This window comes from Zingiber officinale, chromosome 5A (genome assembly GCF_018446385.1).
Source record: "Zingiber officinale cultivar Zhangliang chromosome 5A, Zo_v1.1, whole genome shotgun sequence".
Lineage (NCBI taxonomy): Eukaryota > Viridiplantae > Streptophyta > Magnoliopsida > Zingiberales > Zingiberaceae > Zingiber > Zingiber officinale.
Window position 1 is genome coordinate 91856108 of NC_055994.1, and position 72089 is coordinate 91928196.

Consider the following 72089-nt stretch of genomic DNA (forward strand, 5'->3'; position numbering starts at 1 on the left):
GCCTGCAGCACTTCGCTTCATATTACTTCTCGGATGTATTTGTAGCAGGCCCAAGGCATTATATCATTCTCCGAGTAGATTCCTGATAGCTTTCTGTATATAACAAAGCAGCTCAAGGCGAGGACATGCATAAAGATGACCGTTTTATAAGGTTGGTCGGGATATACTCGGTCTACATTATAATTAGATAATCCTAACAACCTGTCAGAATAACAACTATAAATTAGAGAATATTCTTCTAGATTCCTACAAATAACCTTAAAATGACAAAAGAGATATACATATAGGTAAAGGGAAGATTCCTTAAATAATTTGACATATTACACAGGTTGTACCATTCCCTTTACCAAATAAACTATGGCACATTGCATCACCTCATGATTACGGAAGTTATGAGAGGTGGTATATAAAGGGAGAGTTCTCTCCGTAGCAAAGGTGCGTTCTCTGAATATCTGCAACTTACTTTTAAGCACACACTCTCTGTTGTTCTTCATTTACCCGTCCAGACTGGTATTGATTTGAGCATCGGAGGGCCTTCACCAGGTACTTCCCCCTGTTTCTGGACACTGACGTTTTGTTGGCTCGTCTCCGCGTGCGCAAGAGTAGAGGGAAGCTTCGTTGTAGAGTAAAGAGTCTTCTACCAATCAACCATTAACCCACCGTACCCAGCACGTCATCTCTGTAGTTCTTATATATATTTATATATACACACACACGATTTTTTTTTTTTACGCTGTGAACCACGTCCGTGACAACGTGTTTCAATTTTTTTATATTTTTATTTTTTTATTTTTTTTAATCCCTGCTTATACCAATAAAAGTTTGTCTTAAGAGTTTAAAGGTTAAGTTATAATATTATATACATAAAGGCACACAAAAACTTTCAATTCGAAAATTTTTTTGACATATGCGGTGGGTATGCAGTGTAAGGTAGGTGGGTGGGGTGTATATATATGTATATAAATGAATGATATCTTGTATAACTTACTCTACACAATAATGGGAGACAGCATACGTGGATGATTTGGCATAGCGAAAATTTATTTTTTTTATTTTCCTCTCACATCTGCATGTAATAATTTTCTCTCTCTTGCATGCAAGTCTCTCTCCTGTATATAAGGTAATGCTAGTCTTTAAAGCCAGCACCAAGACTTATTTCAAACCAGTACCAGCTAGAACTACATTAGTGCTAGTCTTTAAAGACCAGCACTAATGCTGATTTCAAACTAGTACCAGCCATACTAATGCTAGTGTTGGTCTTCGTTGGTGCTAGTATCTAAAAACCAACACCAGCATTGGTGCTGGCTAGTGCTGGTTTAAAATCAGCATTGGTATTGGTCTTTAAAAACCAGCACCACATTTATACTGATCTTTGAAACCAATGTTGGTGCTGGTCTTTTCAATGTTGGTGCTGGTCTTTTCAATATTGGTGTTGGTCTTTAAAGATCAGCACCAACATTGGTGTTGGTTTGAAATTAGTATTGATGCTGGTCTTTAAAGACCAGTATCAACATCAGCATTGGTGATGGTTGGTGCTGATTTGAAACTAACGTTGGTGTCGGTCTTTAAAGACCAACACAAATGTTAGTGCTAATTTGAAACTAATGTTGGTGCTGGTGCTCCATATTGGTGTTAGCTGGTGCTTATTTGAAATCAGTGTTAGAGCTAGTCTTTAAAGATCAGCACCAACACCACATTGGTGCTGGTATGTAAAGACCAACATCAACGTTGGTTTTAAATTAGCACCACATTAGTTTGAAATCAACACTACCTTTGTGTTGGTCTTTAAAAACCATTAATACTAGTTTTAAACTAGCACCATATTTATGCTGATCTTTAAAAATTAGTACCAATGTGGAGGGAAATAAAAAAATAAATTTTGCCCACGTGAAATTATCCACTTATGTTGTGCAGAATAAGTTGTGCATAATATTATTCTTGATATACAAGAATAATATCTTACACAACTTACGTTGCACAATGGTATTCTTGTGTGTGTATATAACATATCACATCCCTTGTGCTCCCTAATGCTGCACACACCCATGAGCACCTTAATAAATTTTCCATTTTAAAATTTTTTACTTAATAAGTATAACTTAACTTTCAGTTCCGGGTAGGAAACACTGAAATGACCTTGATAATTGCCCCACATCTTCCAGTAGCCATAAGAATTCACAAAAATAATAAAAAATAAATATTCTTTTCTTGTGTATTTAATAAAGGAATTAATGAATATGACTGATGTATGCATTTGAACCTTCTTTAAAAAATTCCCCCTTCGGTTTCGATATTCACGTGGCCATCCCTTCAGTTGGTAGGTGCATGGAGAAGAAAAATGGAGTCTCCTCCATAATTTGCTACCCAATTTTTCTTCACGCAATTAATTTATATATATTCTATGTCAATTTCATTAATTAATCACTTATTTTTAATTCCTTCATGCATGTTCTTTATTTTACTTACAATTATTGTGCATATGGATAATTTATATATAGTTTTGGATTCTTCTCCTTCTTCTCATTCTGATAGTGATTTGATTTGTTTTTGACTCTCTGTTATTTGTTTGCAAAGTACCTAATGAACTTTTTCCTTCATTTTTTAAGCGAGGAATGTTTTGGAAGCTGATTGTTTTCTCTTCTTTTTTTATTTTATTTTACATGCTCAAGTTTTTTATAATATTTTTTTCTCCCTTTTTTAATGAAGATCAATTATTAAAAAAAAAAAAGGTGTGAAAAGTTCGTGTCAAAATTTGATTCTCTTCTTTGTCGATCTTCACAAACAAAACCAACTTTCTCCCACTATTTTCTATTCCTATTTTCATATTTTTCATTTCTCAAAATTGTTTATAATATCAGGACGCATGAAAGCTAATTAATTGCACTTTAATCAAGAGGACCAAAAGAATAACAATCAAAATATAAAAAAAAAATGTAAAAAAAAAATAAAGAAAAATAATAATAATAAAAACAAGAAATTAAAGAAATATTAAAAATTAATAATTCCAGTTAGTATCATTGATTATTTCTGGAATGATCAGTTCGATTTCACGGAAATTTTCTATCGATCACCAGGATAAATCAAGAAATGCATGTGGTGACTAGTCCAGAAACCTAACATCTTTTAATTATGCTCCCCATTTAGAGGAAAAAATTTTACAAATACATCGTAATTAGCGTTCAAATCATATATGTCTGGATGATAATTTGAATATCTTATCACGATATTATGACCTGGGGACAAAATTAAAGAAATATAAGTATTTACATTAGTACTTAATTGAGGGAATAATTACATTCGTTTCGATTTCAATAAACTAATTGTTAGGTTTACAAGTGTCTCTGTATTGTTGAATGAGTTAATGAGGTTAGAGACAAATAATATATAAATAGATAAATAAAATTTAATATAATCCTATGTGTACGAGTAAAGTAATATAAAGTACAATAAAACACTTTGCACACCTTACACAATAAAATTTCTAATTCACCTTTCGACTCTTTCCTCTGAGAAGGAAATATAAAAATTAAACTATAATAAAATATTTTTTATTTAGCACTTATAAGGATAGGAACAGGTCATATTTTAGTCGGATTTTATATCCTCTACCCTTATATCCATCAAATATTGAATATTCGATGGATATATTTATGCCTATTAAAGGATCAGATATTTATAGTTATAATTTTTCTTCTTTCTATCCAACTACTATCATTCAATAAAAATATATTAAAATTAACATCCTATTAAAAATATATATAATTAAAAAAATAGATTAAATATCTATATAGTCTCCTCCTAATATCAAGAAAAATAGTAAGTTGATTTTGAAAAAAAATCTTTAATATATGTATATATATTACTTAATCAGGTATTCAGGTTGGGTATCGGGTATTGATAGTCCTTCCATTCAGATCGGATATCGGATTCTCCATCGTGTTAGATGAAATTGCCATCTTATAGCAAATTGAACTACTTTTTACCACCAAACCATTGGTAAGTTTTTAAAATTATCAAATTACATATGATAGTTTTAAAATTATCAAATTACATACCCATTTCATGTTTTACTCCTATTAGTCGAATGAATTTTTTATCAATCAAATCGATTTTATTCTATGTCAAAACCTTAAAATTTAAAGTAATTTTTTTTTTATCAAGTTGATTTTAGGTAAAATTGATTAATAGATTAAACGACCTCAGATTGATATGAAAATAATTCTTATGTGTTTGGCCACCACTCTTGATTATATCCATGCCCTCAAATGTTAATTTGACTCAATATATTGAGAGAAATGATTTTTTTAACATGAATGTATTTGAAAAATTTAATTCATATTTAAAAAATTATTATTCTCAATATATTAGATCAAATTAGTATTTGAGGGATTAAATATAATCAGGAGAGGTAGATGAACACATAAAAATTAGTTTCATGCTAATCTGAGGTCATTTGATCTATCAGCCAATTTTGCCCAAAACTAACTAATGGACCAAACGACTTCGAATTGATGTAAAACTATATCCTATATGTTCAGCTAATTCTCTTGACTCAATAAGAGTAATACTTTTTTGAACATGAATTAAATTTTTCAAATAAATTTATGTTCAAAAAATTATTGCTCTCAATATTTTGGATTAAATTGACTTTTGAGGACATGAATATAATCAGGAAAGGTAGACGAACATATAGGAATTAATTTCATGTCAATCCGAGGTCATTTGGTCCATCAGCCGATTTTTGGCTAAATCAACTGATATACCAAATGACCTCGAATTTACCTTAAACTAATTTTTATGTGTTCGTCTACCTCTCCTGATTATATTCATGCCCTCAAATACCCATTTGACCCAATATATTGAGAGCAATAATTTTTTGAATATGAATTAAATTTTTAAAACATATTCGTATTCAAAATATCATTCCTCTCAGTATATTGAGTTAAATTAACATTTGAGGATATGGATATAATCAGGAGAGGTGGACAAACACATAGGAACTAATTTTATATCAATCCGAAGTTATTTGGTCCATCAACCGATTTTGGGCAAAATCAGTTGTTTGACCAAATGACTTCAGACTGACATGAAACTAATTCGTATGTATTTTTCTATCTCTTTTGATTATATTTATGCCCTCAAATACTAATTTGATCTAATATATTGAGAGAAATGATTTTTTGAACATGAATTAAATTTTTAAATATATCCATGTTCAAAAAATCACTACTCTCAATATATTAAGTCAAATTGATGTTCGAGACATTAGATATAATCAGGAGAGGTAGCTGAACACATAGAAACTATTTTCATATCAATCTGAGGTTGTTTGATCCATCAACCGATTTTACCTAAAATCAACTTTGATAAAAAAAAAAAAAAAAAAATCAATCGACTAAGAAAATCAGTCGACTGATTTACTTAAAATTTCAGTATTTTAGCATAGAGCAAAATCAATTCGACTGATAAAAAAATTAGTCGATTGATAGAAGTAAAACGGAAAATAGATACATGATTTGATAATTTTGAAACTACCCTACGCGATTTGATAATTTCAAAATTTTACCTATATGATTCGGTAAAAAACAGCAAATCCAACGCTAACGGAGCAAGAAAGAATTAATAACTAAGACAATTAATTATAAAGGTTAATTAAACTAATCACTCAACTTGTAGTCTTATGTCATCCATTATGCATAGGATTATAAATGAATCGAACCTTCATGAATAAATTTGATATTTAACTTAGTAAGAACTAGTTTATATTTATTCAATATACATAATATAAGTTTGAGTAACTCGTTAAACTAAATAAATAATTTGAACATATATGTATTCAACTCATTAATATTTTTAAGTAACATTCATGATTAATTTTCCGAACTATATTCATTAATAAAACTCTTACCAGCATACTAAATAAATAAATAAACTCTTAAAATAAAACTCAATAATCAATCAAACAAGTAAAAAATTTAAAACAATTAAATAAACTTGAATTGAGAGTTTGATAATATTTAAACAAATCAAACTCAAACTAAGTTTAAGTTAAGTTCGAATCAAGCTCAAACTCATAAAAAATAAATCAGTTTGAATTATCATTTCAATGACTTAATTTATTTTAAACTCAACTTAACTCAATTACTTTATCAAATAAACTTGAATCATTTCCATTTAAGCTCTGACTTAATTTAATATGATTATCTTGTCATATAAACTTAAACCCTTCAAAATTGGACTCTACTTAGCTTACGCAGAATGATTAGGTAAGTAATTATGCTGATATTTCAAACCATTAATCTATCTCTTAATATAAAAAGAGAAAACAGTGGGTCTCCATTCTGCACATGCAAACTAATTATTTTTTTAATTTCTAATTTCTAGAATCTCAAACTTAATTTACTTGTTAGGAGGACTACCATACATGCCTTATTTATGGAATATATTATAAATTAATTAGCATGCTCATGTTAAATGTACACATTCTCATATAACAAAACTTCTTCAAATTCTATCAAGCAAAGTCTGGACTTGCCACATACTCAACAGTTGGTGGAGAGCTTTCATTGGACCGTAAACGTATGCAATTATGATGAGAATTATGGATGGATCCACACCGAAAAATTGGCACCAACTTCAAATTTTTCAAAACTTAAGAAAGAATACTGTTGATTTAGGATTGGAAAAAAAAAATACAAGTTTGCTATAGAACATTAGAATTTGGTAGTGTTAATTTGTTACAAAGTTTGCAAGTTACATATATCTGAAAACAACCCAACAAAATAAATTGCAGTCTTTTTTTCCTGAAGTGCATGCAGTTGAACTATGTCCCAAGGTGTGAACTGTTTTCAGTTACTATGGCTCAACACAGCATCAAAGTTTGGAGTGATATATTCATTCCAAAGATTGCCATGGTTTGATCTTTGTTGCTGAACAATGTTTTCAGAACAGACCTTCATTGGACCATCGAAAGGAAGAATATTGTTCTCAGTCTCTGTCTCGGTTGACGATGAATAATTGAGCTTCCAGGAAGCAGGAAGTTTGAGATATTTTCCATATATCGACAGTACAACTGCAGGATGAATGGGGTTTGCCCTGCGCCAAAAATCCATGCAAATATAAAACATTGTTCAATCAAGGTATGCATGGAAATGCTAGGTGTAAATTGGTAAAACCTTTGCGTTTTGACATCGAGAACATTGCTCCACCATGAAATGGCATCAATTAGATTTTTCTCGAGCCTTCTCGGATCAAGTAAAAGAAAATTGAAGTCTGGTAAACAAGCATCTTTGTCGTAAGGTTTTTCATAAACCCAACTTTTCTCTGCAGTTCTTTGGATTGTCTTTAAGTCATGCATGTCCACAATGTCACCCAACCTTTTGCTACAATCTTCAGCAGCGGCAATTGCATAGGCCCCCAGGTCCATACCAAACAGTTCTTCAACCTTTCCCTGTGAAATAGAGCATTCGGATTTGATTTTGAATACTTCAAGTATTCCTCCAAGTATAGGAATGGAAGAATTAAGATTAAGAGAGCTTTGTAATTTTGCCAACTGAAATTTTATGATATCTTGTGCTCAAACAATAGTGCCCTTCAGAGGCCCTAAAAAGGAAAATTTTCAAGCATAACTATTTAAAAAAGACAGACAAACATATAGGTCCAAAGATTCAAAGTTCATGCAGTGCTACCATAGATTTATTAATTAGTCTAAATAGTCACTAACTTCAAGAACACTTTCTCTCATTATCTTCCTCTTCAATTTAGCATACCACTTTATCACTGAATATCCCATAGCTCAACCTGTCTACATTCTAGTTTCTAGAGAGGGACTATGGATGGTAAAAGAAAACCATAAAATTATCAGTCTAACAAAACATCTTTACCACTTTTTCAAATTCAACATGTCTATTTATAAATCAAACTACTGCAAGTAATTAGGATTTCCAAGTCCATGACATCCCCCATAAATAGTGTGACAAGCAAAGAAAGTACCTTAATAATAATATTAGGTGAAACATAGAGAAATTTGTTTGTGCTTGGGATGACAAGAGGTAGTATTTCTGGAAACATAGGCTGAAGGAGTTCAACCTTTGATGTGTGAGATTTCAATTTCTCCTTTATTTTTTTCACCCTGCGAAAAATTAGGCACAATGAGGACTGTAAAGAGTTCCTTGAAAATTCATGTGACTGAATATACTCTTACCCAGTGATTTCGAGGTTGGAATAAGGCAAAAGAACTTTCAGCTTATAGTATGATAACTTCTCGTCTTCATTTTCAGGCACAAAGAAATGGAAAAAGATGTTGTCTGGATATCTAAAAAAGAAAAATAAAATAAAACAGTGACAAGTCAAGTGAAATTTTAAAAAACCAAGAAGATGATGCCAACATAACTTATCGGTGTAATGACATGGTAACATCTCTAAAGAAATCTCAATGTCAAAAGGGATCATAAAAGAAGCTAACTAGGTCGAGACATAAACTAGCATACATTATTATCAATGCAATTGCAATTCATCAAGTGCGATAATTCATCGGCTCCATCAGAGCAACATCCTATTTAATGAACATTACTCTACGAAATAAATCACAATAATTGCTTTACCTATTTTATCACAATAGCAATACAACCTAACTTATAGCATGCATTATCCTAACTTTTACTCAATCCTGATCTTCCAGAGATATCACATTCATAATTGAATTACAGCGATCCAATTGATTGCTTAATCCATGAAAAAAGATCAAGAAAGATGGGAGAACCTTGAGCTAGAAAGAGTGGAGTTTGCAAGCACAGTGAGGACTCGGAGATCGAGGCAATCCGCCCAAGAGAATAACTGCAATCTGCTAGCTTCCTTGTCTTGCTCTGCAACACCGGCACTGTGATCTTCCTTCTCATCAACCATTGGTCTAATTGACTGTTAGAATTCACATTTTTCTATAAATTGAACTCTCCGAAAAATTCCAAACAAGAAGAAGTTGATATTCATGGGTCGAATTTCAGAGGTGAAGCTAATGAAATGGGAAGACGGGAAAAAAAATAGGGTTTTTCTTTAGCTCACGATCGGTTGGGAGCGATTGGGGTCCAAGGGGATCCAGTTGCGGAGAGGGTCGGCCGGGTCGCGGAAGTGGGTGGCGGGGAGGAACTGGAGGCAAGCCAGGAAGACGATGACGACGAAGGCGACGGTCTGAATCGCCCGCTGCGGCCGCGGCGGAGGGTCGATGTCCGCGCGGAGCGCCATGGCTGGCGAGGGAGCGGTCCTTTCGGAGGCCGGAATCCGTCGAAAGAGGCCGGAGCTGGATACATTGGTGCTGGCCATGGGCAGCGTCGCTGCTGCTGTCTCTCCTCTGTAGGCTTCGAACCTTCGAGGCGGAGGAGGAGGAGAAGAAGAGGAAGGAGTGTTAGCGGGAGCAGAGTTCGAGGTCAACGCCTCTTTTCCTTGTTCACGTCTGGATGTTCACATTTTCAGTCAACGGAGTATCGGGAGGACAGGGTTCACGCTTACTTCTCCACTTACAGACTTACAATGCCTGACGCCAGTCTGGCTTCGGCCGCTTATCTATATCTAGCAGTGGGAATCCTGTAATCTATCTTGAAAGAAATAGCTGAGAAACAAGTGCCGGCGGCTTAGATCATATAAATATATAAATTATAACATTTTAAACAAGCTTATTTCTTCGTCCTTGCAACCTCGTCGTCCACATATAAATTATAACATTTTAAACAAGCTTATTTCTTCGTCCTAGTAATATATTTTTAGGCTAAATAACTTTCAACCCTATGTGTTTTTCATCCAAAAGTAATTTACCTTTTTATATTTTAAAAATGGCACTTAACCCCCTACATTTTAAAGAAAAAAGAAAAAATAATAATAAATGACTAAAATAACTTTTACTTTTATTTAAATGTTAAAATTATGACTAAACAACTTTAAACCTCTTTTATTTTTCATCCAAAAACAGTTCCCCTCCTATATTGAAAAAATGACACTTAGTCCCCTATGTTTTAAAAAAAAAAAGAAAAAAAATAATAAATAATCAAAATAACTCCTTTACTATTCTAAATGTTAAAATTATTCTAACTGAAACATCCTTATTTAAGGTAACCTTAGATTTTTAGACAAAAAGAAAAGTAAAAAATAAAAAATCTCACATAATCATTGAAAGCTTAATTTTAATCAAACCTGATTTATATATAGGTCAAAAATTTCACTTGTTCCTAAAAAACTCTCACAAAATTTCAATCAGGTTTGGTTAAGATTAAGCTTTCAATGATTATGTGAGATTTTTTATTTTTACTTTTCTTTTTGTCTAAAAATCTAAGGTTATCTTGAATAAGGACGTTTCAGTTAGAATAATTTTAACATTTAGAATAGTAAAAGAGTTATTTTGATCATTTACTATTTTTCCCTTTTATTTTTAAAACATATGGAGCTAAATGTCATTTTTTAAATACAGGGAGAACTACTTTTTGATGAAAAATAAAAGGGGCTTAAAGTTATTTAGTCATATATAAATTAACATTTAAATAGCAAAGTAAGGGTTATTTTGGTCATTTATTTTTTTTTTTGTCTTTTTTCTTTAAAACATAGGGGGGCTAAGTGTCATTTTTTAAATATAGGAGGGCAAATTACTTTTGGAAGGAAAACATAAGGGAATTTAAAGTTATTTAGCCTTTTTTTTTTTTACTGTAAGGCGTCCTCCTACGTGAGAAGCGTCACCTGATCGTCCTTCGTGGATGTACAAATACATTTCTTTTAAAATTTTCTATACTCTCGTCGGTCCTTTTACAGAGGAGGCTCGGGGGGCGGAAAAAAAAGGCCCAAAATAAATTTGGGCCCTAACTACTCAAGGCCCCAATTACATACCTAAAAAGATAAAATTAAAAGACAATATCAAAAGATTCTGAAATATGAATTTGGGCCCAATTATTCAAGACCCAAATTACATGCCTATAACTATAATACATAATACTAAAAAAAAAAAAAATTGGACCCTCTCAAATTATGGGCCCAGAGCCATCGCCCAGTGCCGCCCTCCTTTAGGGTCGGCCTGTACTCTCTTCTTTAATGATATACAGCAACCACTGGGATATTAATTTTTAAAAATTAATACTAAAATAGTATAACTAATATAATGGAGTAGCTACTCCAAACATATAGCAGTTAGTAACTACTACAACATGTAATAATTAGTAGCTATTGCAATATATAACAATTAGTAACTGTTATAATATATAGCAGTTATTTTGTAATAACTACTATATCGTAGTAGCTGCTATAACATGATAATTATTATAACGTATAACAGTTATTGTGTTGTAGTTGCTACAATGTTATATCAACTACTACACAGTAACTATTATAACGTTATAACAACTATACCACCTTGATACTGATTTTTAAAATCCAGCATCACAGTCATTGTAACAGTTATTACACAGAAACTGCTATAACATTATAGTAGTTACACCACTTTAATGTTGATTTTTAAAAACTAACACTACAGTCATTGTTGCATACAATCAAAGGAGAGAGAAGAAAGAATTAATATATATATATATATATATATATATATATATATATATATATATTTATTTATTTATTTATTTATTTATTTATTTTATTAAGATTTAGGTTATAATATTTAAGTTAAAGAATTTTTTTAAAAAAAATTACATATGGTGCTCACAAAAGTCAGCACTACAAAATAAGTAGGGTATCTAAACTCCCAGCATGCGCAATTGAGAGCCCACAGCACATGTGAGGCGCTGGGAACAAATATGAGCACTTCATGTGCACTTAGTCTCGTACGTTGGACGCTCAAAATATCACTTCTATCATGACCTGCTCTAGATTTTGAAAGATCTAATGTAAAATAATAATAATAATAATAATAATAATAATAAATTATTTATATTTATATAAAAATATTAAAATCGATATTGTAAAATAATTTTATTAACAGAACATATAAACTAATTAATATATATTTAAGAATTTTAAAATTTAAGGAAATTGAAATAAGAAAATATGGGTGAAGAGGAAGAAAAGGTTTGCTCGTGTATATTTTTAATTTTAATTAGACACTTTTAAAATCTTAATATTTTAAAATTTATATTTAGATCTTTTAAATTAAATTTTTTTTTTTAACACGGAGGTGGTTTTTGTTAGCATTTATTTTAAAACATATTATATATATTAAAAAAAAGTAAGCCGCGCTTTTTTAATTTAAATTTTTTTTCACTGAACACGTTTTTTTTATTAAAATTTACTTTAAAATTTTTTTAAAAAAAAATGGACTTCATTAGAGGTGAGCCCTATGCACCGGCCTCGTGAGGATAAAAGATGAATACGTTTGCTCTTAACGTTTTCATCAATTTACCCCAGGATCAATACAGAAGAGATAAATCATAGATAACTACTAACTTATACACCGACCTCATAACCCCATTGAAGGTGTCAGCTTTGACTTATATGTATATATACTCACTTTATGAGCATATGTAATTTTTTTTTAATTTCTTTGGCTCTAATTTTATAACTCAAATTCTAAACCCAACCAAATTCTAAATTCTAAACCATAAGTTCTAAAAACGATTAAAAAGATATACATAAAACCCTTGAAGATATAAAATATAAATGAACGAACTCAACTTTAAATATTCATACTAAAAAGAAACATTTAAATTTTCTAAACAATATTCCAAAAATCAAGATAACGAGTATAATAAACTAGAAGTTATTGGATAAAGAGATTAAGTTTTAATTCAACATTACACCATAGACTTACACTACTAGAAAATAAATTCCTCCAAGTAAAAACACAAATAGAAAAGACAACCAAAGGCTTGGAGTGAAGAGGAAGTATAGATAACTTAACAAAAGACCTAAGTTATCCATTGAAAAACCTAAAACTTATTTATTCTTAACTTATTCATCAAAATGAGTTTGATAAAAACTCAAACTAAATCATTTATAGGCCCCTCACGGACCGTGAGAGGACAAACAAAAAACCAATATAAATTCCTAGATAAATATTATAACTAGACGGTGTAACAGTACAATCACATATCAGTTGGAAGAACCGATAAATATAGGAAAAAACTTAGAAAAATATATATATATATATATATATATATATATAAAAGATAAATCTAAATAGTCGAAATCTTGCCCGCTACAATGAAACACTTTAAATTTATTCTTCAGCTGACCTACATTAATTAAGATAGCATATATTAAATAACAGTATATCTTGTTGACTAAAATTTGACCAGTTAGAAATCTCTATCTTTCAATTATAATGAATATATGTATATGTATATAATTAATATATAAATATGATATTACTAAAATACTCTTGTACATGCATAGGCCTGTAAATGAACCAAGCGTTCGTGAATAAGTTTAGTATTTGGCTTGGTAAGAGCTTATTTATGTTCGTTCAATATACATAAGATTAATTAAACAAACAAGCTTGAACAACTCATTAAGCTAAACAAACAAGGTTGAACACATATATGTTCAGCTCGTTAACGTTCGTGAACAACGTTCATGAACAATGTTCGTGAACAATATTCATGAACAATGTTCGTAAAACAATGTTCACAAACCATATTTATTAATAAAACTCTTTTCAATATGCTAAATAAACAATAAAATAAAATAAAATAAATAAATTTAAATTATCAATTTTAATAACCAATCAAACAAGTAAAAGTTTCAAACAATCAAACAAGCTTGAATTGAGAGCTTGATAACATCTAAACGAACCAAGTTCAAGCCAAACTCGAACCAAGCTCAAGCCAAGCTTGGATTGAGAGCTTGATAACATCTAAACGAACCAAGCTCAAGGCAAGCTTCAAACAAGCTCAAGCTCATAAAAAATATACCAAGCCAAGTTTGAACACTCATTTCAAAAGCTTGGTTCATTTTAAGCTCGGCTCGGCTCGGCTCGGCTCGGTTATCTTATCAAACAAGCTTGAACACTCCAAAGCTCGACTCGGCTCGACTTGTTTACAGCCCTATACATGCATACATATATTCTGACGGATCAGATTTTGATCATTTAGCATGACCCATTAAATAAAATACTTTATATATTTTTTAACTGGTTATTCTAGCCATGGAGGTTTATCGTAATATTAAATATTAATAAATGCAAATAGAATGCTGAATTGATGTAATTGACACTTTTCAGGAATTAACTCTTTGATTTTACAAATTAATTTCAATAGCATTCCAATAAACACCGGTTTAATCGTTCACTTTCCAATAAATAATAAACAGGCATGCATTATGAACCACGTGGAGCATTATTAATGAGATTAGTCACGAAATAAAGAAAATTAACCCAATGAACCAATCTTAGAGCATCTAATACAAGCTTTGTCAAAGGTTTATAAAATTAAAAAATCTTAACAAAAAAACTTTTATGATTTGTATAGGAGATCATGTTTGAGATTTTTAATTCCAGAGCGGTTTGAATTTTTAAATCTATTTTTTCTTTTGAAGGTGGAGTCAGTAATTAATGTCACTTTTTCCAAACAATTAAAAAGTAAATTATTTGATAAAATATTTAATTATAATATTTTATTTCATAAATAGTTAGTAATAATTAAAATGGTACTTTTTTCTTTTAAAAATAAATATATTTGAGATAAGTTTAAAAAATATACAAATAACTATAATTAAATTAAATTTATAAGTAAATTAAATATTAAATAAAAATTATAAATTTAATTAAATTAAAAATCATAAATTTATTAATTTATTAATTTATTAATTTATTGATTTATTAATTTATTAATTTATTAATTTATTAATTTATTAATTTATTAATTTATTAATTATAAATTATAAATTATAAATTATAAATTATAAATAAATTAAATTATACATCATAATTAATTAAAATATCAAATGAAAATTATATAGAGATATTAAATGAAAAAATAATAAAGATATGTGATTTATAATATAGGAGACACAAAAAAAATCGTATGGAGATTTTTAATTTTGAAGAGAATAGTAGGTTTTTAAACTTGTGATGTGGCATATTGAAAATTACAAAAAAAAAATATTGAGAGGTTTAGGGCATCTCCAATGGTTAGAGCTCTAAATGAACTTTTTTCAAGATCCCAATATATCACATCAATAATATGAAAGCTTATTGAAATATCTCTAATAATTAAAGCTCTCAATGAATTTTTTTTATGATCTCGTTTATAGCATAAGTTGCATGACTTCATGCATATTACATCAAATTCGAGACAAAAAACTAGATTTATGTTTTCACTACTGCTCTTAAACTACAAACCTCAAACGTCACCTCTACAATGGTTTAAGACTTTTATTCAACTTTTTGGATTTTGAAAACCTCTCATAAACTTTGTATTGGAGATGCCCTTAATCATTGGAGAAGTCCTAAGAGGCTTTTATACTTATAATGTGGCATATTGGGAACTATAAAAAAAACTTATTAAGGGGTTTAACCACTAAAGATGTCCTTAAATACTATACATTTTTGCATTTAGGAATGAATATCAAATTCTATACTAGATTTTATATGAGTTGAAATTCATTTTTTTTTTTAACTTAGGAACAATAACTTGTAAGTACATTACAATAATAACATATTTTAAAATTATATTTTAAAGTCACATAAATTAGAAGTAATTTACAAAACTTATAAATATAATTTTGCAATTAAATAATATACAATTAATTCATACTAATATCAAATTTTAGTTAAGTTGGTGAGATGTCTCCATTATTTATTCTTTTCACATTGCTTAATAAGCCTACCAATGCACCTGAACCCCCTTAATTACATAATTTTCATATGTCAAATCGAAAAAGAAAGGTGAATTTTTTATAATAATAATAACTATTATTATTATTATAAAAGGTAAAACAAAATTGTCACAACTAGTGCTCGGGGAATTGTTTTTTTTTACAATTAAATAGGCAAGATTAATAGAAAAAAAGGGGATAAAACTCATGGTGAATATAATATCATTGGCAAGCAAGATATGAATGTTAAAATAATGTCACATTTACCAAAACTTTACACCAAATAAGTTGGTAAATTTTTTTATTATTAATCAATCATTTATTTTTCCACTCTTACACCATATTTATTCATTTATTTTCTTCATCATCACCATCGAAATCAAGTCCTCTCGCAGTACTGAATTTTATTTATACGATGATGATTATAAGTAAAATAGTATATTTATAAGCTACAAGAGAGAAATTAATTTCCCTTTAATAAAATTAGAATACGTATATATGTGTATATATATATATATATTCTTAATTAATTAAATAAAACAGAGTATTCATAGTTAATTAACTCTATGCATGTTCTCCGGCGCCGGCGACGGATTAGATCGCGTTATCGATCTCGAGAGCATAAGAGGCGTATCCAGAATCATTGGAAGGGAATCCAATATCATCAGCCAAGAACTCCGAGATCCTCCCGAGCTCGTCCCAAATGCTGTCTCTCATGAAATCGTTCGAGCTCGGGCTGATGATATGTTCGTTGGTCATCACGGCCGACGAGTTCGCCTGGAACAGGGGTTGACCGCCGACATTTGTGCTGATAGAGCTCCAAAACACGGCGCCGGGGGAGTTGTTAATGTGGTCTTGTTGATGAACGAGTTGCAGCCCCGCGGCAGAAGAGGTGCAGCAGACGGAGTCGTCAGGGTCGCAGCAGTTGGTGACGCTGCTGGATTCCGGCGGCGACTTCGTCGGAGCAGCGATCGTGGTTTTGTAGCTGTTGGGCTGCTTCTTGTAGGAGGCGCTCCTCTTGAAGATTCTGCAGATCGTCCAAACTTCCTGCAGAGTTTCAATTTCGATCACAAATCCGAACCAATTAAGTAATCGATCAATCCATAATCCATCGGGCTAGCTTAATTAATTAATTGAACTACCGCTTCTTGCATGGTGGCGGCGTTCTTGGTGGCGACGGCGGTCGAGGCGGCGGGAGGGACGGGGAGGCGGAACTCGTGCATCATCCAGTCGGTCTTGGTGCCTTTTCCGGCGTGGCCGCGGTAGTAGACGAGGGACTTCTTGAGGCCGATGCAGTGGTGGGAGGCGGAGTGGATGGGACGGTCGATTCCGGTGGCCTTCCAGAAGCCACAGCCAGTGACCCTGTTCGGCCGGACGCTGTTCCTGTACTTCCTCCCTCGCCGGCAGAAGAAGTACCACTCCTTCTCCCCCGCCGTGATCATAAACTCTGCAGCAATTAATTAACCCCAACAAATCTCATCAAAACCACAACATTTTGCCACAACCCTACCATTAATCTCATCAAAGCCGCATTCAATTTTTTCTGTGAGATCATTAAATTACTTGGCAAATCCCAAGGTTCGTGTTTGTACACGTCCATCTCCTTGATGATCTCGATGCTGAGCGGCTTCTTCTCCACCTTCCGGCGGAGGTAGAAGCCGACAAGCTCCTCGTCGGTGGGGTGGAACCGGAACCCAGGAAGCATCGCGTCGTCCTCCTCCACCTCCACCTCCACCTCCGGCGCTGGCTCCGCCACCGCCTCATGCTCTGCTCTCACCAACTCGGAATTCTCCATCGAAATATACGATATCAAACCACCGCTTCTTCTTCTGCTTCTTCTTCTCCTCTTTGTTGGCCGGAGAAGAGAGAGTCCGGCGAGTGGGATGAGCTCCGGCGGGCGCGGAGGAGGTATATATAGAGAAGAGAGAAGGGAATAAGGCGCATTGCATGAACAGAAGCGGAATAGAATATGGAGATGTGGATGGGTGAGAGGGACGTATTTGCAAATTTAATTATTTTCTTCAAAATTTAGGGATGGAATAATTAATTTTATTTATTTATTATTATTATTATTTTGATGGGAAATAAATAAAGCTGGTTGAATATCAAATATCAAATATCAAATATCAAATATCAATAGAGAAAAGATCATGTGACGAGCGTGGGTGGGTTTTGATAGATAGCGAGTTAGCTTAATTAAGTATATTCCAAAGAAAAATATTAAATCAGGTAATATCCATGGCGATTGATTCCGTCTCATCAAAATTTTTCATTAATTGACAAAGTAAATCAAGAACCGTTTATGACGGACAATCCAAAAGTTAAACATCTCATAGTTACGAATCTCATTTGGAGAAATTTTTTTTATAAATACGTCATAACTGAGAATCAAAATATGATTATCTGAATGACAATTTGACATCTTTCCACTCCATTATAACCTCAAAACCAACTCAAGTATATTCCAAGAGACATGCCCATATGATAAATTTGGGAAAAATAATGAACTTGTTTTATTATTATTGTTGTTACTTTTCAATTAAATTAAAAAAATTATATATATATATCACCGTGAGCATTAAGTTTTTTTTAAAATTTAAGATTTAAAATTTAGAATTTAAGGTTTGATTATATATAGAATCTTGATTCTCTACTATTTTATGATGCTCACTTGTGTAATTTTATTTTATTTTTTTAACTTCAATATTATAAATTAAATATAAGGATTAAACCCTAAATTCTAAAAAAAAAACTTTATATACTCGGTGGTTTCAAGGTGAGAACCATAATGTAACATTCAAAACACATTACTTTGAAAAATATACCATCCACGTTTTTAGATTCATCATTAAAACAATCTAATAGGAATATTTATAGCATGCATAACAATATTACAATAATTTTTTCTTGGTTCTTTTTTTGCAAAAGGTATAGGCTAATCCGGAGCAATCTACACAATTGATCTCATAGTCATATGTAGAGAAATAAATCAAGAAATTGAATAGATCATCACATGAAAAAGTATTTTCTTCAATTTTATCGGGAATTGATCCTTGGCCATATCTACAAATCTACTATAAGATAACCAATTTGACTATGCCCTTAAGACTATAATAATACAATCTCTTGAATGGTTACCAACCGGTGTTAAGAAAGAATTGAAGTACAACCAATTGAGTGAAGAACATTAGTTTAACATTGATAACTCAAGTTAGAGATCCAATATTCCTCTCATCACCTCCCTAATAAACTTCCTTACAGATCACTCAATGAAATACAAATGTGTATATCTTTTTATCGTCCTTTACATTATTCTATCTAAACCTTCGTAAACATATTGTCACCGTTTCACCTAATTAATCTTTGATACATAATTTAGCCATAAGTATTTTACTCATTTAAGGAGTTTGTAAAATTGAAAGCTTCAAAGTGAGCCTTTTGAAAAAGTGTAAATCAATATATTATATAATATTAGAGGGAAAGGTTGGGTGCTTCTTTAATTAAATTAAAGAATATATAAAGAATTAAAAAATGTAAAATTATTGTGAATTTTTTGTGAAAATAAAATGGCAAAATTATTATTATGTAAAGAAATAATAAGTAATGATAGGAGCCCCCACAAGCTGCTCAGTGTGTCTTTCTTTACAAGGATGAATTGTTTCACATCAATGCATGGCTTTTGTGGCCATTACTTTACAATACCATCTCTAACTCGTTGCCACTTTTAACTTTGAGGGGGGGGAAACAGATGAATTATTTATCCCCTTTTTTATTGCATTATTAATTTGGGGAAAAAAATAAATTTTCAAGATATAATTAATTTAATTATTTATACGAAGGGGGGGTTGCCTCGTCAGGATACTCAAAGAATAAGAATAAGAAGACAAAACTCTAGTACTTTTCATCCTTTAAAGTAAACAAAGGTTTTGCAACGATATTCGAATTCATTCTTCAACTCCTCAATCTAGAGTTTAGGGTTTAGGGATGATGCTAGACTTTTTGATCTTATATTGCTAATATTTTATGATTGATAGACTTGGAAGCTTTAAACTGATTTTGCCCTTAATCATCAACACTAGTCTCAATTAATATGGGTGAATAATAACAAAACTTCTAAGTAACAACATCAATAGTTAAAATTAAGTAAACCCATAAGAGATGGCATTTAAATGATCTTTTAAAAAATATAAAGACAAGTAAAACTTTTATTAGTCATTACCTTTGACCTAACAACATTAAGTTCAACACTAAAAAATGGTACAACCTTACAGAGCTTTAGGGTTAGCAAAAGAAGTGATGGAAGGAATGGAAAGAAGAGATTAAAGTAGTAGCTTAACCTCACAGCATTAGAAAGCTCAATTAAGCTCAATTAATCGAGAGAGGTTTTATCCTTTTTCTAAGAGAAATAAATGTCGATCTATTAATGAGACAAGTATGGAATTTGGTAAACACGAAACAGTTCAGAGACAATTCACATCATGCTATATTTAATATTTCCATCCATTACATTACTGCCTTAACTCTTCTTTATTACTGAATCCCCATGCACTAATTGAAGCCAGCAAACCCTGTTCCATCACATCTTCCACGGTCTTAATTCCTTCAACTCACTCCAGCTCTCATTTTCAAGATTAATTCATTAGTTGGAACTTGAAGGGCACACCAGAAACCAAAGCCTCTCCTCATTCCATAATTAAATATGGCCAACTAAGAAGCATGCAGAAATATAAAATCAAAGTTTTTTCATGGCTTTTGTTTATTTATACGTATAAATCCTGCACATGATCGAGGACTAATAGCAATTAAAGTAAGTGGCTTCCCGGAGATGTATATATCAAGCTCTCAAAAAAAATAACCACGGCAGAGTATGCATATGAACCAATAAAATACAGCAAATGAATGACAGCGTATTGGATTCATTTTCACTACTTTGGTTAATTGAGAGAGTCTGAGTTAGATCCGATTCGAGATTGTTCTTCGATATGTTAGGCCAACCTAAAGGCAGTTGAGGCCATAGTTGTTTCCGGGAATCATTGAGCTGTGTTGGCACACCATAAGATACAGATTGCTAATGGTGGTTTGAGTCAAAGATACAGAGAAGATATGCATGAAATAAATAAAATGTGTTGCCAAGAAGAGTTTACCCAAATATATTTGATCAAAGCTTCTGCTCAGTGAGTTGAGTTGAATGATACCTAGCAATAGCATCCATACTAGTTGAATGGACAGAGTGTGTATTACTAGGGGAGAGCTGAAGCTATACATGAAGAAAAGGTGACAGTAGGAAGCACAAATCCATATACAGCTAATATTAAAACCTAGCTTGAATGTGCAATATAACTGCATGTAAATGATAAAAGATTGTACCTTTAGCTTTATATTTAGTATGCATCAGGGTTTAGACTCTGTTAATAACTTAACTGAGTACTGCAACTTCAGCACTTGTTTGTATGAACGTTTTCTCTTGCTCTCTTGCTTGTCTATTCTGCACTCAGAAAAGTGGACAAGACATCAGGACAAGTTTAATTCCTCTGTGTAATGTGAAAGAGAAGAAAAATGTCCAAAAAGTGCAAAAACAATCCAAGCCCAATGCCAAGGGTTAGTGCAATGCTAACAATCATGCTGTGCTTGCAGGCATGAAGAACAATGCATGCTGATTATGGCCAAGCAGTATTACTCTGTGTAAGAAAAGAAAAAGACTATTAGCTCTATGTCAATGTTCATTTAAAGTAAGTTTCATAGCTTTAGAAGAGAGCCAGACAGCATTAATTTCAACTGTTGTAGTCATATGAGCATGTTTCAAAGCAAAGCAACTTTTCTTAAATGGTTCGTTTAAAGTTTCCTTTAGAGCAACTTGTCAAAAATAAGTAACCTATTCTTTGCTAGTCACCAGATCCCAAATTGTGGCACAACTTATGGCTCAAGACAATATCCAACTCAGAGAGTTTAAATACAACTCAGAGTTTACTTTTGATCAATGCTTTCATAATTCATTGAACCATTAGAAGGGAGGACATCCATTCTCTCTTGCAACTTTGTTTACTTTTGATCAATGCTTTCATAATTCATTGAACCATTAGAAGGGAGGGCATCCATTCTCTCTTGCCATTGCTGATGAACCATAGAACTTCCAATGAATATTAAACTTCTCTCATAGATCAGTGTTCACCAGTACAAGTGCTAGATTAACCCTTATTTGCCTTTTTGATTCATCCCTTCCAAATTTAGAGATTTAAGCTTCAACATCAAAGGTTGATGATGATGATGATTGTAACGGCATCAAGATGAATATTCTCGAACAATCAGACATCTAATGAAAGAAAATTATAACCAAATCAGCAATCATTTCTTTCATAAGATTTTCAGATACCCAGTCTTTAGCAGCTGTTCTTTTTTTTTTTTTAATTGCTTTTTGAAGCATCAATTTTCACAGTGGACCCAATCTTTTGCTACATCTCCTGCAGTTGCGACAATAGAAAATATCTCCATCCCCAAGGTTCACATCAAAAGCACTTTGAACAACCACAATTCTATTCGGGCTCATTTTTCTGTGCTCTGGGAGCTTTCTTCTAAGGTGGAGGAAAGGAAACCTTCCCCAAAACAGACAAATTGTTTGACATTTTGTGCCAAGGCAAGCTGTGGACCACTGGAAGAATTCAAACAAAGTCATCTTGAAGATTTACAAAACTAATGACCAAAATTTGTGCTGGGCTGATAGCTATCAAAGTATGGATGGGACAAGCTCCTCCAAATAAGACCCGTGTACTTACTGTTGTTTTTCAAAATATTTATGTGCAACTCCATGATCTGATTTTCTGGCTGGTCTGTGTTTTCCTTTCCTATTATGGAACTATGAGGTTACTGTTTCCAACTCTTCTGGCAACCTTTCAGCTTAGCTACATGCTCCACTGCAGTTAGGGTCGTCTTCTCTTGTATTTGTGTAAATACTTGCTCACAATTTTCCTGTTTTCAGAAAAAAGTTGGCAATCACAAGGAAGACTTGAGCAATTTCAATAACACAAATTGGTGACAGAAAAGAAATGCACATTTTGTTTGTTACGACTTGCAAGTCCAAGTTGCAAATATTTTAGGAAATCTTCCAAGTCCGAAAAAAAAGGGGAAATTAGACGTACAACACCTAATGCAACCTAATACAATCAATAAGTTAAACCTACCATTTTGATTACTGATCCTCATCTAAAAGCCATTCTGAAGACTCTACAAATATATGGGTCATTTCTTAGTTTCATAGGCAATACAACATTGGCTTGGTGAGTCCTTGAGGATGATGTTATGTGCACTCCAACAAAGAGTGGAAAAGAATACCTGGGTTTGTCAGAGTATCTAGTATGCTTCTGGGACACTATTATCCTTGTGGAATTCAACAGAGCTCCACAGGGTAATGCTTCTTAAATCTTAAGTATAACTGTTTCCAGTAACAGTTCTTCAAGTATCAAAATTTCATTTAACTCCAGTTCCAGTTCATTTCTTTGATACTGGCCTCTTTAAGTTTTTCCCGTTGCAATTAATCAATGCATCCCATACCTCAATCTGCGTCAGTTAAATAAATCATCATCTTAAAGTCAAAAACTCAGAGAAAAGAGTAGAGATCATGTGTTTATTCAGTGCAGGCATATATAAACAATATTCTGCCCACTTTTCTTTTATCCACAATTCTGCAGAGTTTATAAAGAGATCCTTTATGACATCTGTCATATTCAAGATATAGCAGAATCAATTTTGGGGTTATAGAGTAAGCAACAATTAATCAGTTTGTGTAACGCCCAACTGTTTACCACATTCTGCCTTCGGTGTTCTTTGAAAAGAACATATCTTTCAATGCAGCAGTGTCAACAAGGCTATCTCAGCTAATTAGTTTTGAAAGGAACACACATTCAAATGCTTATAAGAACAAAGGCATGGTCCTCAAGTGGAAGATGTAAATATGTAGCAAGTTGCGAACATTAAACTACTTAATTAAGTAGTGTCATTCATGGCAGTGTATTATCCAAAAATAGTAAATTTCTTTGATCCTATTGAGTTAGGCCATCCCTAAAGTGGCATGTGATACATGGAATATTAGATTGTCAATACGGAGCTAATTAACTATTTTATGGATAATAATAGAAAGTGATATTGAATGAGTAAAGCATCCACCATTTATGAACGTGTGAAGCCAGTTAGGTAATTTAACTCAAATGTCTTCAGGCTATAAATTCAATGTATCACCTCATCATTAAGTTCTAAATATTCCTTAGGTGGGGAAATCCTTGGTCAAATTATAGATATCTGTTATGATAATGTTCCATATTTAGATGGTGCATTGATACTCATTTATATATGACAGATTACAAGTACAACCACCATAAAGTTCACATAGATATCTATATTCAACACGTGCACTTTCACCAAAAAGATGGCAAAAAAAAAATATCACTAAAAGCAGATACTAATTTTGTTACTAGATTTATCGGTCTAAATCTGGTGGTTAAAAAAATATCATTAGTGATAATTTTTAACATTAATAGATTTATTTTATACTCTCGTTACTAAATGATATAACTGTGATACTAATATTAAACAAATTAGTTGTGGCTAAAGATTCATCTTTTATAGTGAATTTGAATATAAAGCTAGATTTTGAAACCAAAAAAAAATTATCTACCTAGAATTTGGTGACCAACAATGTTTTTCATTGAGTTTTCTACACAATGTTATAAATCATTTGTATTAGTATTACAAGGTAAATCTTTACAATATCCAAGCCAAATTAGTTTCTGTCAACTTCCATCCTCTTTTTTCACTTAAAAATAAAGGTATCTGTAAAGATACCATCGTTCTAGATGATCATAAGCTATTTCGAGCAACTTTATGAGGATTGGAACTCCCTGAGTAGTTGAGACTATTATAATATAATAATGATTAGATGATGATAGTGAAGACGAATGAATCAAATACACTATCTTCAATCCCTCACTGCTTTCCCAATGACCAGAGCTCCAACCCAATTCAATGCTTCATTAACGGTGCATTTGTAGGGAATGGGGAGGTCCAAACCTCAAGTTACATGTGCCACTGCTGATGACTTTTAAGGAGTCTGCTAATTCAAGGAACTGCATGAATTAGACTGAAATTTAATTGTTGATAAGAGTTGGCACACAACTTGTGGTTTTCATAAATGGGTTGTAAGACTAATGTTTCCATTGGGAGGATCATTTACTAATCTGAAACTAAACCAATTTGGATTTTTTTTTTTTATGTCCCAAGAGGCTCTACGGCTGTCAACCTGCATTGTGAAAACATTGCTAAACTGTTTAATATCTCAACTGGTTGTGATGAATTAGAGGATAATAGATTCACTTATGAGGGAAAACTTGTATTTAGAGTCAAATTGATTGTTCAGTTAATTCTAATCCAGAATTGACCCATTAGCTGATTAAACTGATTGCTCACCCATATTCTGCTAGTAGGGCCACAGTTTCAGCAGAAACTGGGACTGATCTTGAATCATGTAGGCATACTTTATTTGCATCATCCTCTAACGAGTCAGCATGCTTTTTTGGTGGAAGAATGTCATAAGAATCAGAGCATGTCTTGGGTCTTTCAACAACAAAGAACCTGATTCGGATTGCTTTGGCATCTGCTAAGACGAAATGGAACAAATTTGTTTAGAGACATGCAAGAACAAATTTCCCGAGGAAATGTCCAAGTTAATTAAGATTTAAAAGAAGTAGACGCGCCATAATAGTTGAATTCATGAATCTAAACAAGTAACATGCTAATGTAAGATCTGGTCGATGTTACAAGGAGCACATTTCTAATTTTTTTGAAGCATAACCTGGTCATGCCAGTTGCCTGACATGCTGTCTGTACGCGTGCATGCTATGCTAGCTCATCTCACTTTAGCAAGTAATTCTTTGATAACAATGTCCTATTTACATTCCTCTAAAAGATAAATTGAATGAAGATACACGACCTTTCCAGCTTTTCCAGACAGAGAACACCAGAAATTCATATCACAAAATGGATAGACATTGTTAGGACTCGTGTGAGCTAGAAGGGGATGGTGAATAGCTCCAATTGCTTCGCGTCTTCACTTGGTGCTCGTTGTTGAATGTACAGTAGAAACTTCAATCAACTTTGACGCATATGCATAACACCTTAATTTTACTTGGTATTCATGCCCTTGAGGCGACTAATTCAAAGGTCCACTTCTAGCGATCTTCTTCCACTATGAACTCTCTCATTCTCATAAATTTTCCGGAGACGGAGAAATCTCTTACCAGCTTGATTATACAAGAACACAACAAGAAGAGCAAACACAAATACAATCGAAATTGAAAATGACTTTACAATGAATTTTTTTTTTGCTTGGAAATGTCTCATTTTGACTCAGAAATGTACCAGCACTTCATCTCAAAATCACCAAGAACCGGCGCCCAAAATCTCCTCAAGAACCTTCTTTTATAAACTTTAAGTTCAAGTTGATTTTTGCCTATCAGTCGACTGATCTTATGCATTGATATGTCGGATCCGACCGTTTAAACTTGCAGAACGACTCTTTATTGACCTCTTTGACCACCATCTGTCGATTGATGAAACTCATCAGTCGATTGATGTCATTAGTCGAGTCTAACAACATAATCTACTTGCTTCTGTTCGGTTTTGATCGTTATTAGTTGATCGATGCAACTCATCAGTTGACTGATTCCATCAGTTGAGTCTAAAGTCATCACTCGATTAATCAAACCCATCAGTCGATTGATACCTGAGTTTTACAAACATAGATCAATGAACGAGCTCCGTTAAACAACAAAAATCGTCTCATTCTGATATCCAAGTAAAAAATTATGACCTTCGGAAGCTTACTCTATCGGAACTTCATCGTTGTCTAGCATCCAATTAACCTTGACTTGTTAGGACTTCATGCTTCGTCGCTAAGTATTCGGTCACCCTTAACTCATTTAGACTTTCCGTCCAAATGTTCAATCTTTCATGATGTTAGTACCTCAAAGTAGTTTTGATGTGATCAACCAAGTCAGGTTAGGTCATGTTGGTTTTTAACCCCTGTGTCTAAGTGTGCAAGAACTTAGGAGCATAGGAAGTCGAGCGAAAGACGCAGATAGCAAAAAGAACGGCACGGGAGAGAGCTGACGGGTTCGGTGCGTTCGAGAGACGAGATGCTGCAGAAGAGTATGCGGGTGGACGAGAAGGAGGCGCACAGCATTTCCGAGAGACGAGAAACCGGAGCGGAAGATTGCTCAAAGGCCGGAAGTTGGGTTCGGATGACCCTATTCCGGATGGCCGAGATCACCCCAAGCAAGAAGCGCTGAAGCCGAAACAAAAGACCTAGACCCAAGCGAGCGGAGCCGGAGCAAGAGCCCGGACCAAACAAGTTAACATAAGGTTAATTTTGGTCCGAACGCCCAGACCAAGAGTTTTATCCGGATCACGTCAAACGCAATCCGTTGCGACGGGAATAAAGTTTTATCCCCCTTGAGGCGCCTGAAACCCTTCCAGACGCCCTGACCAGGGATATAAATACAACCCTAGTCCCAATGATTCAACACAACACTTAAAAACGCTTCTAGTTTGTTTTACTACTTGTTTGTGAGCCATCAACACTGTAAGAGGCTTCTCCGCCTGAAGGAGACTGTTTACTGAGCCTTCAACTTCCTTGGATTAACAACCTCCCTGGTTGTAACCAAGTAACCTCTTCGTGCCTATACTCTTAGTTTACTTCTTAAACTTATTTTATGCGAGTGTTAGTTTAATAAAGCTATAAAGTTCGAGAAAAGTTCGTTTTTCTTTGCAGGGTTATTCATCCCCCCTCTAACCGGCCGCTAATGGTCTTTCAAGTGGTATCAGAGCGGGTTCGCTTCGAGAGGACTAACTGTCAAACGAAATACACGAGATGGCAGGACTGAGTATCGACCCACCGAAGTTCGAGGAGGAATTCGCGAGTTGGAAGAAAAAGATGGAGGTATTTTTCAAAATAAATTTTAAAATAAATAATTATGAAATATGATTTTATAGTCCCAAAAGACAAAGAAGAATATCAGTGGACGAAGAAGGAGCAAGTCGACTTCGTGGCAAACAGCAAAGCAAAGTTTTATCTGCTTAGTGTTTTTCCACCTCAAAAAGTCAACCGTATCGGAGCTTACGAGTCAGCTAAAGAACGCTGGGAGAAATTCATGGAACTACACGAAGGGATCTCTGAGGCAAAACTAGCGAGACGAGACCTACTCCGGAACCAGATCAACAACCTCCGATTAGAAGAAGGTGAAACTGTCGCATACCGTCACTCAAGAATCAAGGCTCACGAATCTCGGAGAAAAGGTAACTGTTGGAACCCTAAGGTAGTTTTGATGTGATCAAACAAGTTAAGTTAGATCCTGTGGGGTTTAACCTTGTGTTTAAGTGTGCAGGAACTTAGGAGCACAGGAAGTCGAGCAAAAGACGCAGCTAGCAAAAAGGACGGCACGGGAGAGAGTCGATGGGCTCGGTGCATCTGAGGGGCGAGCTGCTGCGGGAGAGTAAGCGAACGAACAAAAAGAAGACGCGCGCCGTTTCCGAGGGACGAGAAGCCAAAGCGAAAAGTTGCTCGAGAAGACCGGAAGTTGGGTTCGGATGAGCTCTATTTCTGGCCGAAACCACTCAAGCGAGCGGAGTCGGAGCCGGAGCGGAAGACTCGGACCGAGACGAGCGGAAACGGAGCGGAAGACCCGAAGGAAAAATGTCAGCTATGTTGACTTTCCTGGTCTGGGCACTCGGACCAGGTCGAGGCGCCCGAACCTGGTCGGGGCACTCGGAACTAGTCCGGGGCGCTCGAAATCCAAACTTTACCCAAATCGACGTGGTTTTTAACCGTTGCGTCAAGGATAGAATTCTATCTCATTCCAGGCGCTTGGAACTCTTCTAGGCGCCCCGACCAAGGCTATAAATACAGTCCTGGTCTAAGAGGTTAAGAACAACACTTGTGATTCATTCTAGTTTTATTTTGTTATGTAATTGAGTACTTCAACTGCTGTAAGAGGTTTCTCTGCCTGAAGGAGATTATTTACTGAGCTCCAACTTCCTTGGATTAACAACCTCCTCGGTTGTAACCAAGTAAGCCTTTCGTGCCTCTTTTCTTTCAGTCATTTATTTTATTTATGCAAGTGTTAGATTAATTAAGCCGTAAATTCGAGAAAGACTCTTTTTATTTGTCAGGGATATTCACCTCTCTCTAACCGGCCAACGTCGGTCCTACAGTAACTAACTGAGATTCGCTAAGGTACGCACTTAATGCATTTCCTAGGACTCCGGAATGGTCAACCTTAGTAGATGCGTATTTCATCTCTAAGGATTTAGAGGTAAGCATTTTAGAAGAACTTTTTTTAACTTTTAAAATTCATTAGTCAAGATGTGCAAGTCTAACGAAGGAATTAAGGCAAAACATTGCCTTAAAAGCTAAAATGGACGAACCGGATTCCGAGACATCACTTGACAATAACAAAACGTTGTTAATGGTAAGGAGATTTAAAAAATTATTTAAATTCAATAAGTTTAATCAAGTGGAGAGTAAGAGAAGAAAAAGAAAGGTAAAATGCTACCACTGCAATGAAGAAGGGCACGTAAAAGACAACTTCCCTAAACTAAAAAGCAAAGACAAGAATAAGAACACAAGTACAGACAAGAGACCAACCTAGAAAAGGCACAAGAATCTAAAGGTGACATGGGATGAAACGTCGTCCGAGTCAGAGATCGAAGCGCTCGCTGGACTTGCGATAGTGGCACGTCACCAAGAAAACGAAGACGAAGCAAGCTCGTCCGAAATGAGCATCGATGAAGGGGGAGCGACATTAGAAGAAAGTAACATTTCAGGGGGAGCTTCAGATTGCGAGACCGACAAGTTAAGTCAGGTACGGTCTCTTCCTCCTAACAAGTCATTTCAGTTTATAAAACACTTATCGAAAAATTACTGTAAATTAAAAAAAGAAAATAAAGAGTTAAAATCAACCTTAGCTATATCTTGTCGATTAGAAGATCTCGACAAGATTAAAACTGAAAATTAAAAATTAAAAATTGAGAATGCAAATTTAAAGGATCAAATAGAAAACTTAAAAAATTTTGCATGTTTAAATTTGCCTGCTTCAATTTTCATGAACTATAAAAGATTAAATTGACAATTTAGATATTACAAGGGGGGAATTAAAAAATTATCTAGAAAATATATTTCTTAGAAATTTTTAATTAACCCAGTAGGAAGAAACCTATATTGGGTTCCAAAATCATATTTACATTGACTGTTTTTTTTGGGACTTAGTACTTTTAGAAAGAAAGTTAAATATTTAATTTCTTTAAAAGACTTTGTCTAGAAAGTGGTTGTTGTTCTAATAACCAAGAAGGCCTAGTACCTCGCCATAGAAATAAATGTTTAATTGACTTACTGTCAAACACTTAACTAATACTTTAAATTGTTTTTCAAAATTTCTGTGATCATTAAAATTTATTTAATAAAAATCATATTTGTTAGAGTTATTTTAGCAAACTTATTTTTCTATGAAATTTTATCTAAATAATTTTTTAAAAATTTTTTGTTAGGAAATTTTCTATGAATTAGTTATCATAGTGCAAATTGTTTTTAATTTTACTTCAACTTTTTGTAAAAATGTTTTTTTTTCTATTCAACCCCTGCTAAATTTATCAACAATTAAAGGAGTCTTTTTCAATTTTTTTCAAACCAGAGTTTTTGAAGCCTAACCTTTCATATTTTTTTTTTATTTTCCCTTAGACTTTAAATTTTTTAGATTTTCCCTATTAATGTGATCAAAGGAGGAGAAGGGAAGATTAAGTCTAGGGGGAGGGTAATTTATTTTTTTTTTAATTATTGAGTTGTAAATTTATTACCTTATTATTATTTCTTTATGTCTGTTTACCCTAACTTAACTTGGGTTACTCACATCAAAAAGGGGAAGATTGTTAGTACCCCAAGGTAGTTTTGATGTAATCAACCAAGTCAAGTTAGGTCCTGTTAGTTTTTAACCTCTGTGTCTAAGTGTGCAGAAACTTAGGAGCGCAGGAAGTCGAGCGAAAGACGCAGCTAGAGAGAAGGACGGCACGGGAGAGAGCCGACGGGCTCGATGCGTCCGAGGGACGAGATGCTGCGGAAGAGTACGCGAGTGTACGAGAAGGAAGTGTGCGGCGTTTTCAAGGGATGAGAAGCTAGAGCGGAAAATTGCTAGAAGGTAGGAAGTTGGGTTCAGGTGAGCCCTATTCTGGATAGCCGAGATCACTCAAGCAAGTGAAGCCGGAGCGGAAGACCTGGACCCAAGCGAGCGGAGCCGGAGCAAGAGCCCGAACCAAACAAGTTAACATAAGGTTAACTTTGGTCCGAGCGCCCGACTCAGTCCAGGCGCCCGGACCAAGAGTTTTATCCGGATCACATCAAACACGATCCGTTGCAACGAGGATAAAGTTTTATTCTCTTTGAGGCACCTAGAACTCTTCCAGGCACTCCGGCCAGGGCTATAAATACAACTCTAGTCCTAATGGTTCAAGACAACACTTAAAAACACTTCTAGTTTGTTCTACTACTTGTTTATGAGCCATCAATGCTATAAGAGACTTCTCCGCCTGAAGGAGTCTGTTTACTGAACTTTCAACTTCCTTAGATTAATAATCTCCCCGGTTGTAACCAAGTAACTCCTTCATGCCTCTACTCTTAGTCTATTTCTTAAACTTATTTTATGCAAGTGTTAGTTTAATAAAGTTATAAAGTTCGAGGAAGATTCGTTTTTCTTTGCAAGACTATTCAACCCCCCTCCCCCTCTAGCCGGCCGCCAAGGGTCTTTCACATGACCCACTTAGACTTTTCATTTCATGCAAAGTGTCTGATTCCCCATGACCCTCTTAGACTTCCCTCTTGCTAACTCTCTGTTGGCCTTTCGATCACCAAATGTCCGGTCAACCTTGACCCATTTGAACTTTCATCTTACCAACTTTTCTATTGGACTTCCGATCACCAAATGTTCGATCCTCTATGACCCACTTAGACTTCCCTCTTGTAAACTTTTCGTTAGACTTCCGATTACCAAATATTCAATCAACCTTGACCCACTTAGACTTTTCTCTTGTCAGCTTCCCGTTGGACTTCTGACATCATCAAGTATCCAGTCAACCTTAACCTACTTGACTTCTTTACAATCAAGTATCTAGTCAACTTTGACCTAAATTGACATCTTACTAACATATTGATCAAACATCGAAACCCAAATTCAAGTCAACTCGAGCTTGGTCAACCTTGACCTAAGGTTGATTGTACCAACAATCTCCTCTTTTTTATATTTGACAATATGTTAAATTTAGCTAACTCATTAGCCCAACTTTCCTCTTCATCCTTATTCTCATGCCAAAGCATGAATTAGAGTTTCCTAAATTAAATCATATATTCTCCCCTTTTGACATATCAAAAATATTTTCTCAAAATTTATTTCTTAAACTTCCAACATTATAATGGAGGTTCATTATCTTCCATTGTCTTCAATGATCAACCTTAATCATACACCCATTATCCTCCTTCTCAATCCTTCAAATATCTACCATTTATTTCTAATTCATGCATTTAAGTTGGACCTCCTCTCAAAGCATGCTCTAACTTCTATCATTGCACCAATAATTATTTGAAATTCCTAGACCTTTAGGAAGTACCAAAATCTAAGTCCTGAGGTTAAAAATTCAACCTTGAATCTAAACCTCCCCTCAAGTCCTTATTCTTCTCCATTTAACTTCTCTTTCTCATTTTCACCAAGAAAATCACCTTTGAATGTTTATCCAAGCATATTAGAGGATTGGGTATAGTTAAGATGTCTATGATTGAGTTTAAACGATTGAAATAACATATTTAAGCTAAAAACATAGTCATCAATTGATCGATGACAGACATCAGTCGATTGATTGACTGAAAACTACAATTTCAATTTTAATTTCAAAAATACATAAGTAATTCTACATTTTTTAAAAAATCATGAAATTTAATTCAGACATTATTTATGTCAAACATATCAAGAAAAAATAGTTATATATGAAAATACATTTTATTTTCAAACAATGGTATAAAGATGGAAACCCATGTATCAACCTAATCAATGATAATTCATATCAATAAATAGACTTGACCAAGGTTTTCCAAAATATTTTAAAATTATTTTCAAAACTAATTTTCAATGATGATCTTTGGGCTAAATGCACATGACTTGCACATTAGCTTTCCCTATGATTGGCCAATACAAAATTTATTTATTTTGATGAAACTATAAGTCAAATAGATGTACTAAATCAACATCTTGAACTTTGGTCATCCTCTTAATATTTCACTTAAATCTAATGTATCTCAATACACATACAAATTAACTCTATATTTCTTATGAGATGTATAAATTGGTTTTCCCCTAAACTAAGGGATCATGCATCTAAGATTTAAAATATCATTCCGTGTTGGGCGAAAAAGGTGAAACTTTCACCTACCATTCTGCTGGCAGATTGAAACCGGCAACGACACTCTGGAAGTTCCGAGGCCCACGGCAAGCCTCAAAGGTGTAGCGCGAGCCCCGTGGCGAACTCGTCGCGCAAGCCCTGCGGCGAACTCGTCACGCGAGCCCCGCGGTGAACTCGTCGCGCAAGCCCCGCGGCTACGATTGCGTGAGCCAAGCCACAGTGGACTCGTCACACGAGCCCAACAACTGCGGCAGACTCATCATGCAACCGGTGCAATAGTTCAAACATAGTAAAGATTAAATAATAGTTTAATAATTTCAATCAACTTCTAACTATAGTAAAGATATTTTAAATCAGTTTAATTAAACCCAAATAAAATTATCTCATTAATTATATATATATATTTTAAAATATTTTGTTTTTATTTTGTATTTTAAATATTTAGATTAGTTTTTATTCATAATTAATATATTTTATATTTAAAAAATATTAAAATCGTATCAACACAGCACGATATGAAACTGTATTGTTCTAGTCTAGGACCGAAATCTCGATATGAGTCGAGATTTTAAACCCTGTATGTATCTCTAACTAGACATTTTAAACTTGATCACCCTATCTAAGATGTCAACTAATGTCATTGTCCTTAATTATAAGGAATTGAAATAATGCAGGTAAATAATTATGACATACATCAAATGCATACTTTCAAAAGAAAAACTATCATAACTTAATAATGCATGTATGACATGACAGGTATCAAATATCATGGTAAAATGTAATATGTGAATTTCATGATGTCATGGCATATGATATAGCATACAAAGCATGACATTTATGGCATAAAGAATATACTTAAATTTTCCATCTAAGTGTTATCCACTAATCACTAGCCAAAACCCTAAATTTGGCACACTCTTGAATTCAATCTTATTTTGCCAATTTCATTCATCTTAATACCTCAAATTTTTATTTGCACACTATAAACTCTTCAAGGATAAAAATCAACTTCTCATTTTCAAAATGTCACAATACTTTAAAAATGCTCTAAAATGTCAACTTCACTATGGTTGGGTTCACTATCCTCAAATTAGAGTCGACACACCCTATATTCCCTAGTGTGAAGAGATCACGTTCTTAGGAACCCAATAGTTATTTGAGCTCCTTGGGTGGACTAAGTATTCACTAAGGATAACCTTTCTAGATACTTTTCTAATGACTTTCCTACACTTCTTTAATGCCTTAGTCATGCTAGTCTTCTCAAGGTCAACACTAGGGATAACCTCCCTTATAACCTTAACTTGACTTTTAGATCTACGGTTATATGGAACTGTATGATATAAGGTCATACTTTCCTTAGACTTAGGTTTGTATTCCAAACCTTTTTTACCCTTAGATGACTCTTGTCTATTTAAGTCTAGATCTTATCTTTTTGACCATTTAAACATATTTTCCATCTTACTAAGGGTCTTCTCTAGCTTATTAAGTCTTGACCTCAATACTTAATTTTCAATTCTCAGATTCTCAAATTTTGATTTCCCATTATTGCCTTGAATATTCCTTTTTAAATGCATGTGTCTAATTTCCTTAGGATTTTTGTCTAGATCTTTTCTATCCTTAGGTAAGGTTGTTCTAACATGATATGATATATAATTATCCTTAGAATTATCTTGCTTCCTATTTTTATAATGATGAGCTCTAAGAACATAAAAAATATTTTTAGCATACTTTTTATCTTGAAATCAAAGAAATAGCATTAATTAATGGTACCTTGGATCTTATCTTAAGCTCCTCTAAACTCCTCTTATCTTAAGCTCCTCTAAACTTGAGCTTCCACCTTTTTCTTTTCTTTGATCCTCCCCTTGGACATTGATTTTGGTAATATCCTTTTTGATTACAGGTAAAGCACACAATATGCTCCTTGCCCTTTCGTATCATGGGGCTAACATCTCTCGACTTCTCCTTCACCCTGGATGTCACTTGAGCCTTCTTCTTCATCAATTTGGGGCATTTGCCCTTATAGTGTCATCTTTCTCTACACTCAAAACACAATATATGATCTTTATTTTTAATACACAAATTTGCTATACCATCATGAGTTGAGCTCTCCATGCTTGTCGAGGTGGCACAATCTTCCTTATTGGCTCCCGATGTCAATGCATCCTCTCGGTCTGGTGTCAAAGGCCTATCCCCCTTAATTCTTGAGGTGAATACTTCTTCAATTTCCTCCTCGAATGTTGTATACCTCTCAACTTCTAAATCCTCTTATTCTTATCCAAAGAGTTTCCCTTTTGAATTTGTCTTCGCTTTACATTGAAGTTGAATCTTCATGGAACTTAGCTAACTTGCTCCATAATTTCTTGGCATCTTGATATATATCTTACACAAAATCACATTAGGCAAACCTCTATGTTCATTGAATGGCTCTTGCTTATCTCTTCCTAGATTTTGTCGATTTAACTCCTTAAAGACATTTTCCATTCTTTCAAAGGTCATTTCTAATTTATCAAGCTTTAACTTCAAGACTTGATTTTTCATTCTTAAATCCTTAGATTTGGATTTTTCTTGATTGCATTAGATACTTTTATTTCTAGGCTTATATCTAAAGTCCTTAGAATTTTTGTCTAGATTATTTTCTACCTTCCTATCTAATCCGGTACTGACGAGGCACACTCTCAATCGATCGATTAGCAGCTTCAATTGATCACCTAATCGATTCAGAAGCTTAATGTTCGCTCACAAACTCTCTCACTCGATCAAGACACTTTCTGCACTAGGTTTCGTCAACCAATCGATTACTTGATCGATTGACCCCCCCCCCCCCCCCCCCAATCGATTGGTAAGTAGTAAAATATGTAGATCTCTAAACGATCTTCATTTCGCATCCGAGATCACCTCATTCCAATATCCGAGTCAAAAGTTATAACTTTCGGAAGTTTGCTACGTTGGAACTTCCTCGTTTCATGTCAACTCCCTGTTGGACTTACGACTACCAAGTGTCTGATCAACCTTTAACCCACTTGACTTTCTCTTTGCCAACTTTTCGTTGGACTTCCAATCCCCAAGTACGGTCCTTCTTGACCCACTTGGATATTCCTCTTGCCTAATCTCAGTTAAGATTTTCCTTTGCCAACGTGCAGTCCTCCTTGACCCACTTAGACTTTTCTTTGTCTAACCGCAGTTAGGACTTTACCTTTGTCAAGGTGCGGTCCTCCTTGACCCACTTGGACTTTCCTTTGCCTAACCATAGTTAGGATTTTTTTTTGCCAATGTGCAATCCTCCTTGACCCATTTGAACTTTCTTTTGCCTAACTGCAATTAGGACTTCCCTTTTCCGGCGTGCGGTCCTCCTCGACTCACTTAGACTTTCCTTTGTCTAACCATCGAGTTAGAACTTCCCCTTGCCTAACCTTCGAGTTAGGATTTTGTCTTTGTCTAACCTCTAGTAAGGACTTTACCTTACCTAATCTAACTTTACCCTTGCCTAACCCTCAAGTTAATACTTTGTCAGTCAAGTATCCGGTCCTCCACGACCTACTTGACTTTCCTCTCACATATCTCAAGTATTCGGTCAACCTTGACCTACTTGATCTCTTTCCGATATTTTCCAAACATATTATCCAAACATCGAAACTCAAGCTCGAATCAACTCGAGCTTAGTTAAACTGATCAATCTTGACCAAGGGACGATTGCACCAATAATCTCCTACCATTACACAGCAACATCAAGATAAGTAGGATTGCTAACAGCAAAGGAAAAACAAGAGCTTGTGCCAGAATACAAAACTATGCATAGAGCATTCGAGTGCATAAAAAGTGAAACCAAAACTTTGAGAGAAACCAGATTGGTCTTATAGATTGCATCAGATACAGAGGTGGACTGTGCATCCAAAAACCGGATTGGCCTTAGAGGTTGCAGCTTGTCAGATGGTTGAAAGTAAGACTAGGCTCAAGCAAGATGCAGCAAGATCCAGAGCATAGTGATGTTGGTTTGGATGAAAGGAAACAATGTGACTGTATATGATATCAATTACATGGATTTACACTGAAGAAAGACATCAAAGTTTGTCAGACGCTTACATAATTATTCAGCTTACTGCATGAGAAAAAAACTACTATATCTTGTATACATTCGTCTAGTTCTAGGCTGATTTTATACTTCACATTCATAACAGTAAGAATGATAAATCAAATAGAAGGATGGAAAATGGAAAAGAGACATTTCACAATTAGTGAAATAGTAGTTATGTACATAATTGTTAGAATCATAAATTTCCCAATTAGTGATAGATTCAGATGAAATGGTATGTTCATATACATTAATCAAAATTTGAAAGACTGATAATGATTCAATTTGGTACAATACAATACAAATCATATTTTATATGAAAAAAAAAGGGAAGGAAAGATGTCCAAAAACCTAATCCAAACCTGTTGAAATTAATGCAATTCATTAAATTAAACCCAACAAATTGAAAATTAAATGCAATCATCTTACAAAAAGAGGGAAAGAATGTCTTTCTCAGAATTGACAATGATATAGAAAATAAAACACAGTACAAAGACAGTGTCAATGACAACAAAACTGAAGTAGAAACCCAGTAGTGAATAAGAAGAACAAATCTAGTCAAAACAAGACTTGAAGCCTATTTAGATGGTGGAGGCAATATTGACTAAAAAGAAATATATCAGGCCAAAGTCGTCTTCTACTCCTCTCATCATGTAGCCATTATATTTGTTGTCCCTCTTCCTCTCTTCAACCATAGTGATGATCGAGATACAAAGTCAACGTCAAAAGTGAGCCTAATAAAAAAAAAAAAAATCTAGTTTCAATAACAATGGATGAAGACATGTCTCACTGCCCTTTTTTCACTTACTGATCAAAGGAAATATACAATATTCTAAGGTGAGCATATTGACAAATAGCTAATTTTAAAAATCAATCATGTAGGTCAATTATTAGATATAAATTACCAAAAAGCACTCATCAACACAAACAGGATCAGTGGAAATTTAATAATTAGCATTTGCACAATTGTGGAGCAAGAAAGAGTTGGACAATGACATCAAAGTTCATAATATCTAAATTCACTTATTTACCCCAAATGCAGTCGCAATTGACCAAGTTCCAGAATCTACAGCCGTAATAAATCCAAGCATCCTTTGCAGGGATCCACGGAAATTAGAATTTCTCACCTCACTAAGGAAAGCAATTTAGCCATTCCACACGACTTTATAAGAAAGACGACAGAAACAAACTACAAAGGGATGCAATGCTCCTTTATTGAGAGCAGCTTTCTCACGCAGAAGAACTATACACATACATATTGCGTCATAGGAATCAGGCAAGCATGTATTACATCTAACTCAAACATCCATAGTTGATGGACAAAACTATACCTGTATTTTTCCTAGTACAACAAATTTTATTCATCTCCATTTAACGACTCCGATGTAAAAAGTATACACATGGAATTTATAATATGTAGAATTGGTGTGAACTCCAGTTTTCCCTCAAAAAAAGGTCCAACTTTTACAAGTATTATACCCAATGAAAGGATGGAACTTAAACAGCAAGAGTTGAAAGCCACACCATTTCTAATCGCTCCTCCAGCTGACGTCGTCCGCCACTGGATCCATCTCCAAGCTGCTCTCAGTGCCCTCTTCGCTCAAACGTCACAGGAAGAGGGGATGAGATGGATCCCTATCCGAGCGCGACAACCATCGATATCCAAAATCTTTCTGTTAATTGCAAAACAGTCCTCAACTGTTGCCTAACCATTTTGGTCATGAATTAATGCATCCCCCTCTCTCTCTCTCTCTCTCTCTCACACACACACACAAACACACACATCCCCCTCTCTATCCCACCCGGTCCATCCCATATTAGCTCGGGTACTACGATTTACCTCCCTCACAATGACCGTGGGTCCGGTCGGTGGGGGCCCTGGGGACGAGGGTTTCGCCTTTTTGCTGCAATGATTGACATTACATGCAGGTGCCCTAAATTGGTATTGATTCTGTCCGGAATTTGAATCAGACGAATCGTCGGATGAAATAGATGGAATATTGACCGAATCGCGATGTCCCTAAGAGCATCTAGGACGTGGCAGCAGCGAAAAACCTCCCTCCCATAGTGGGAGTGAGGGTTTTGGCCTTACACGAACAAGCGGCTCCATGGTTATGGAGCCACTTTTTCGTGCTTTTTTATTTTTTTTATATATTATTTTTATTTTAATAATTATAAAAAAAACATCAACGGTTAGAATTTTTTTAATTTATGTATTGTGATATTTATGTAATTTTTTTAATTATGAAAGTTATTTTATGTTAGTAATTTATGAATTTAAATTTTATTAAAATTTAATTATATAAAATGTAAATATGAAGAAGAGACAATGAAATATATATAATGAAAAATGTGGGACTCATGAAGAAGTTATTGAGAGGTTTTTGGATAGTGGGGAGGGGTATGAGATTTTTAACTTTTTGATGTAGCGCAGATGTGGCAACGAAAGATCTCTCAATAGGCTCTAACCACTGTGGAGTATGCTGAGATGACTTCTATATTGACCAAGTCGTCAGAAGTCCTTTGGTCAACCCTACCTACAGCCAGCGACCGAGTCACCCCGGTTTCTGGTACCCCAATGCTCGAGGCAGATCCAACAAATATATAAGTAACAGACTAAGACATAAAATAATGAAATGCGTATAAAATATGAACAAAGAACGTATCTTGGCCCAGGGGGCGCCCTCAAGTGGATCGGTGAGCTGGTCGGGACGCTGGTCGAGTTGTCGTCACCCGTAAGAGTAGATGAACGAGAGTCGGATGTGGAGCTGGATCTGGCAGCACAGAGTCGAATGTGACCTGGATCCGGAAGACGACACGTAGACCAAGAGATAATAGTGGCACGTAGGCTAGGAGATAATAGCGGCACGCGGGCCTAGAGATAATAGCGTCACGTAAACCGGAATAATAATAATAGCATGAAGGCCAGAATACCACACTAGCATGAAACTGGAACACACTAGCGAGGTGCCCTACGGTAATAGCCCAGGGAAGGCTGGATCGCATCAACAACGCCCGACGACATGGATCGGGGCCTGGATCGGCGACAAACTTAAGGCTAAGGCACTAGATGATTGGATCTGGAGATGGGGGTGAAAGAGGGGACGACGCTTGGCTACTGGATGCGGCAGCAGCTGCGGGATATTGCGAGATGGCGAAAGAGTGGGGACTGAAGACGATGACAACCAGTGGTGACGGCGGCATGAGGGACAAGGAAGGCGAGGGGATATCGACGGAGCTAGCCTCGCCGGATTTGTGTAGACGCCGACAGAAGAGCCTCTCCCCTTAGAGAAGAGAGGTGGCGTGTTAGTCCTTTGCCGAGAGAGAGCAGAGGAGGAGGGAGCCGCTCGCGATGGAATCGGCACAAAGAAGGCAAGAAATGGCGATTCCTTTCCCCCTAGCTGAGGTTCCTGGTGAGGTGAGGGTGAGAGGGCTGCTGGCATTGGAAACAGCCGGCGTCGGAGGTGGCGAAGGTGGCCTCCCCCTACCTTCTCACAGTGTCGATGCCGCTAGCCATCCTTGGGCGTGAATGTGAGGCGGTGGTGGCGTGACGGAGAGGGAGAAGACGACGACGGCTATGGCGTGAAGAGGAGGTGGTGGCATTGGCGTGAGATGATGACGGCGGTGTAGAAAACCTCCAGCCCCCCTTTACGGCGGCGGCGTGAAAATGCAGACGAGAGCTCCCCTTGTGAACAGTGCTTCCTATGCCCTTAAAGCCGCAAAGACCCAAATGCCCCTCCTCCTCCTAATTTCTCCTCTACCCTTAAGACATATCCACATCACAAACCTCCCCTTCAAGTCTAGTCGAAGGAAGCGCAAGTTCGACTAACTAGATCTAGCCAAACGAAAAGCGAAATCCCTCCTGAATGGAGAGTCTGATCACTGGGCTTGTCGTATAACGTTAAACGAGTAGCTATGGCGATGTCGAGTAAGTGATGAAAGTAATACTGAGCGAGCGATGAGAAATATTACCAAGCGTATGACGAGTAAGCAAGCGGTTGAATGCCAAGCGGGAGACCAAGTGATATCGAGCAGATGGTCTAGCGACGTAAAGCGATTGGACGATTATGCGAATGCCAAGCAAGAAGTAAAATGGGTGTCGACCAAGCAGTGAATGCGGGGTAGAGCGATGCAAGCGAGTAGCCGAGCGGACGACTAGATGATACTGATCGGGCGGCTCTGAAGATGTTGACCGAGTGACCAAAAGAATGTCGAGCGGGTGACTGAAATAATGCCGAGCAGGTAGAAAGAGAACGGGCGAGCAAAGCCGAGTGTGTGACCAAGAAAATGTCGATCGAGCGACAATAAACCACGATTGGGTGATCGAAAAATGTCAAGCAGGGCAAAGTAGATGATCGGGTCGATGCTGGGCGAGCAAAAAAAGTAATGTCGAGCGAACAATAAGTCAAACAATTGTCGACCAAGTGGCAAGAGGGATGCCAAGTTGGACAAGGAATGGAAAACCGAGTAGGTGATCGAGCGAATGCTTAAGGGGAGATCGATCGAATAAAGTTGTACCAAGCTGAGCGATGTAAGGAATGTTGAGTTGAGCAACATAAGAAATAATGTCAAGCGTATGCAGAGTAAGCGACTGATCGAATGCCGAGGGAGAGACCAGGCGATATCGAGAAGACGGTTGGGTGATGCTGAGCAGAGCGATCGGGTCATTATACAAATGCCACACAAAAATAGATGTCGATCGGGCAGCGAATGCAAGGTAAAGCGACGAGTGAGTGGCGACTACCGAACAGAACGACGAGTGAAACGTGAACGATGAGTGCTGGGCAGAGAGGCGAATGCAAGGCAGAGCAACAAGTGAGTCGCGAACGATGAGCGCCGGGCAGAACGGCAAATGAGGCACGAGCTATGAATGTCGACCAGGCAACGAGCGTCGAATAGAGCGACAAGTGAGACTAGCACCAGATCAGGGTGAAAACCCGGGCAACTAGTCATTGTGCCCGACTGAGAGGTGGTTGGCCACGAGAGCTCTACTCATTTATAACTCACTCTTGGGCGAGAGTTTGGAAAGCCGACTTAGAGAATTTGATCAAACGGCCGAATGGTACCCAGCGGATACTAAGCAAACGAAAGCATGCCGAGCGTGCAGATAAATGGAACAAAGCGAAAAACTAAGTAGTGCCGAGCGGGAGATCGAAGAAATGCCGACCGAGCACTCGAGAGAATGTCGAGTGAGTGGAAAGACGATGGGCGTACGGTATCAAGCACGTGACCGAAAATATGTCGACCGAGTGATAGTAACCGCGATCGGGCGATCGAAAAATGTTGATCGGGCAATAGGGAGAATGCCGAGTGGGTTAAGCCAAGAGGTCGATGGCAAACATAAGCGGATCTCGTGAGCGGAGCCGGCGTAAAGCCTATGAAATCGAAGGCGAACGGGAGCAAAGCCCTTGAGCCGAGCATGCGCAAAGCTCGTGAATCGAGCAGGAGCGGATCCCAAGAGATCGAAAGGCACCACGTCAATGCCCCAAGTGGGTGAGAAGCTCTTCGAAGGTGAATGCAAGAAGGGGCAAAGCTGGGGATCTGAGTGGGCGTAAAGCTCATGAGCAAGCAGCGAGTGAGACGCGAGTGTCAAGCAATGCGGCGAGTGAGATGAGTGCCGATCGAACAACAGCAATGAGCGAAATGCAAATGGTCAGTGCCAGGCAAAGCGGCGAGTGAAGCGTGTGATGAGTGCCGGGCAAAGCGGCGAGTGAGCAGTGAGTGCCGACCGAGCAACAATGGTAAGCGAAATGTGAATGGTTAGTGCTGGGCAGAGCGGCGAGTGAAGCGAGTGCGATGAGTGTCGGGCAGAGCAGCGAGTGTGAGGAGTTATGGGCAGAGCTGCGAGTGAGCGGTGAGTGTCAACCGAGCAACAGCGATGAGCGAAACACGAATGGTGAGTATCGGGCACAGCGGTGAGTGAAGTGAGTGCCTAACACCAACCATGAGGGAAACCTGACCAACTAGTTGTGCGCGAGAGCCCTGCTCGCTTATAACTTACATTGGGGCGAGAGTTTGAGACACAGACCGGGAGGTCGTTGGTCGTGAGAGCATGCTCACTTATAACTCGCGCTGGGGCAAGAGTCTAAAATCTCGACCGAGAGATCGTTGGGATGTGAGAGTATGCTCGCTTATAACTCGCGCTGGGGCAAGAGTCTGGAGTCCCGATCGAGAGGTTGTTGGGGCGCGAGAGAATGTTCGCTACTAACTCACATTGGGGCGAGAGTCTGGAGGTGTGAGAGCATACTCACTTATAACTCACACTCGGGCGAGATTCTCGAGTCCCAACCAGGAGGTCGTTAGTCGCGAGAGCATGCTCGTGTTGGTTGCTACTCGGAAAACCTATAGGTTCCACTGTACAAAAATTTTGTACAAAGGTCTGAACCTTTTCCTAGATACCATGTGTTCTTTTAAATTAAATTTTGGATCGCCTGCGGAACTTAACACGTTTGATCCAAAACTTAATCTATTTGTTCTTTTAGGTTTTGACTTGGATCTCCTGCGGAACTTAACACGTTCGACCCAAGTCTCCTTAAGTTATTAATTCCATTAAATATTAATTTCCATAAAAGGTTCCCAGTACTGACGTGGCGAGGCACATGGCCTTCTTGGATATGGGAGCAACCACCACCGACTAGACAAAACCTTTAATATAAAGCTAATATTTAATTTCCTAAAATAACTTTAGGTTAACCAAAGAGAACAATCAAATCACAAGGAAAAGAAAGAAACAAAAGAACACAACTTCGAAAAAACATATTCGAAATACTAGAACATAAGCCTCTTGTATTTGGTATTATTTCCATAAATAACTAGCATGATGCGGAAATAAAAATTACTAGTTATACCTTGTAGAAAAACCTCTTGATCTTCTACCGTATTCCTCTTCTAACCTCGGACGTTGTGTGGGCAACGATCTACCGAGATGAGAAACCACCAACCACCTTCTTCTCCTCCAAGCAAGGTTCGGCCACAAAGGAAGAACTTCACCAAAGAAGAAAACCAAAATACTAACCAAGCTCCAAGAGATGCTAGCTTTCTCTCCTTCTTCTTCTTCTTCTCCAAGTAGTATCCGCCACCACAAGAGCTCCAAGGAAGGAGAGAGGTTCGGCCACCACAAGAGGAAGAGAGGGAGAGGATGGCCGGCCACACCAAAACAAAAGAGGGAGAGAAAATAATAGAGGTTGTGTCTCATGAAGGCACCCCTACCCCTTCTTTTATATTCCTTGGCCTAGGCAAATTAGGAAATTTAATTACAATAAAATTTCCTTAATTTTTATTGACATGAATTAATTGAGAAAAATAAAACAAAATTTCTCAATTAACTTGAAATGGCCGGCCACATCATTGGAAAACAAAGAGGACAAGTTTTAATCAACAATTAAAACTTCCTAATTTGTTTCCGAAAATTTTAAAAATAAAATTTCTCTTTAAAATCTCTTCATGGTTGATAAAGGAAATTTCTATAATTTTAATTTTATCAACATGTGAATAATTTTAAAGAAAAATAAAACATCTCTCCATCTACAAATAAGGAAGAGATCTAATCTCTTTCTTTAATCTCTTGTAGATCTTTTAAAGAGATATTTTAATTTTAATTCTCTTTAAAATATATCTTCCACATAATAATAAAATTAAAATTAAATTTCTTTTAATTTTATTTGGGCCCTACTAGCTTGGGTTCAAGCTACGGTAGGTAGGCCCTAGCTTGGTTCCCAAGCTAGCTTGGACGCCTTAATGGTGGGTATAGAAGGTGGGTATAGGTGGGTATAGAACTCTATAAATAAGAGGCTACGATAGAGACCGAGATGAGGAATTGGTTTTGGTCTCCCGATAAAATGTTCGCCCCTAACACACAACTTAATTTTATCAATGATAATTCATTCCACTAGAGAACTATCATTGAACTACCGCACCAATCCCAAATTACATTTTGGGCTCCTTCTTATGAGTGTGTTAGTCTCCCGTGTTTAAGATATCGAATGTCCACTAATTAAGTGAGTTACCGACAACTCATTTAATTAATATCTAAGTCCAAGAGTAGTACCACTCAACCTTATTGTCATGTCGGTCCACCTCCAGGGTTTAACATGACAATCTTTATGAGCTCCTCTTGAGGACATTATCAACCTAGTATCTCTAGGACACAGTTTCCTTCTATAATCAACAACACACACTATAAGTGATACCATTTCCCAACTTATCGGGTTTATTGATTCAACAAACTAAATCTCACCCATTGATAAATTAAAGAAATAAATATCAAATATATGTGCTTGTTATTATATTAGGATTAAGAGCACACACTTCCATATTAACTGAGGTCTTTGTTCTTTTATAAAGTCAGTATAAAAGAAACGACCTCAAATGGTCCTACTCAATACACTCTGAGTGTACTAGTGTAATTATATAGTCAAGATAAACTAATACCTAATTACACTACGACCTTCTAATGGTTTGTTCCTTTTCCATTTTGGTCGTTGTTTATAATTTATAAGGTACTGATAACATCATCTTCTGTATGTGACACCACATACTATGTTATCTACAATATAAATTAAATGAACAACTACAAACAAATGTAGACAATTAGACCAAATGTGATTCTTTATTCATAATAAATGTTTACAAAGCTTAGGCTTTCAGTATACACTCCAACAATCTCCCACTTATACTAATGACTAAGCTGCCATATCTTCTACCATACATCTGATTCCCATTCCCTCCACATGCCGATCGAAAGCTTTGGGAAGGGCCTTAGTGAAAGGATCGCCAGGTATCCGATGCAATCTTGGTGATGACAACTTCTCCTCGCTCCACAATATCTCGTATCGGTGGTACTTGCGCTCTATATGTTTACTTGCCTTATGAGCTCATGGTTCCTTCGAGTTTGCAATCCACTATTATCACAATAAATTGTGATGATTTTGGGCAAACCAGAATCACATCTAAGTCCATTAAGCTCGAGCCATCGCTTCTTTAGGTCGCTACATATTCAAGATCCATGGTTGAGTCGAACGCATTCGCTTAACACTCCTCCATGAAATGGCTCCACCTCCTAAAGTAAACACATAGCCTGATGTAGACTTCATGTTATCCCTATCCGATTGGAAATCAATCCGTGTAACCGGGAGCGGATCGTCTGCTTGGTAAACTAGCATATAATCTCTAGTCCTTCTCGTGTACTTCAATATATGCTTTACCGTAGTCCAATGTCCTTGTCGAGGTTACTCTGATCTATGCCCTGCGCAAAAATATCGTGTCTCGTACACAGCATTGCATACATTAGGCTTCCTACAGCCGAAGCATAAGGAACTGCTTTCATGTCCTCTATCTCTTTTGATGTCTTTGGAGACATCTCTTTAGATAGAGCTACTCCATGTCTAAAAGGTAAGAAACCTTTCTTGGAATCCTGCATGCTAAAACGAGCAAGGATTGTATCTATATATGAAGTTTGGGATAGACACAACATTCTTTTCTTACGATCCCTTATAACTTTGATCCCAAGAATGTGTGCACATTCTCCTAAGTCCTTCATATCAAATTGTTTGGACAACCATACCCTTATGTCTGATAATACCTTGACATTGTTGCCAATTAACAAAATATCATCTACGTATAGTACAAGAAATACCACCACGTTTCCGTTACACTTCTTATATACACAAGACTCATCCGGACTTTGAATAAATCCATATGACTGGATTACTTCATTAAACCGGATGTTCCAAGATCTTGAAGCTTGCTTCAGTCCATAAATGGACCGATTGAGCTTGCACACTAGATGCTCTTTGCCTTTTCAATGAACCCTTCGTTGCTTCATATGGATGTTCTCTTCAAGACTTCCATTAAGGAAAGTCTTGACATCCATTTGCCAAATCTCATAATCCATATGAATGGATAAGAGTATCCGGATAGACTTAAGCATGGCTACGGTGAAAAGGTCTCCTCATAATCGATTCCCTCTTTTGAGTGTACCCTTTGCAACAAGCCTAGCTTTGAAGGTTTCTACCTTCCATCCCTCTTTTCCTTTTGTAGATCCACTTGCATCCAACGGCTTTTACACCATCAGTGGTTCTACAAGCTCCCAAACCTTATTAGAGTACATGGACTCTATTTGAATTCATTGCCTTTTGCCAAGATCTTGCATCTATATCTTGGAGTGCTTTCTCATATGGGATCAGGTTCATGTTTACCCGGATCAAGTCCGAAGACTCTCCCAAAAACATGAATCTTTCAGGCTGCCTTACAACCCTCCCACTACGACGAGGCACTGTCTGTGGTTGTGTATCATGTGTGACACGTGTTGCAGTCTCTTGTGGTACTTCATCTTGTACTGTTGGTACTGAAGTAGACATGTCCTCTCTAAGTTCTTCTAAAACAACTTTGCTACTGGGCTTGTGATCCATTATATAGTCTTCTTCTAAAAACTGGGCATTGGTGCTAACAATGACCTTCTGGTCTTTAGGACTATAAAATAAACCACCTTTCGTTCCTTTGGGATATCCTACAAACACGCGAACTTCTGTACGGGATTCTAACTTATCAGCATCTGGTTTCAGCACATGTGCTGGACTACCCCAAATCCGAATATGTCTTAGACTGGGTTTTCGCCCATTCCACAATTCTATGGGAGTAGAAGAAACTGATTTAGAAGGTACTAAGTTCAGAACATACACTGCTGTTTCCAGAGCATATCCCCAAAACGAATTTGGTAATTCTGAATAACTCATCATCGATCTAACCATCTCCATAAGAGTCCTATTCCTTCGTTCTGCCACACCATTCTGTTGGGGTGTCCAGGTGCAGACAATTGGGATTGAATCCCAGCCTCTGATAAGTAATTCCTAAACTCTCCTAAGAGGTATTCGCCACCACGATCTGACCGTAGTGTCTTGATACTTTTACCTAGTCGTTTCTCCACATCAGCCTTGTATTCTTTGAACTTATCAAAGCACTCGGACTTGCGGCGCATTAGGTAAATGTATCCATATCTTGAATAATCATCTATGAAAGAGACAAAATATTCAAAACCTCCTCTTGCCTGGACAGACATAGGACCACACAAATCAGAGTGAACCAATTCTAACACTTCTTTGGCTCTATACCCCTTGGCCTTGAACGGCCTCTTGGTCATTTTACCTTCTAAGCAAGATTCACAAGTTGGAAAATTTTCCAACTCTAATGAACCCAAAAGTCCATCGGCTATAAGCCTCTGAATCCTACTTAAGTTAATATGACCAAGCCTTAGATGCCAAAGATATGCTTGGTTCATTTCCGAAGGTTCTTTTCTCTTATTAGAATTAGAAGATGAGTTATAAATTTCCATGTTTTGCTTTGTGGAAGAAATTGGATTTAAAGTATACAAATTGCCAACTAATGCACCAGAACAGATAATCACTTTATTTCTTTTAATAACTACATCGTTACTAAAGGAAACTGAATATCCATCTAAAAACAGTTTAGAAACTGAAATTAAATTCTTTCTAAAACTGGGTACATAAAGACAATTTCTTAAAACCAAATTCCTATTTCTACTAAAAGATAAGTAGACGTCTCCCACTGCAACAGCTGCCACCTTAGTAGCATTGCCCATGTAGACGGTAATTTCTCCTTCAGATAGTCGTCCTGGAACCCCTGCAAGGAATTGCAGACATGATCAGTGGCTCCCGTATCTACACACCAGGTGCTGGTAGATAACACCGCTAAACATGTTTCAACAACTAGAGTATGAGATATACCTTTGTTTTGGTTCCTACGAGGATAGTCCGCCTTCCAATGTCCTACCTGCTTGCAGATGAAAGCACTTCCTTCGGCTTGACACTGAGATTTATTCACTTTCTTTGCTGAACCAACTTGTTTCTTCTTCTTCTTTCCTTTCGGTTTAGAAGTAGAACCATTTTCAGCATAGTGAATTTGAGCATTGTGACGAAATAATCCTTCTGCTGCTTGAAGTTCTGTCAGTAGTTCCGCTAATGAATAAACCCTCTTATTCATATTATAGTTCAGGCGAAACTGCTCAAAACTTCTAGGTAGCGTTTGGAGGATCATATCGATCTGGGTTTCCCCATCAATTTCTCCTCCAAGGATCTGTATCTCGTTCAGATAAGCCATCATCTTTAGGATATGATCCCTTACAGGAGTACCCTCTTGCATGGTGGCTGTCATTATCTTTCTCATGGCTTCTTGCCTAGAAGCCCTATCCTGATGACCAAAGAGTTCCTTGAGATTGTTCATAATATCATAGGCTGTTGGTAAATCTTGATGCTGATACATTTGACATTGAAGCCAAAATGTAACACCGCGCCATCTCATCTGCTTTTACCCATTTCCTATGATATTCAATCTCCTCTTGGGTAGATTCACCAGTAGGTGCATCAGGGCACTGCTCAGTCAGTACATATTTATAGCTTTCAGCAGTAAGAACAATGTCCAGGTTTCTTTTCCAATCTATGTAGTTTGGTCCAGTAAGTCTATTCTGTTGAAGTATGATGGACAGTGGGTTGAAAGACATCCTAAGAATCACAAATAACTTTTGGTCAGAACTCTAAATTTAGAATAATATTGATTCCTCAAACAATACTATTTTAAATTAACCAACACCTCATAACACCGTAAATTTTGTATGCCACGTTAGTGTGGACGTATACAAATTCAACATTTGTAAAAGGAGGGTTTTAACCCATTAATTTTATTATCTTGTCAACCTAACTTTTTGACAAATAAAATTAATAGTTGGTATCATTTGGTCACACAAATAATAGCAGTGACTCCGTTGGGGAGGATACTATTAGATGTGTCTAAGTGTATACCATTACTTGACACTAAGTCCATTAATAAGATTATGCCCCTTCCGTTGGGGAAGATCACACGCTCTTAATTAACTTCCTATAGTCATCCAAAAATGGAAGTCTGTTCTAGTGATCCGCAAACAAGCTCATCCGTTATGGAGGAAGGCACTCAGAGCCAACGCAAGCTTGTTTGCATCACTTACAAACCAGTAATGGAGACCATGGGATTTATTTAAAAATCCCTCTCCCACTTAGTTATTTATAAATGAGGAATTTTAACTATGCTAGCCTACTTAAACTTGTAAACTAACATGCACACACAGCACAATATAAAAGCAATAAATAGAAAATTTAATTTTCAACTATTATGGCTTTTATCTCTAATTGTCCTCCGTGTGTTGTCATCCCAAGCTGCTGCCATATTTGGCCACCGCCACCGGGTCTAGCTGTCGCATCCATCTTGCTCCTAGTTCCGCCTCTGGTCCTTAGAAGGTTCCACGCTTTGCAAGATTCGATCCATGACATAAATAGAATTTTACATTTTGATCCTATATTCCATAAAAGGAATGTACATGTATCTAGATCAAAAATAAAATCCTAATAAAACTAAATCCCCTCCTGTATTTTAATACAATCATGCACACACATATAAATTGCCCTTGACATGTCCAAGGGTCCAATCACACACATAATTAACTAAAAGCCATAATAGTTGGATCCTGCATCCACAAAGTTAGCACATCCTACTATTATCCTGCCTAAATTATGTATGACATGTGCATAATTAAACTAAATACCAAATACACAGAGGCAAAACCCTAGCTCTGATACCAATTGTTGGTTGCTACTCGGAAAGCCTAGAGGTTCCACTGTACAAAAATTTTGTACAAAGGTCTGAACCTTTTCCTAGCTACCATGTGTTCTTTTAAATTAAATTTTGGATCGCCTGCGGAACTTAACACGTTTGATCCAAAACTTAATCTATTTGTTCTTTTAGGTTTTGACTTGGATCTCCTGCGGAACTTAACACGTTCGACCCAAGTCTCCTTAAGTTATTAATTCCATTAAATATTAATTTCCATAAAAGGTTCCCAATACGTGGCGAGGCACATGGCCTTCTTGGATATGGGAGCAACCACCACCGACTAGACAAAACCTTTAATATAAAGCTAATATTTAATTTCCTAAAATAACTTTAGGTTAACCAAAGAGAACAATCAAATCACAAGGAAAAGAAAGAAACAAAAGAACACAACTTCGAAAAAACATATTCGAAATACTAGAACATAAGCCTCTTGTATTTGGTATTATTTCCATAAATAACTAGCATGATGCGGAAATAAAAATTACTAGTTATACCTTGTAGAAAAACCTCTTGATCTTCTACCGTATTCCTCTTCTAACCTCGGACGTTGTGTGGGCAACGATCTACCGAGATGAGAAACCACCAACCACCTTCTTCTCCTCCAAGCAAGGTTCGGCCACAAAGGAAGAACTTCACCAAAGAAGAAAACCAAAATACTAACCAAGCTCCAAGAGATGCTAGCTTTCTCTCCTTCTTCTTCTTCTTCTCCAAGTAGTATCCGGCCACCACAAGAGCTCCAAGGAAGGGAGAGAGGTTCGGCCACCACAAGAGGAAGAGAGGGAGAGGATGGCCGGCCACACCAAGGAACAAAAGAGGGAGAGAAAATAATAGAGGTTGTGTCTCATGAAGGCACCCCTACCCCTTCTTTTATATTCCTTGGCCTAGGCAAATTAGGAAATTTAATTACAATAAAATTTCCTTAATTTTTATTGACATGAATTAATTGAGAAAAATAAAACAAAATTTCCCAATTAACTTGAGATGGCCGGCCACATCATTGGAAACAAAAGATGACAAGTTTTAATCAACAATTAAAACTTCCTAATTTGTTTCCGAAAATTTTAAAAAATAAAATTTCTCTTTAAAATCTCTTCATGGTTGATAAAAGGAAATTTCTATAATTTTAATTTTATCAACATGTGAATAATTTTTAAAGAAAAAATAAAACATCTCTCCAATCTACAAATAAGGAAAGAGATCTAATCTCTTTCTTTAATCTCTTGTAGATCTTTTACAAGAGAGATATTTTAATTTTAATTCTCTTTAAAATATATCTTCCACATAATAATAAAAATTAAAATTAAATTTCTTTTTATTTTGGCCGGCCCTACTAGCTTGGGTTCAAGCTAGGGCCACCCAATAATATACCTAGGCCGGCCCTAGCTTGGTTCCCAAGCTAGCTTGGCCGGCCCCTTATTGGTGGGTATAGAAGGTGGGTATAGGTGGGTATAGAACTCTATAAATAAGAGGCTACGATAGGGACCGAGAGGAGGAATTGGTTTTGGTCTCCCGATAAAATTAAGCATCCCGTGTTCACCCCGAACACACAACTTAATTTTATCAATGATAATTCATTCCACTAGAGAACTATCATTGAACTACCGCACCAATCCCAAATTACATTTTTGGGCTCCTTCTTATTATGAGTGTGTTAGTCTCCCTGTGTTTAAGATATCGAATGTCCACTAATTAAGTGAGTTACTGACAACTCATTTAATTAATATCTAAGTCCAAGAGTAGTACCACTCAACCTTATTGTCATGTCGGACTAAGTCCACCTGCAGGGTTTAACATGACAATCTTTATGAGCTCCTCTTGAGGACATTATCAACCTAGTATCTCTAGGACACAGTTTCCTTCTATAATCAACAACACACACTATAAGTAATATCATTTCCCAACTTATCGGGTTTATTGATTCAACGAACTAAATCTCACCCATTGATAAATTAAAGAAATAAATATCAAATATATGTGCTTGTTATTATATTAGGATTAAGAGCACACACTTCCATAATAACTGAGGTCTTTATTCCTTTATAAAGTCAGTATAAAAGAAACGACCTCAAATGGTCCTACTCAATACACTCTGAGTGTACTAGTGTAATTATATAGTCAAGATAAACTAATACCTAATTACACTACGACCTTCTAATGGTTTGTTCCTTTTCCATTTTGGTCGTGAGCTACTGTTTATAATTTATAAGGTACTGATAACATCATCTTCTGTATGTGACACCACATACTATGTTATCTACAATATAAATTAAATGAACAACTACAAACAAATGTAGACAATTAGACCAAATGTGATTCTTTATTCATAATAAATGTTTACAAAGCTTAGGCTTTCAGTATACATTCCAACAGCTCGCTTATAACTCGTAATAGGGTGAGAGTCTGAAGGCGTGAGAGCATTGGTCACTTATAACTCGCGCTGGGGCGAGAGTCTGAAGTCCTGACCGGGAGGTCATCGGTCGCGAGAGCATGCTCGCTTATAACTTACACTGGGGCGAGAGTCTGGAGCCCGACCGGGAGGTCGTTGGTCGCAAGAGTATGTTCGCTTATAACTCGCATTGGGGCGAGAGTTTGGAGCCTAACCGAGAGGTAGTTGGTTGCGAGAGCATGCTCACTTATAACTCGCGTTGGGGCGAGAGTCTGGAGCCCGAATGAGAGATCGTTGGTCGTGAGAGTACGCTCGCTTATAACTCGCGCTGGGGCAAGAGTCTGGAGCCTGACCGGGAGGTTGTTGGTCACGAGAGCATGCTCGCTTATAACTCGCGTTGGGACGAGAGTATGGAGCCCGACCGGGAGGTCGTTGCTCGCAAGAGTATGCTCGCTTATAACTCGCGCTGGGGCGAGAGTTTAGAGCCCAACCGAGAGGTCGTTGGTCGCGAGAGCGTGCTCGCTTATAACTCATACTAGGGCGAGAGTCTGAAAGCATGAGAGCATGCTCAATGATTGTTGGATCGTAGACGTTCAATAGAGGGAGGGAGTGAATATCGATTATAAAAAATTCGTTGATAAGAGTAAGCACAGCGGAAAAAGTAAAACAATGCAATGATAACACAAGAATCAATTTTACTTGGTTCGGAGCCTTTGGCAACTCCTACTCCAAGGCCCGCACACGAGGGTGCTTTCAATGGGTAATTCACTAGCAGTTCGAAAGATATTACAAACTAAGTACAGAAAATGCTAATGAAAGAATTAAAGCAATACCGACAAAAATAAGAGACTTAAAAAGAGAAGCAGCGCTTTTGTCGGAGCTTTGCAGCGTCGCAGGAGCACAGGAGAGCGAGTTCTTCAATTCAGAGTTGTTGATTTGAGCTCCACCCCTTACCCTTCTTTTATATGAGGCTCGGAGCGCCCCGGATCCCTTCCAGGCGCCCTGGTGAAACGTGGCAGGTCCAACCAACGAGTTCCACGTGGTGATGATGCAATCAGGATAAAATTGCCTCTCGGGCACCTGGACCACCTTTCTCCAGACATTCCTTCTCCTGCAAGACAATGTTAGTCCGAGACAAATATATAATATGTTTCCTGCAAAATAAAGTGTTAGCACAGTTTTATAAATTCAATATCAAGAGTATGACTTAGATTCCGTCTTTCCGAGACCGAAATCTAGTCACGATCTCGACTTAAATATCTGAAATGGATCTAAGCTGGATCGACGCCTAATGTTCCCTTTCCGGGAACGCGTCCTCACAGTCACTCCCTTCCAGTGACTTACCTTTACTCACCTGCCAGACGTTCGGTCAGCCCTTCGACCCGTCTGGACTTCTCGCCAACTATCCGGTCAGCTCGTCGACCTAGCTGGACTTCGTGCCAAGCATCCGGTCAACCCGTCGACCCGCTTGGACTTCGTGCCAAATGTCCGGTCAGCCCGTCGACCCATTTGGACTTTGTGCCAGACATCTGGTCAGCCTGTCGACCTGTCTGGACTTCGTCTGCACACTCGGTCAGAGTGTTAGATAACGACAAACCTAACTTAACCTAATTTGTCATTCATCAAAACCTGAGTTAGACCGTTAGTGCTAACCGCACCAACAATCTCCCCCTTTTTGATAGAATGACAACCTGATTAAGTTAGTGAAAATATATACAAAAATCAAGCATGATTTTTGAGGTTTTTTAAGGTTTAAGTTAGTTTCTCAATTTTACATTTAGTTGCTCTAACTTAACTACCTATCCCTCTCCCTTTGGCATTCATCAAATAAGGACATAAGCAAGTAACCAATACAGGATTCAAGCAGAATAAAAGTTGTGAGAAAAAATGTCAAACTAACTTGGGGGAGTTTCACTAAATAGTATCTTAACTTTTGTAACATAACTAAGTTTTTTTTAAAAAAATGGCTAATTGTAGCAAACTAACTTAGTAATGAGTTAGGACATTTTGAGATAATTTTTGTAAAATTAGTTTTCAAAATGAATTTACAAACTTAGAAAGAATTTTCAATAATTTGAAAAGCTAATTTTCAAGTATAAGTGTATAATTTTCAAATTTTAAGATCAAGTTTTAAATTTTCAAAATAAGTTTCAGCTTTGAAACATTTTTCAAGCATAAGTTTTTCAAAATCAAAATTTCAAAGCTAAGTTTTCTAAACTAGATTTATCAAGAAAATTTCCAAACATAAGTTTTAATTTTGAAACACTTTTCAAACATGAAAAATCAAAAATTTCAAAGCTGAGTTTTAAAGGATATTTACTTTTCAAAACTGGTTAAAACTAAGTTTGCCAAAGATTCAATTTTCAAAATATTAGTTTATAAAATCTAATTGAAGAATTTAGTTTTATAAAAGTTAATTTTCAAAAATAGATTTATCAAATTAGATTTCCAAAGATCAGATTTATTTTTAAACATTTTTTAAAAATTAATTTCAAAATATTTTTAGTAAAAAAAATAAATATGAAAATAATTGATCCTCCCCCTAAACCTGACATTCAAAATAGTTGTCTAACCAATTAGGTACTTACTGACTATCAGAAGATAGTAGCTTTCACTTGGTTAGTCAAGTTAAGTTCATTGTAATCAGTCAGTGTTTGACTAAACTGAATAACTTAGCTTGATCAATGTATGTTTTGTATTTAACGCCCAGACTTATATTGATGCACTGACATAAACATCTTAAGTTCAGGCAATTGGCTTATACATCTCACCCCTTTCTATATTTGTCAATGACAAGCAAAGTAAGCCTAGAGTGTTGGTGAGATGCTCAAATACTAGTCTAGGGGAACATGATTTTTAAAGGGATTTTTCTAGTCTAAGGCTAAAATTGTTTTGAAATTCTAAAAGTAGGAAAGTTTTGAAAAAATAAAATAATTTTAACCTAGAATTTGAAATGGTCAATTTTAAAACAGTTTTGAATTTTGAAAATCCTAGTCTATTAAATTAAAGCAGAATTAAGCAAATTTGAAGTGATAATCAATAGATCAAGATGTACTACAAGATCTGTAATAGTGTCATAACATAGTTATATAACAAACATAACTACTGAGATGATGAAAGAGGTGGTCCGGAACCCAGAGAACAAAGTAGTGCCAACAGCTCAGTATGTCAGGTCCAGTCATCCTCTCGTAGGTCTCGTCGCAGGTCGGAGATCTTCTGTCGCACATCTCGTCGTAAGTCGGAGACCTCCTGTCGCACCTCTCGTCGTAAGTCGGAGACCTCTCGCCGTATGTCTCGGAGGACTCCTGTTGGAGGCTCGACATAGCTCTCTCTAGTCCGGATACTCGATCGGCTAGAGTGCGAGGAGCGGGACGTGGGGCTCGAGCTGGTGCTGGGGCAGGAGCAGCCTCGTCAGGAAATAGTGCGAGAAAAAACTCATCATGCTCTGCCTCCTCCTGCTGAGCATCTGGGTCGGGCTGGTGCTGTGCCCCCCTCTGCCAAGTCATGATACCATCACTATCTATATGAATACTAGCTAGGGAAAAGTTCCTAGCTCCTATAACGTCAAACTCGGTCATATAGCAGATGTCACCTCTGGTGACATCAATGCCCAAAGAGGACATATATGCTGTCAGAATATGACAGTAGGGCATATGAACTCGCCCACTAGTCATGTATCCGGCCGAGTAGATAATGGTGGAAAAGATATGTAGGCTAATGTCAATATCTAACCTATGACATAGGGCATAGAGAAGAAAAGAGTGGAATGGACGCATCATCGCGATGTCGCAAGTGCTCAGTGGTAGAATGCAAAAAACTAAGACTCTATAAAGGGCGTAATCCTGGACTCGAAGGACAACTGACCTAAACTGGGTCACAATGGGTACTCGCTCGCCTAAAAAAAAATACGAATAAATCGTATCAAGAGTAATATGCGAGTAAGGATCTCCAAATGGTAGCTCCCTGGGAGGATAACACTGAAAGGAACAGGTGGATGACCGTAACTCCAAAAAGTCCCGGATGGTAGTAGGGGACAGCGTGATATCAGTGCCAGCTGCCCTAGTAGTATAGGTAAGGTCGTCTACTTTCACTAGGTTGTTATAAAATTCGGCACACATACTTATGTTTACTGGGCTAGTACATTCAATAAGGTTCTGCAATTTATAGTGGTTTATAGCCTCTATAGCTGGAACGCAAGAGCGTAAAAAGAACGCTCTATCTACGCATTTGGTCCTAATGGCCATGTAGATGGTCGACTCAAACTTAATCCTAAGCTCATCAGTGGGAAACCTAGGGTCAATGCTAGGAGTGGAGGGCCCAGCACCAGATTTAGAACGTTTCCTAAATTATGAAACAAAATTATACTAATTAAAGAAAATAAACATGCAACAAAATTCTAAAAATTTAAACAGAAGACAAGAATTTTACCGAGGAGCCATTGCCAAAAATATTTTTAGAACTGACGACCTCAGTTGATTCGCGACCGTGTATTAATCATAGAACGAGGAAAAATTTACTTTTGAACACTTTCGTAGTAATGCTTGGAAGAAGCTTGGACGAAAGCAAATGGAGGAGGTGCAAGTGGAGGGGGCGCCCCTGCCCCCCTATAAATAGGGGGTTCCGGGCGCTCGGATCCGTCCCGGGTGCCCGGGGTCAAGTGGGGCGGGGCGCCCGGATTCCTTCCGGGCACCTCGGGTCCATATACCAGGGGCACCCGCCCTTGGTTTTTGACTCCGATTTTGATTTTTTTTTTAAGATAAAAATTTTAAAGTTAGAAAAAATTTAAATTTAATATTTAAGATGTTTGCTTTTTTAAGTAAAAAAATTAGTTTAATTTTTAAAATAATTTTTAAGTAAAAAAATTTTAAGTTTTTAAAATAAATTTTTAAGTTTAAAAAATTTAAGTTTTAATTTTTAAAATAAATTTTTAAGTTAAAAAAAATTAAGTTTTGATTTTTTAAAATAAATTTTTAAGTTAAAACAAAAAATAAGTTTAATTTTTAAAATAATTTTTAAGTTAAAAAAAATAAGTTTAAATTTTTAAAATAATTTTAAGTTAAAAAAAAATAAGTTTAAATTTTTAAAATAATTTTTAAGTTAAAAAATTTAAGTTTAAGTTTTAAAATAATTTGTAAGTTAAAAACAATTTAAGTTTAATTTTTAAAACAATTTTTAAATTAAAAAAATTAAGTTTAATTTTTAAAATAATTTTTAAGTTAAAAAATTTAAGTTTAAGTTTTAAAATATTTTTAAGTTAAAAAAATTAAGTTTAATAATTTTTTTTTATTTAAGATAAAAATTTTAAAGTTAGAAAAAATTTAAATTTAATTTTTAAGATGTTTGTTTTTTAAGTAAAAAAAAATTAGTTTAATTTTAAAAATAATTTTTAAGTAAAAAAATTTAAGTTTTTAAAATAAATTTTTAAGTTTAAAAATTTTAAGTTTTAATTTAAAATAAATTTTTAAGTTAAAAAAATTTAAGTTTTGATTTTTAAAATAAATTTTTAAGTTAAAACAAAAAATAAGTTTAATTTTTAAGATAATTTTTAAGTTAAAAAAATTAAGTTTAAATTTTTAAAATAATTTTTAAGTTAAAAAAAATAAGTTTAATTTTTAAAATAATTTTTAAGTTAAAAAAAATTAAGTTTAAAATTTTAAAATAAATTTTAAGTTAAAAATTTAAGTTTAATTTTTAAAATATTTTTTTTTAAGTTTAAGAAAAATTTAAGTTTTAAAATAAATTTTTAAGAAAACAAATTTATGTTTTAATTTTTTAAAATAATTTTTTTAAGAAAAAAAATTAAGTTTTAAAATAAATTTTTAAGTTAAAAAGAATTTAAGTTTAATATTTTTTTTAAAAAAATTAAGTTTAATTTTTAAAACTAATTTTTTTAAAAAATTACGATTAATTTTAATTTAATTTTAAAGTTAATTTAATTTTAATTTTAATTTAAAGTTAATTTAATTTTAATTTAATTTTAATTTTAATTTTAATTTTAATTTAAAGTTAATTTAATTTTAATTTAAAGTTCTTAGTCATCTCACCTGATCTATGTTTTAATCAGGGAATCCTATAATTTTGTGTGATGAATTAGGTTCAATTTTAGGGTTTGTTTTTAATTTGTGTTAGATTCAGGTTTAGCTTTGGGTTCAACAAATAGGCGTTCTCTGGATAAACTTCTGGGCTATGGTGAGTCACTTGGACATCATTAAAGTAATCATGCCTTCAAGGTTTTCCAAATAGTCCTATCCACTGGACTTAGTACAAAACCTTGGTCTAACTGGTTAGGATCCATAAAGGGTAGCTTCGATCAGTTCCACTTAGCCAAATGCACCAGGTCGAAGTCATATCTTCCTAGACATGCATAGACTAAGCTTCCCTAACATACTATCATCCAAAATTTCATCAGTACCATTTTTCAAGTTAAACTTGAACCCTGTTTAACTAATCCTAATTACCCTGTCGGGTAGGTTGGTTAGGGTTACCCTGCCGGGTAGGTTAGTTTTAGAGGTGTCAGCTATTCTGGAGCCTCTCCCTGAATTAATGGCCATTAATTTAATTTTTTGTTCTCGGTTTATGTCTATTTCTTTTATAATTATATTTCACTTGGTGATAGTTTAAATTTTGTTGAGTTCTAATATGTTTAGATTTTAAATTTTTTTGTTTAGGTTTGTGTTTTGGTTTTTGATTTGGTTTATTTAACTTTACGTAATATATTTTATCTTTAGGGATATAATATTGGTTAGGTCCTATTTGTGTGGTTAAATACGTTTTCGGAACCTAGGCTTTATTTGTTGGTTTGTATTGGGTTATTAATGATTTAAAAGTTTTATTTGAGTTCGACTTATATCCGAATCCGGTTTTATTATAACATACTTTTTGATTATTTAGAATTAAGTCTAGGTTTTTTGATCTGGTAGTAAATTTTTCTAACATATTTTTTAAATTATCAATTTCTAATTTTAATGATGAATTCTCCTCCTCAAGTGTTAGATTTTGAGTTGGTTTATTATTTACAACTTGTTCCTTGAGGATTTGATTTTCTTCGATGAGCAATTTGTTTTCATTTTCTAATTTAACTAACTTATTATTTAAGTATGAAATAATTTTAAAAAACTTTCGGTTTAAGGTTAGGAATACCTCTTCGGAACCTTCGGAAATGAGTACGGACTCGTGGCTCGATTCGGGTTTGGACCCGTCTTCCGATTCGTCTTCCGACTCTGCTTTGAGGGCCATCAGCGCGAGGTGGCTCTGGTGCTTCTGATCTTCTACTTCCGATTCTTCCGAGGAGGAGTCGTCCCACGTCACTTTGAGGGCCTTCTTTTTGGTCGGCTTCGGTTTGTCAATCTTCAATCTCGGGCACTCGTTCTTGTAGTGGCCCTTCTTGTTGCATCCGAAGCACGTCACACTCCTCAATTCGGTTGGAGAATTGATCTTTTGAAGGTCTTTCTTGCTGAAGCTTCTTGTCCTCCCGGTGAACATCTTCCTTACCAGGTTCACCAGGTGTTCTTCATCTTCAGAGTTCTGGTCAGAATCCTCTTCAGGTTCAGACTTGTTCTTCTTTTCTTTTGAGGAACCTGCAAATAAAGCTACACCTTTCTCGACCCCGCCGTTAGTTTGCTCATGCAGTTCTAATTCACAAAAAAACTCATCTAGTTTTAATTTTGATAAATTTTTAGAGATTTTGTAGGCATCTACGATAGATGCCCACAAGCTGTTGCGTGGAAAAGCGTTTAAGGCATACCTTATTAAGTCCCGGTTCTCCATTTGATGTCCTATTACGTGGAGTCCGTTGAGAATATCTTTGATTCTTGCGTGGAGTTGGCTGGCTGTTTCTCCTTCCTATATTTTTTTGTTAAATATTCTATTTAGAAGCAAGTCTCGTTTCATTACCTTAGCGTCGCTCGTTCCTTCGTGCAGCTCGATCAATTTGTCCCACAGCTCTTTAGCGTTTTTATGTGGTCCGACCCAGTTAAGTTCTTCTCTTGTTAATCCGCACTGTAATGTGTTGATTGCCTTGTTCTCAGTTGATGCCTTCTTCTTTAAGTCTGTTGTCCATTCTTCAGGATCCAGTAGATTCCCCGAGCTGTCTACTGGTATTTTGTAGGCTCTTGTGACGCTCAGCCATTGGTCGAAATCTGTCTTGAGATATACTTCCATCCGTTTCTTCCAGTATAGTAAATCATCCTCGTTGAACAGGGGAGGTCGCACTGTGCTAAAGCCCTCGATCTGCGACATTTTTAATCTACAAAAAAAAAAAATAGAGAGGTTCCAAGACTTGGTCATGGATTAGTAGTGCGGGAAGAATTAAAAAAAATAACTAAATTGATGTTGCACCAATTTAAATGTAATTACGACGAAAGGAGATTTCCAAAAAGGTAATTGTACCAGTTTGGAATTTTACGAAAAACTGAAATCCGAAAATAGAAAAAAGAATTTTAAAAACAAATCATCCCCTTGCCTGATTGGTGGTTGCACCAAGTCAGAGCGGTACCTGCTCTGATACCACTTGTTGGATCGTAGACATTCGATAGAGGGGGGGAGTGAATATCGATTATAAAAAATTCGTCGATAAGAGTAAGCGCAGCGGAAAAAGTAAAACAATGCAATGCTAACACAAGAACCAATTTTACTTGGTTCGGAGCCTTTAGCGACTCCTACTCCAAGATCCGCATGAGGATGCTTTCGATGGGTAATTCACTAGCAGTTCGAAAGATATTACAAACTAAGTACAGAAAATGCTAATGAAAGAATTAAAGCAATACCGACAAAAATAAGAGACTTAAAAGAGAAGCAGCACTTTTGTTAGAGCTTTGCAGCGTCGCAAGAGCACAGGAGAGCGAGTTCTTCAATTCAGAGTTGTTGATTTGAGCTCCACCCCTGACCCTTCTTTTATATGAGGCTCGGGGCGCCCCGGATCCCTTCCCGGCGCCCTGGAGAGACGTGGCAGGTCCAACCAGCGAGCTCCACGTGGCGATGACGCGATCAGGATAAAATTGTCTCCCGGGCGCCCGGACCACCTTTCTCCAGAGATTCCTTCTCTTGCAAGACAAGGTTAGTCCGAGGCAAATATATAATATGTTTCCTGCAAAACAAAGTGTTAGCATAGTTTTATAAATTCAATATCAAGAGTATAACTTAGATTCCGTCTTTCCGAGACCGGAATCTAATCACGATCTCGACTTAGATATCCGAAATGGATATAAGCCGGATCGACGCCTAATGTTCCTTTCCCGGGAACGCGTCCTCACAGTCACTCCCTTCCAGTGACTTACCTTTACTCACCTGCCAGACGTCCGGTCAACCCTTCGACCCGTCTAGACTTCTCGCCATCTATCCGGTCAGCCCGTCAACCTAGCTGGACTTCGTGCCAAGCGTCCGATCAACCCGTCGACCTGTCTGAACTTTACTTGTACACTCGGTCAGAGTGTTAGATAACGACAAACCTAACTTAACCTAATTTATCATTCATCAGACCGTTATTGCTAACCGCACTAACAGTTATAACTTGCACTAGGGCGAGATTCTTGAGTTCCGACCAAGAGGTCGTTGGTTGCGAGAGCATGCTCGCTTATAACTCGAACTGGGGCGAGAGTCTGGAGACATGAGAGCATGCTCACTTATAACTCGCACTGGGGCGAGAGTCTGGAGTCCCGATCGAGAGGTCGTTGGTCGCGAGAGCATGCTCGCTTATAACTTGCACTGGGGCAAGAGTCTAGATGCGTGAGAGCATGCTCACTTATAACTCACACTAGGGTGAGAGTCTGGAGGCGTGAGAGCATGCTCACTTATAACTCGTACTAGGGCAAGAGTTTGGAATCCCGATCAAGAGGTCGTTGGGCATAAGAGCATGCTCACTTATAACTTGCGCTGGGGCAAGAGTCTGGAGACCGACCGAGAGGTTGTTGGGTGTGAGAGCATGCTCACTTATAACACACACTAGGGCAAGAGTCTGGGGCCCGACCGAGAGGTCGTTAGCGATACTCCGATTCTTGACCGGTGATGATACTCTAATCCGAGACTAGTGGTGACAGTCCAGTCCGAGACCGGTGGTGATATTCTGGTCCGAGACCAGTGGCGATAGCTCGACCCCGAACGGGGGAGGTGAAGCCCTGAAGTCCATTGAAGCGGAGCCCGTAGCAATATGAGGGAGGAGAACCTTTCTCATACTTGATCGCGGAGTGGTGTCGGCCAACTAAGGATCTGTCTCGGTCCCTCAACTCCCGAATACCCATGGAGCGAGGGGAGAAGATAATAATCTGAGCCCTAATTGTTAAAGGGAGTGAAACCCATGGCAATATAAGGAAGCAGAATCCGTAGCAATAGAAGGAAGCAGAGCACAATGGGTGAAGGGAGCAGAGCCTAATCGAGAGTCGTGCCAACTGGCTGAGGGGTTTTCTCGGTCCCTTGACTCCCGAATACCCGTGGAGTCAAGGGAAAAATATAATGGAAAAACTAACATGTCGACCAGCTGAAACTCCAATTCAATCACTCGACTCCCGAATACTCATGGAGCTAGGGAAGAAGATAATATGTTTGTCAGGATCCTCTAGGACTATGATAATGGCAGAGAAGCTATTATGTCACCGTAAGTGCACGGTTACGTCATCAGTAATATAAAAGATATCGAATCCATATGGACTATTGATTAAGCACTAGTTAACTTCACATGGTGAATTATCTAGACAATTGAAGGTTAATTGGAAAAGAGAGAGTGAAGAAAAGAGAGAATGTAAAAAGTAGAGAAAGAGTGAGAGTTAGATTTGAGAATGGATAGATACTAGGATTTCGGTTTTGTTATGATGATAGTTAATGTCCCTATGTATTATTCATCCACCTAACTCCGTGTTTACACTTGTGTAGGAGTTCTAACTAAAGTCTGGTACTATCCCGCGAAGATCACACCAAAGAGTTTACCCAAGTTCTATCGCCATTAAGTAGAAGAGATAATTTAGGAAGTCCGATTATAGGGACCATCCTTCTCACACAAGGGCCCACTGTCCTACGTTCCTAAATTACACATATCACTTCCTAACGGTAGATTAATGTAATTAAGTAGAAGCGGTAATTTAGGAAGTCCAATATAGGGATCATCCTTTTGTCACAAGGGCCCACAGTCCTACGTTCCTAGATTACACAGATCACTTCCTAACATTAATTTGGGAGAACCCTCTAAACTCTAATTAGTTTTCCTACTAGAGAGTTGATCCCCGTTTCAAGAAAATGCCGTAGAAAGTAAGGGAATACCTTCTGTCACAAGGTCCCATGATCTTACATTCTAGGGCTCTTCCTCTACATGGTGATATAAACCCTACATCTACAAGGATCGACCTCACACACATTTCCTCAAACACATACAAGGCACAACACATATAGATGATGATATAAACACTTTATTGCATAGGAAAATATCCAAATACATAATTCATACATTCACAATCATATCACAGCTATTTCCTACATCCTAGATATAGAGATCTACTCCATAAAAGGAAATACAACCAAAGACGAAGAAAGAAGCAAACTACTGTTGGAGCAATCCCAATGGTCCGTGGGACTATGTGTTTTGGTGTTTAGGCAAAGGGTTTAAGTTAGGTTTACCTTTGTATTTGATATGTGTACTGAGTTGTGCAAGACTGCAGGATATACATGTGACTCAGGTTGATGGCTTCGAGTCCGGTGAAGGATGGAGCATCCGAAGGACCGTGGACAAGGCAACGAGGACAATGGCCGAGGGAAGCGACTTCGAGGCATACGCGAAGGATGACATTGGGGACGAGCCGCGGGCTTGAATGCATCCGAGGGACGAGAGCCAAAGGAAGTAGGCTTGAAGGCAAGAGGTCAAGGCTACAAAGAAGCGTCAAGTGAGTCATAAGGGTGAGGGTACGAGTGCACGAGAGATTGTACTCGGAGTAAAATCTTAGTTTTAGGGGTTTACTGTAGCGTTACTATAGCAATACTATAGTATTACTGTAGCAGTCGACTGTATATTTTATCAGTCGACTGGGAGCGAATAGAATGTTTCTGTTCATTCGGTCAGTGTGGAGCAGTCGACTGCTAGTTTTAGCAGTCGACTGGTATCGAGCCGTTGGGATGTAACGGTCGAATTTCCACATAGGGCAGTCGACTGCATGTTTTGGCAGTCGACTGGTAGGCGAGGTTTTCAACCCGCGACCTATATAACCAAGGCTTGGAAGTTTGGTTATCCCTGACGAAATAGAGGTGGTTAATCTCTATTAGTAGTCTACTTGTGCCCTAGCTTGTAAAGAGTCCTTGGTGAGAGTTGTGGTGAGGTTTCTCTACCCACAATGAGCTACGTGAGCTAACCGGAGGTCTTCCGGGGAGTAATCCACCGACGAATAGAGATCGTCCACCTCAAGGACACGCCGTGGAGTAGGAGCTTTATCTCCGAACCACGTAAATGATCGTGTAGCTTGGTTTGCATTCTTTCTTGTCTTTAGTTTAATTTTCTTTAGCTTGTTTGATTTGTATATTCCGCTGCGTATACTAACAAGTGTAGGAAGATCAATCGATTTGGGGGCGCCGTCTATCCAACCCCCCTTCAAGTCGGCTGACCGATCACCTCACAACTACAACTCAATACAAAGAAGTAGAGAGAGGAGAGTGCTTATCCTTGAAGCGTAGCGTCCTTGGAAGTGCTCCCTTGCTCAGGAGGTGGACGGATCGGTGAAGATGTGGTTTCTAGGGTTCCCCCAAGGGGAGAACCCTTCCCCAAGCAATGGGGAAGTGCCCCAAGCCAAAGATGGGCCAAAGATGGGAGAAAACTCCCTTTTATATAGCAGAGCATGGGCACCACATGGCCCGTGACATGGCCGTGTAGATCAACACAACCTCATACATTTTGCTCTCAGCCAGAGTGACACGGTCGTGTGGCTCACACGACCATGTTCTGCTTTAGTTCTGGATGGGTTCACACGGTCGTGTGGCTCACAGGGCCTGACATTGCTTGGCCTCTGGAAATCTTACATGGCCGTGTGGCTCACATGGCCTGCCTCTACTTGCTCTCTGGCTCTACATGGCTATGTTTCATTACAACATCTTTTAGACCACCAAGCTAGGGTTTTTTCTAGTTGAAGTCTTCAACAAAGTTGTAGATCTTGAAGTTATCTACATTTTGATATAAAGAATAACCCATAACTCCAAACAAGCACAAAGTTATGGTCATTTTAGTTTCAGTCTGTAGTGTTGAAAATTCCACACGGTCGTGTCGATTCCACACGACCTCCACACGCCCGTGTCAATTTCACACAGTCAGAACATGGAAAAACTTAGTTTTCACATGCCCATGTGAGTTCCACACTGCCTAGACGCTCTGGAAGCTCTAGACTTCATTTAAGTTCTGTTTTTGCTCCAAATCATGTCCTATCAATCAAAACAAACAAAAAATATATCTCCAAACAAAATATAATGGAAATATGATATTATAATGAAATAGAGTGCAATAAACATAGATTATGGTCATGAAATATAAGTAGATGTGCATCAAGACATGCATAAAAGTGTATATAATCTACGCACATCAGAATCTTCCGACGTCATCCATCTTTACGTTCCAGAACAGGTGGAAAAGATTCCCACAGACGGCGTGAAATTGATCCCGTTCGGAATCTGAGTCAGACAGACTGTTGGTTGAGGTGGATGGAATGTTGACCAAATCGCGATGTCCCGGAGGGGAGTATGTTGAGATGACTTCTATGTTGACCAAGTCATCAGAAGTCCTCTAGTCAACGCTACCTGCAGCCAATGACCGGGTTGCCCCGGTCTCTGGTACCTCGATAATCGAGGCAGATCCAACGAATATATAAGTAACAGACTAAGATATAAAATAATGAAATGCATATAGAATATGAACGGAGAATGTACCTTAACCCAGGGGGCGCCCTCGGATGGATCGGTGAGCTGGTCGAGTTGTCGTGACCTGGAAGAGTAGATGAACGAGAGTCGGATGTGGAGCTGGGTCTGGCGGCACGGAGCCAAATGCGACCTGGATTCGGAAGATGACACGCAGACCAGGAGATAATAGCGACACGCAGGTCGGGAGATAATAGCGACACGCAGGTCGGGAGATAATAACGACACGCAGGCCGGGAAATAATAGCGGCACGCATGCCGAGAGATAATAGCGGCATGCATGCCGAAATAATAATAACGACACGAAGCCCGGAATACCACACTGGCACAGAACTAGAACACACTAGCGAGGTGCCCTACGACAGTAGCCCGGGGGAGGTTGGATCGCATCAACAGTGCCCGACGACATAGATCAAGGCTTGGATCGACGGCAGACCTAAAGGCTAGGGCACTAGACGATTCGATCTGGCGACCGGGGGGGGTGAAAGAGGGGATGGTGCTTGGCTGCTGGATGCGGCGATAGTTGCGAGATATGGCGAGATGGCAAAAGAGTGGGGACTGAAGACGACGACCAGTGGTGGCAGTGGCATGAGGGACAGGGAAGGCGAGGGGATATCGGCGGAGCTGGCCTCGCCAGATTTCCGTAGACGCTGACAGAAGAGCCTCTACCCTTAGAGAAGAGAGGCGGTGTATCGGTCCTTTGCCAGGAGAGAGCAGAGGAGGAGGGAGTCGCTCGTGATGGGATCAATACGGAGAAGGAAGGAAATGGTGATTCCTTTCCCCTTAGCTGAGGTTCCCGGTGAGGTGAGGGCGAGAGGGCTGTCGACATTGGAAACGACCGACGTCAAAGGTGGCGAAGGTGGCCTCCCCTGTCTTCTCGTAGTGTCGACATCACCGGCCATCCTTGGGCGTGAACGTGAAGCAGTGGCGACGCGACGGAGAGGGAGAAGACGACGATGGCGGTGCAGAAAACCCCCAGCCCCCCCCCCCTTTGCGGCGGTGGCGTGAAAACGCAAATGAGAACTCCCCCTATGAAGAGTGCTTCCTCTGCCCTTAAAGCTCTATCCAGTGCAAATACCCAAATGCCCCTCCTTTTCCTAATTTCTCCTCTACCCTTAAGACATATCCACATCAGGTATTCAAATAATAAATTTATGGCCCAAAGTTTGAGTTACGATCATTGTAAATTATCCTGGTCCACCGATGATGCAGGATATTTGACATGTGAGTATTATCATATTTTTACATTGCCGTTAACATCCCTAGATCATATGTCGACTCGGGCATCTCATATGGTTAACTTTAAGCAGACCATTATATGATATAGTATTTTTATGGCTTCACTAGGAATCAATCTTTGCTCATTTCTATAAATTTATCATGTATTGACCAACTCATGTGGCAAAAATGCGAAATCGCTCGCCCCCAACGCCCTCGCCGCACCCGACCCAAGGCCATCACGAGGGAGGTAAATCACAGTATCATGAGCGAACATGTGGCAAGTGGGGTGAGTTGCACAAGGATCGGGAATTTACACCCTGACTATCTTGAGTTTCGACCTCGCAATCTCATGTGGCGAGCATCCCACCACATACTAACTCGGATGATCTATGGGATTATGTAGTGACCAACTCGATTATACTTTAAGACGTCAATAAATCAATATTAACATCTCTAAATTATATAAAAAAAATAAAACATAAAATCAAACTATAATTTACCATCAAATAACTAAAGAATAAGAATAATTTTTTATTCCGAGGATAATGCTTATTAGAAATTGATCTCTTCGCTCAATGTAATAAAGATACTCTCATGGGGTCAACAAGTTGGTGCAAGTTAAAGGAAGGATTTGGAAAAATAACTCGGTTCAAATTTTAGTTTTTATGTCATTTTCATTAACAATGATATTATTTCTTTTGATCTTACTTGGATCTTACTTAAAGAATTGATGTTTTGCTCTTATATCCAGATATAAATAGGTTGCCATGTATAGCACTGTTTTTCACCGCTAGACAATGTCAGCGTAGTGTGTAGACGTCCGCCAATGAGTGGGCTGGGGGCTTGAAAGCTAAGAGCTTGGATTCTGAAGGGTTTCAGCGAGCCCCACGCCATGGCAAAAGCTCATAAAAAGATGCAGAAAGCCTAAAAAGATAAAGCTAACAGGTCTTCTCAATGCCATCACCTCCCTCGTTATTTAATTATCTGCATGCGATGCGATCCATCCTCCTCTGCAAAACCATGATTGAAACCAAAGTCCTCCATATGTTGTCCCCTGCTCCAGCTTGAACAGGTATAGCAGTGGCGCTGTCTCAATCACGAATACAAGACTTCTGAAGCATAAAAAAAAAAAATCGAATCTTGGAGAAGAAAATTAAGTGGCGCAATGGAGGAGAGCGGCAGAGTGTACAGGAAAGGCAACTGGAGTCTCCACGAGACGATGATCCTGATCGAAGCTAAGAAGGTGGATTACAGCAGGAGGACGCAGAGAACGTTGAAGGAGAGCGGCGGTGGAGGCGGAGCCGGCAGCAGTCGGCCGCAGGAGATGCGGTGGAAGTGGGTGGAGGATTGTTGCTGGAAACAGGGGTGTCACCGGAGCCAGAACCAGTGCAACGACCGGTGGGACAACCTCATGCGCGACTACAAGAAGGTGCGATCCTACGAGGCGAGCTCGAGCTCGAGCCACGATCCGGCCTCGCCGTCTTATTGGAAGCTGGAGAGGCACGAAAGGAAGGAGAGAAACCTACCCGCCAATCTCCTGCCGGAGATATACGAAGCTTTGAGTGAGGTGGTGCAGATGAGAGCCGCCATGGCGGAGAAGCCACAAGGTGGTGGTGGCGGCGGCGGCGGCACGCCGTTGGTTGCTCCATCCATAGGTTTGATTGGATCCGTGATTGGCTTCAAAATTCGACCTTTTGCCTTAAAATCAAATTTTTAATATCTCTCCTTCAATACAAGTTAGATTCTGAAGACAGTCAACGCTCGATCTCAGCATCGCCGGAGACGAAGAGAAAACGAGGAAGAACAGGGGAAGAAAGCAGCAGTCACCGCCACCTCGGCGGGGTCGGCTCTGCGATCTCCAAATGCGCCTCGATCATAGCAGATGCTTTGCAGGAAGGTGAAGAGAAGGAGGGGATGAGGCACAAGGATCTCCTCGGCATCGAGCAGAGGAAGGCGAAGCTGGAGGAGACGAAGTCGCAGGTCGCCGCTCAGTCCATGGACGGCCTCGCCACCGCCGTCAACAAGCTCGCCACCTCCATCCTCGGCTTGGTCACCGCCAGAGTGCAGAAGCTCCAAAAGTAAACGGCATCCAATCATCAACCAAGCTGGGTCGGTCGAGATTGCTGTTCCGGAGAAAAAGGTCAGTCCATGAAGAAAGATTCTCTGCCTCTTTCTCTCTTTCTTTGCATGTAAGAGGATGATGATGTTGACTTAATTAGATTATATACAGCGTTGAACTTGTAGTGGGTTTAGATTTGGAGCTTGATCAATAGATTTGTTTTGTGTAATCCAATTGTTGTCATGTTGGATCGAGGCATTTACTTTTTGTGTCAGAGTCGCTTTTGTTGTTGTTGTTGTGGGTGGACAAACAAGTACTTGAACAGCAGTAGCCAGCAGTCCATTGATCAGTCAAAGTGATATATGAGCATGAAATTACAGTCATGCCATCCGGAATCTTCTTTGGATTACAATCAATTCCATTTTTGTCGGTACAAATCTTACTCAATTAATTTTTAATCAATATATATCTTAAAATATTTGATTTAAAAATTTCAAATCAGTTTGATCAGAATTTGATTATTGATAATTAATTTCTTTTTTAAGCAATCAAACAAAACCAAGTCATCAAATTAAAACAAAACAAATGTGTTTTTTTAAGCAATAAGTTCAGAATGAATGTTACAAATACAGTGATTAAAGTTGCAGAAACATCAAAGTGAAAACATTCAGATGGACTAACATTCACACACTTGTGGGAATTGTTAATCTCAAACTGATGAATGCTAATAGTTGTGCAACTTATTGATTCAGGTACATTCTTTTACACCAAAAATAGGCAGATTGATAGTTGCTGAAGAGACTTTCAGAGGTGCCAGAAAACAACATACTTTCTGATAGTTTAGAACAATTCTACCTATCTATTTCTCTAAACATCTATTGTTAATATACATCAAGGAAAAAAACTTTTATGGCTTCAATTTCTTACAAGCCTCTGATGGTTACCTTCGCCGGCTGGAGAGGATGAAGACGAGGACGATAAACCTGAGAACAAACTTTCTACCTTGTCCTTGTTGAATGCATTTCTAACATTCTCCTTGAGCTCGCCAAATCGCAATTTTTTCAACTTCTGCTCGTCAGGGGTGCCCTTCTGTAGGTAGAAGGGTTCAGGCAAGTTTTCCTCGAGGAAGTTATCTAACACTTGCGAACAATGGGGGAAATAGCGCCGACCAAGCTCAACTGAACAATTATGCATATGGTATCAGTTATTGCAGTGAACAACGTAGTTTCTACACTAAAATTTAATTAGTAGTAAAGTGTGGATTAAGAGAGAGCATTCACAATCATGTGAAAAATTACCAGTTTTTGTCAAGGCTTCGACCCTAGCCCGAAGCCTCTTTTTCTGCACTACGGGTGTCTCATTCAGGTCAACTTCCCTGAGGTTACCAGCACTTATAGATGCAGGAAGATCAGTGAATTCCGAAGTCGTATCTGCATGTGCTATTTCCATGGCTAGCTTGGCTTCAGCAGGAAAGAACAATCTCGCAAATGCAACTGAATAGAAGAATCCCCAAATAAGTACCATCCTTAACACATCAAAGCCATCACAGGAAT

General features: G+C 37.3%; 4 protein-coding genes and 1 long non-coding RNA gene across 15 annotated transcripts in view; 1 reads left to right on the forward strand and 4 right to left on the reverse strand.

The window, feature by feature from the left end:
* Nucleotides 1–6624: 6624 nt before the first annotated feature.
* Nucleotides 6625–9431, reverse strand: LOC121980967. Its single transcript, XM_042533259.1, has 6 exons — nucleotides 9061–9431; nucleotides 8762–8916; nucleotides 8204–8314; nucleotides 7993–8131; nucleotides 7176–7450; nucleotides 6625–7095 (listed from the first exon to the last, which is right to left on the reverse strand). Exons 1-6 carry the CDS (start codon nucleotides 9316–9318, stop codon nucleotides 6849–6851), a joined length of 1185 nt encoding a protein of 394 aa, XP_042389193.1. The 5' UTR covers nucleotides 9319–9431; the 3' UTR covers nucleotides 6625–6848.
* A 6753-nt stretch (nucleotides 9432–16184) lies between these two features.
* LOC121983014 (transcription factor JUNGBRUNNEN 1-like) lies at nucleotides 16185–17674 on the reverse strand. The gene is made up of 3 exons (XM_042536001.1): nucleotides 17359–17674; nucleotides 16938–17242; nucleotides 16185–16842 (listed from the first exon to the last, which is right to left on the reverse strand). The coding sequence occupies exons 1-3, from the start codon at nucleotides 17588–17590 to the stop codon at nucleotides 16390–16392; spliced, it is 990 nt and encodes a 329-aa protein (XP_042391935.1). The 5' UTR covers nucleotides 17591–17674; the 3' UTR covers nucleotides 16185–16389.
* Nucleotides 17675–20260: 2586 nt separating this feature from the next.
* Nucleotides 20261–39036, reverse strand: LOC121980968. Of its 10 annotated transcripts, XR_006111696.1 has the most exons (7): nucleotides 38867–39036; nucleotides 25249–25435; nucleotides 23122–23346; nucleotides 21668–22758; nucleotides 21411–21473; nucleotides 21163–21280; nucleotides 20261–21052 (listed from the first exon to the last, which is right to left on the reverse strand). It is a non-coding gene; the product is annotated as an uncharacterized LOC121980968 (long non-coding RNA). The 10 variants fall into 10 exon arrangements; XR_006111697.1 differs by lacking the exon at nucleotides 21411–21473 and having other exon boundaries at nucleotides 21764–22758; XR_006111695.1 differs by lacking the exon at nucleotides 21411–21473.
* A 30453-nt stretch (nucleotides 39037–69489) lies between these two features.
* On the forward strand, nucleotides 69490–70810 carry LOC121983015 (trihelix transcription factor ASR3-like). 2 transcript variants are annotated; one of them, XM_042536002.1, is made up of 2 exons: nucleotides 69490–70132; nucleotides 70219–70810. In XM_042536002.1, exons 1-2 carry the CDS (start codon nucleotides 69643–69645, stop codon nucleotides 70557–70559), a joined length of 831 nt encoding a protein of 276 aa, XP_042391936.1. In that variant the 5' UTR covers nucleotides 69490–69642; the 3' UTR covers nucleotides 70560–70810. The 2 variants fall into 2 exon arrangements, with proteins under 2 accessions (XP_042391936.1, XP_042391937.1); XM_042536003.1 differs by having other exon boundaries at nucleotides 70249–70810.
* Nucleotides 70811–71107: 297 nt separating this feature from the next.
* The window catches only part of LOC121980970 (BTB/POZ domain and ankyrin repeat-containing protein NPR2-like), a 4737-nt gene continuing 3755 nt past the window's right edge, over nucleotides 71108–72089 (reverse strand). The window contains exons 4-5 of the mRNA XM_042533260.1: nucleotides 71835–72029; nucleotides 71108–71714 (exon numbers count right to left, since the gene is read on the reverse strand). Of these exons, the coding sequence (XP_042389194.1) occupies nucleotides 71452–71714; nucleotides 71835–72029 (458 nt within the window). The 3' untranslated portion in view covers nucleotides 71108–71451. The remainder of the gene's footprint in view (nucleotides 71715–71834; nucleotides 72030–72089) is intronic.

Coding starts and splice junctions, on each gene's coding strand:
- LOC121980967 (XM_042533259.1), bottom strand. CDS start 9,318: ATGGCCAGCACCAATGTATCCAGCTCCGGCCTCTTTCGACGGATTCCG. Junction 8,917..9,060: donor CCAATCGCTCCCAACCGATC/GTGAGCTAAAGA, acceptor GAATTCTAACAG/TCAATTAGACCAATGGTTGA. Junction 7,096..7,175: donor CTCGATGTCAAAACGCAAAG/GTTTTACCAATT, acceptor TTTTTGGCGCAG/GGCAAACCCCATTCATCCTG.
- LOC121983014 (XM_042536001.1), bottom strand. CDS start 17,590: ATGGAGAATTCCGAGTTGGTGAGAGCAGAGCATGAGGCGGTGGCGGAG. Junction 17,243..17,358: donor CGAACCTTGGGATTTGCCAA/GTAATTTAATGA, acceptor TAATTGCTGCAG/AGTTTATGATCACGGCGGGG. Junction 16,843..16,937: donor CCGCCACCATGCAAGAAGCG/GTAGTTCAATTA, acceptor GAAACTCTGCAG/GAAGTTTGGACGATCTGCAG.
- LOC121983015 (XM_042536002.1), top strand. CDS start 69,643: ATGGAGGAGAGCGGCAGAGTGTACAGGAAAGGCAACTGGAGTCTCCAC. Junction 70,133..70,218: donor GTTGGTTGCTCCATCCATAG/GTTTGATTGGAT, acceptor AATACAAGTTAG/ATTCTGAAGACAGTCAACGC.